Below are 72089 nucleotides of genomic sequence, written 5' to 3'. Positions count from 1 at the left end.
GCTGGAGAAATGCCCAGAAGACTTACCTCAACTCACCCGGCTAAAGAATCAACTTGCCTCCTCCATCTCTCCTCCCAGATTCCATCGAAAGCCAAGACTTTTCTTGGCTGGCATCTCCAAGATATTAGTCAGTGTCATTTAATCTTAAGGAGAATGTCCAGGGCGCCTCACTGATCGTAAGGAAATAAGGAGCAGAAGTGGATCTGCTGGCCCTTCTGTGCCTAGTCAGGCCACGGGACAGGTCTCCCTGGAATGGTAGCATGACCAAGATGCCAGTCAGGCTCTGGGCTCAGACCACTTGGGTTCGAATCCAAGTGCTGCCACTGCCTAGCAAGGTGATCCGGAAAGCTACTCAAACACCCTGGACTTTCATTACTCCATATTGTAAAGGGCTTGAAAGAGTGTCTGGCAGGCACATGGCAGGTGATTAATAAATGCTGGCTGTTTTTATCATTACCACCTTCATCATCTGTGGGTTAGATTATGACCTGAGTTAAAACAATAATTAAGCCATGCATTTAGTTCTGCAAAATATTAATTATTAACATAACAAACTCACATTCGTGGAACATGCCTGTGTGCCTATGTGCCCAGCACTGTGATAAGGGCACAGCGGGCATCAGTGTCATTTAATGTTTTCAGCAATGCTGTGAGGTGGGACCACATCGTGGAAATGGAGATTGTGAGAGTCATGAACTACTCAAGGTCAGCTAGCTAATAAGAAGAGAGGCCGTTGATCCACCCCAGTTCTCAGACTCCACGCCCATGTTTAACCCACTGTCAGATACTGTGTTCCTGTGCAACAGCTTGTGTAGAAAGCCAAGCTCAACACTTCAGGTGTGAAATGAAATCAGCAGAGATCAAATCGTGTGTGGGGCTTTTGTATGCCTGTACTTGTGTGTGCTTATTTGCTTCCTTAAATTGGATTTATCGGTTAGAAAAAAAAAATTTAGTCACTTCCCTCTCAAACACTGGTCCAGACCTATAAGACAGAGATGGCCAGAGGGCCCTGTACAAAGCACCCCGTGCCAGTGAAATTACCCCCAAAGGGAAAGTGGACTGCCTACTTTGAGTCCCTGCCCCCTTATCCTTCCTCGCTGGCTCCCAACTTGGCTTCCTATGCAAGACTTATTTGTTCCGGCTGTTAGATCTGTTCTCAAACAACAAATTCCACCTCAATCCTTCACTTTTCACCTGAGTCATTCAGAACATCATTAGCGATGTTCAGTCACAGGGAGACTGAGAGTTTGTACTAGGGGAAAAATGTTTTTTTAAAAAGTGAAATTAACACAGGGAAAAGCCATCGCTTGAAGATGAGTGTACAATCGTCCCTCGGAATCTGTGGGAGATCGGCACCAGGACCTCCAAGGATGTGCAGGTTGCTGATGTAAACTGGGGTCATGTTTGCATATAACCCACACACATCCTGCCAATGCTTTAAATCACCTCCAGATGAACTACAATACCGAAGACAATGTAAACGCTATGTAAGTAGTTGTTGTACTGTATTCTTTTTAATTTCTGTTATTTTTATTTTTTATTGTTTTCTTCTATACATTTCCTACCCATGGTTGGCTGAATAAGTGGAGGCAGAGCCTGCAGATACAGAGGCCGACTGCTGTAACAGGTACCAAAAGCTTAGAGGCTTAAAGCAACACAAATTTGTTTCTTATAGTTCTGAATGTTAGGAGTCCAAAATGGGCTGTGGTGGGCTAGCATCAAGGTGCCTGCAGGAGTGCATGCATCCTGGGGGCTCCAGGGGAGAACCCACATCCTTGTCTCCCAGCTCTAGAGGTTGCTGTACTCCTTGGCTCGCGGCCCCTTCCAGCCACATTCACATCACTGCAACCTCTGCTCCCATTGCTGCCCTGTCGACTGGACTGCGGAGAGGGGTGCATCCACCCCTCCTGGGAAACATCTGAATGGCTTTTTTCCAGCCAGCACTTAAATGGCTCTAAGAACCTGGATTGTCCCCTGGAATATTCTCGTGTGGTATCTTTGGTATGTCTGCTTTCTGTGTAAGCTTAGCATCCCTAGGGTCTGAGACTGGCTTCAAGCCCTCATAAATAAATAGACTTGCTCTCTGCCCTATAAAAGCACTGGGCTGCACCTGAGATTCTATGCCTGTCTCCTCCAGGCTTCTGTAGGCTGTTCGGTGCTGACCACACAGCCCTGCCCTGTGGCTGGCTCTGTTGGAGGCACACTGCGGACCACACAGGGACTGCCCATCATCTGGTTGCGCCCACTGGTGCCCAGGCCCATGCACCCACCGTGGCGCTGCTCCACCTCAAGAACTGATCTCTGCAGTAAACGCCCCCAGGTAGGCACCTCAAAACTGGTTGGGGTTTCTCTCCATGTCTGGCAAGCTCTTTGCCTTTCATCCTTTCCCCTTACACCTTCTCATCTTCCCTTGCAGTTTCTGTCCGTACACTCTGAAAAAGCAAAACATCCAAACATTGGACCCACCACGTAGTTTTGTTTGTTTGTTTGTTTGTTTTTTGAGACAGAGTCTTGCTGTGTCACCCAGGCTGGTGTGCAGTGACGCAGTCTTGGCTCACTGCAATCTCCGCCTCCCGAGTTCAAGTGATTCCTCTGCCTCAGCCTCCCTAGTAATTGGGACTACAGGCATGAGCCACCATGCCCAGCTAATTTTTTGTACTTTAGTAGAGACGGGGTTTCACCATGTTGGCCAGGATGGTCTTGATCTCCTGACCTTGTGATCCGCCTGCCTCGGCCTACCAAAGTGCTGGGACTACAGGAGTGAGCCACCGCGCCCAGCTGACTCACCAAGTAGTTTTAAGAAATGGCTTTTACTTCAGCATCACTCCAGTGGAAAGGGACAGCTGTCATTTTTCAGATAGGGCCATGACGCTAAGGGTCCATGAACCATCGACAAAGGGAAGCTGGCCACCATTTTCCTATCTAGAAGGTGTTTGGTTACATTGAGCTTCACCACTCGCACATCCTAGGAAACTTCTTCAGAAACAGAATATAAGGCCAAGCCTCCCAGCTAGGGAGGAAGAGGGAGAGATCTTTGTGGCTTGCCCCCTTGGGAGAAGAAAGCACACATCCAGGGCCACTGGGCCCCTGCCCTCCCAGCCTCCCTTCGTGCCTGCCTTGGCCGTTCCAAGGATGCTGACAGCCATAAAAAATCAGGCCTGTTAGCAACAGGAAAGATCACAGGCCTTGATTCCTGTTGAGCTCCTCCAACAACAGCTGCCATCTGGCTCCCCATCACGGGCGAATGCAGGCCCTGATTTATGGAGAGGCGCAGGTCAGGGAGTGGGCCACGTGCATTGCCCTTTCCCCCACAAACACCCCAGTGGGCGGGGGCCCAGGAGAGGGCCATTGCAGGTCATCAATAAATCCTGGGGATAAAACAATGCAGAGGTTATTAAAGGGAGCCGAGAGGGGACGGATGCGAGTTATTCCAATTACAGGCATGGTTATCTTCCCCTGTGCAGTTCAAAGAATGTGCACCCTAATGCATTTCAGCAGCTAATAAAAGTACTGTAGGTTTCTTTTTTTCTCTCTCTCTTTCTTTTTCTTCTTTTTTTGAAACCCATAGTGCTTATAAATTACAGGGTAGAGGTGTGTGAACGATACATAGCAGCTTTGAAGCAGCACTGACAACCTCAAACTAATTGATCATAAAAGGAAGTCAACTGCAATAGATGATGAACCATTTATCTAGCCAAAAATAGCCAATGGTTTCCCTATGGGGATGGGAATGTAAAAAAAAAAAAAATACTAAACTAAAATTAGGGATGGGCCACGGGGAACAAATGTAACATTTTGAGCCCCTCAGTTGCAGGCACTAAAAGTGGAGGCATTGCAGATGTGACTGTGGCTTCGCGGTGGAAGACCAGGACAGGAGCACCACCCCTATAAACACAGAGGAAGTCCAGACCACTGTGGTCAGCCTGCAGGCAAGAATGCTCTCAAAGCTGATCAAAAGCTTTATCTTCTACATCTTTTTCCAGATGAAAATTTCACCAGAACCCTCCATTGCTGGCCATTAATTTCCTTTAGCTTTTATTGTGCTAAAATGGAATTGGCTGGAGATGGTAATTTAAATTGCATTGATACAGGCTAATGGGGTGGGGTAGAGAGAACCCAGACAAAGACACAGGGAAATGATGGTGTTATGTGATACATGTTAAAAGATGTGGCCATGGCCGGGTGCAGTGGTTCACGCCTGTAATCCCAGCACTTTGGGAGGCCGAGGCAGGCAGATCATGAGGTCAGGAGTTCAAGACCAGCCTGGCCAACAGAGTGAAATCCCCATCTGTACTAAAAATACAAAAAAAAATTAGCTGGGCATGGTGGCGGATGCCTTTATTCCCAGCTACTTGGGAGGCTGAAGCAGGAGAATTGCTTGAACCCAGGAGGCGGAGGTTGCAGTGAGCCGAGATTGTGCCACTGCACTCCAGCCTGGGTGACACAGCAAGACTCTATCTCAAAAAAAAAAAAAAAAAAAAAAAAAAAGGTGTGTCCACATCTTCTCATGGTTTTCCATTCTAGCAGTGCGTATTGATGGGTTGCAGAGCGTTGCCAAGGTGTTCTGGTAAAACTTGATCAAATAAATGGGAAATATCCTTCTGCACTTCACTGGCCACCCTCTCCCAAGGTATTGGTGAGCTCTCAAAAATACTTGGCTCTTCTAAATAGTTTTAAATACTTCTTGAGCTATCTTGAACATCTGCTTAAAGGCAATCACTTTTTCTTTTCTTTGTGTTACGAAATACAACAAAAAGGAATGTTTCAGTCTGGTTTGAATTCCAATCGCAAATTACACATATCAAAGTTTCCTAGAGGTGGGTTTAGATGAGGCCCTTTGGAAACAAACTCAGAGAGGCACCTGCCTCCACTTTCCCGCCCTTTCCATCCCTCCCACCCCTTTCCATGGCTGCTGCCCCTCCTGTGCCACCAGAGTTAACCTTAATTACACATGGGAAGGTGGATAGCATGGCTCCTGTACGTCCCATCCTGTTGCCACCAGCTCATCACTGACAGCCGCTCAGGCCACAGTCCTTACCCTGCATTCAAGACCTCCGGCTTTGGGCCTTGTGCTGGGAGTGACCACACTCTCACTGGCATGTGGCCACACCTGCCCCTCCACGTCCAGCTGCGTCCACCTGGAGTCAGGGGAGTCTTCAGCTTCCCACACCTGACCTAGAGCCCTCCCATGAGCCTTCCTCCAGATGCAGCCAGCTCACTCGTGGTCGCTGGTGCATCCCTTTGCATGCCCTACTGTCACACAGTGCTGCAGTCCTGTGCTCCCTGCTCTGTGTCCTCCCTCGAGGCATGCTCTCAGGGCCGCAGACAGCCTTACTGCACACATCTTTGTCTGCCCTAGAAGTACTCAGTGCGCACCACTGGCCCTTGGCTTTCATCCCAGCAGGAGGGAGGCAGAGTGAACCAGTGAAGGGGACCTGGGCAGCAGAGCCAGGAAGCTACTCGCCAAGGCCACCTAGCCAACACGTGGTAACATGGGGCTCACCAGAGGCTTTTCTGACTCTGTGTCAAGGCTTTTCGTCATGAGGAGCTGTCACTTAGCATCTGTTCCCATACATTCAACCTAGAGTGCACAGCAAGCAATTGTCCGAGAGGCAGGCTTCTGACACTTTGGAACCGGAGGCTTTGCCTGCATGTGTCACCTGTGGGATCTATAAGGGTGCCCATTTCAGATGGTTATGGGAAGAAATTAAGTGAGATAATATGTGCAAAGTTAGGCAGATCACGAGGTCAGGAGATCGAGACCATCCTGGCTAACATGGTGAAACCCTGTCTCTACCAAAAATACAAAAAATGAGCCGGGCATGGTGGCGGGCATCTGTAGTCCCAGCTACTCAGGAGGCTAAGGCAGAAGAATCACTTGAACCTGGGAGGCGGAGGTTGCAGTGAGCTGAGATCGCACCACTACACTCCAGCCTGGGTGACAGAGCGAGACTCTGTTTCAAAAAAAAAATACTACCTGACACAGAGTAAGAACTCAAAAACGTCAGTCATTATTAGTTATTAATTACTTCTACTAATGCTCATATGCAAAATAAATGCATCTTCCCATCCAGCAATGAATATCCTCCTTTTTACTGCTACACACATCTCAGAAATAAGCATTCTATCCCCAGAGTTACAATTCTCATTCCTTCATATTTCCATGTTTCTAATGTTCATCCCACGTGTATTTTACCCCACATGGAATGTGTTATGGAGTCCTAATTTCCAATACCCTAACCAGCAGTCCTCATGAACCATCAAAATTATTTGGAAAATACCATTTTCATTACCGAAACTGTATCTCCCGGACTGCCTCTTTCACCTGGAAGTAGAGGTGAGAAAAAAACGTGTTTCTAAAATTTAACTCTTTTTTGCATTTGAAAGTATGACCCCCTGAGGACACTGGGATGGAAAGCCCTGTCCGTCACCTACCCAGCAGTCACAGAGGAGCTGGGTGTCTCCCTGACCTACAGCCTGTCCCCCTCAGCTTTGAGATCTAAAGTCCTGCGAGGAGAGCCCAAGACATCTCCAAGGCAGCGCTGTGTGCCCCGAGCCTGGGAAAGCCCTGGTTCCTTAAGGCACTCAATAAGCATTTGCTGAATGAATGAACAAGCAACTCAACACCTACCCCTGGCGCAGGCACACACAGATACTCTGAGGAAGGGGGCATGGCAGGCAAGGGGAGATCCCTGGCTCCTAATGACCCCCCGGAGTGCCCTGAGCAAAGCCTTGGAGGGGTGTGATTCCTGGGACGGCTTTTGCCCCCTCGAGCCTCCCATCAGAAGGCAGCAGTCACCTGGGGCCTCACACTCAGGGAATCGCCGGGTGTGTACAGCGTGGCCGAGGTGCAGACTTCAACACGCTCTCTCCGTCACCCACCACAGCCAAGGTCTGTTTCTGGAGCTCTGCAACGTGAGTATCTCTTCATTATACTACAGGAAGGATTTTTTTTTTTTTTTTTTTTTTTTTTTTTTTTACCATTGCTGAACTGAATGCTGTTTGGTTCCCATGGTGAGAAAAGGCCTTGGCCTCAGCAGTTGGGCTGGGCAGGGGTGGAACAACCTCCTGCCCAGGTGGATGGATCAGCCCTCAGGTGGGCTGATTCTGGGGGCTCCTCCAGCAGGGGCTTCCCTCGCCTGCCCTGTTCCTTCCATCCTGTTCCAGATAGCAGCGCATCTCTCAAGTGACTGTGGCTGTCCTCCCCTCCTTTTGTCTTCTCTTCTCTTCTCTGGAATCTGATAAGAGCTGCATGAGATCATTGGAAGCCAGCCCTCCCCAGGTGCGCATCACATAAGAAAGAGCATTCTGACTGGCACGGCTGCCGCCACTCCCGCTGCTCCTGGCGGACCAGTGACTTTGATTTATTGCTCTACGAGTAAATACTAGTAAATAAATGACAGAAATGCCTTTTCCCCTGGCGACTCCCCAGCCCCACGATAATTAACTTGTTCTTCTTTCCTCCCTCTCTTACTAACCATGAAGCAGGGCCATTCTCTGATGAATGAGTTGCCCACAACTATCTTGCCAACAGGTGTTTCACATAAAAGATGAGCCATCCCAGCAATAGTGTGAAGCAGGTGTTGAAAACTAGAAGCTCACGGGTCAATTTGTCCCATGCAATATGATTTTAAAGGTTGGGCTTACATTGGGAAAAGCAGATTTCACATGGAAATTTATACTTCAGCCTTCTTTTGGAAACTGGAAGGTCGTCTGGAGATGGTGAGCTTCCATTCCCTCCTGGCAACAAATGGCTGGGCAGGCCCTCCCCTTCCTCTGGCTCTCTGATACCAAAGGCTGAGTATCAGTTGCTGTTTATGATTGTATTTGCTCTGTTGTTTTCTTTTACCAGAGACATATTGCTCTGTATCCATATGTTGTGCATTGAAAACGGCTGCAAATTCCTAAGGGCCTTAGGATGAAATAACAAAATATGAGATAGAACACAAGAATTTGAAATCTCACTTTCTTTGCCTACCAACCATGTGACTGTGGCCAGGGACCACAGATAACTCTCTGAGCCCAGTCATGTGCTCTGAATCGATGATGATAGTGATGATGATGACGATGATGATGATGATGATGATGACAATGATGATGAGATGATGATAAGATGATGATGACAATGATGATGATATGATGACAATGAGATTTGATGATGAGATGATGACGATGATGATGATGATGATATGATGATGATGCATCTGTTCAACATTTACTCCATGGCTGATATGTAGTATTTCATTCATTCCTCATGAGAACCCCTGGGGGGAGGTCTGCTTTATCATTATCCCCATTTAACACATGAGGAATGGAGGCACATACAGAGAAAGGCCCTTGCCCAAGTCACACAGCTTAAGTGGAAAACCAGGATTTGAACCTTGCTAGTCTAGACCAAACATGGACAAACTTTTTCAATAAAAAGTCAGATGGTAGATATTTTAGGCTTTGTGGGCCATATAGTCTCTGTGACAACTCCTCAGCTCTGCTGTTGTAGTTCAAAAGCAGCCAGAGACAATATGTGAACAAATTTGTGTGCTGTGTTCCAACAAAACTTTATTTACAATATTCCAGATCAGCTAGATTTCGCCTGGGGGCCTTAGTTTCCCTGTATGTGGTTTAAAGGAGTGCAGTCCAGTAGAAACAATGCAAGCCACAAATGTGAGCCGCATACGTAATTTAACATTTTCTAGCCATATTTTAAAAGTAAAAATAAGTGAAATTAATACTATATTTATAAACACAATATACCCAAAATATTTCAAAATGTAATCAATATTTTACATTCTTTTTTCTTTTTTTTTTTTTTTTTTTACATATTTGAAAGCCAGTGTGTATTTTACACTTAGTGCCCATCACCGCTTGGGCCAGCCACATTTCAAGTGCTTGATGGCCACATGAGGCTGGTGGCTAGACAGAGGACCTGGAAGTTTTAGAACCCAGCTCTTTCAATCCTCTTCCATGGGGATCACCAGTACTGTAAAGCACAAGACCCACTATGGAAGTGCAATTATCGTTACTGGATTCAGCTGAGCCTCTTGGATGGGTTCCAGCCCATCCAAGAATGTACGAAACACTCCAAGACTTTAATTTTAATTTAGCAACCTGGTACTCGGAATACATTTTTCCTCAGAAACAACTCTATAAATTGCCATAAGTGCCTTGAGCCCTCCCACCAAGCTCTCATTAATGGGCACTATGCCTGTTGAACAAAGTGTGGCTTGAATCACCCCTAGTGGCCATTCAAAGGTTACTTTCTATTAGTTTTAACTAAGGATTCTGGGGAAAGACTGTGCCCCCAGAGCAGCAGGACACAGCAGGCGTCCCCTGAGCTTTGGTGGGGTGGCTGCCCATGAAGCTCTGTCGCTCTTGCTGGCGCCAGCTACAGATGCCCTTGCCGAAGTTCTGGGAAGGCGCGTTCCTAAGTCAGAGACACCCAGCCCGTGTTTCTCTTCATCAGGCTCTTGGATAAAGCTTCTAGTGTGTGTTTGTCATCATTTCCTGAAGGCACGCCTCAGGCCTTAGGAAAGTAAGCAATGGAACATTCAGCAGTGATTCCCAGGCTGTGAAATTTCACGGGCCAATCCAAATTTTAAAATAAAAGAACTGGAGCACCTATATAAGATGGCCAACTTGTAATTTTTCCAAGTAAACACATTAAGGAAAAAAAAAAAAAAAAGAAAGCTAGCATCTATGGGCCCTATCGTTCTCACACCAAATCATGTTAGAATGATATTTTAACACCAATAAAAGAAAGACAATCTCAGAATCAATGACAGTTTTTTCAATTGAGTAAATTTGGCTTGGTGGGAAAAATGCACATCACTGCCTTTATTTTTATTTTATTTTATTTTTAACTTTTATTTTAAGTTCAGGGGTACAGCTTTGTTACATAGGTAAACTTGTGTCTTGGGGGTTTGTTGAACAGATTATTTCATCACTCAGGTATTAAGCCTAGTACCTATTAGTTATTTTTCCTGATCCTCTCCCTCCTCTCACCCTCCACCCTCCGAAAAGGCCCAGTGTGTGTTGTTCTCCTCTATGTGTCCATGTGTTCTCATCATTTAGCTCCCACTTATAAGTGAGAATATGCAGTATTTGGTTTTCAGTTCCTGTGTTAGTTTGCTAAGGATAATGGCCTCCAGCTCCATCTGTGTTCCTGCAAAGGACATGATCTCATTCTTTTTTATGGCTGCATAGTATTCCAGGGTGTATAGGTACCACATTTTCTTTATCTAGTCTATCATTGATGGGCATTAGGTTGATTCCATGTCTTTTCTATTGTGACTAGTGCTGCAGTGAACATGATACATGCATGTGTCTTTATCATAGAATGATTTATATTCCTTCAGTAATGGGATTGCTGAGTTCAATGGTATTTCTGTCTCTGGGTCTTTGTGGAATCACCACACTGTCTTCCACAATGGCTGGACTAATTTACACCCCACCAACAGAGTATAAGTGTTCCTTTTTCTCCACAACCTTTCCATCTTCTGTTATTTTTTGACTTTTTAATCATAGCCATTCTGACTGGTGTTAGATGGTATCTGATTGCGGTTTTGATTTGCATTTCTCTAATGATCAGTGATGTTGAGCTTTTTAATGTTTTGCCAAGGACCATGAAAACTTCACCTCCAGAGCAGAGGCTCTGGGGCTAGCATTTGGAAACCCCTATCTCCTAGAAGGGCTCACTGTAGTTGTACAGAGTAATTGAAGGTTCTGGACAAAAAAGAGAGGGAAGAGCATTAGAACACCTAAAAATGGAGCCATCAGGAGGAAGGTGGCCTCCCTCTAAGGGTTTCGGGTGAGAGGAATCAATACAGCATCAAATGTATCTTTTATTGGCACAAATATCTTATGCTTGTTTCTTGTGGTAGACAATGTATTTGCACACCCCTTTTACTTCTTTTGATCCTTCTAGAAACACCACAAGATAAACAGGAGAGATACTATGTGCATTTTACAGATTAACGGTAACAAGTACAGAATTCCAAGGATCACTGCTGTCGTTTAAATATTCATGTCTCAAAAATTCCCATGTTGGAACTTAATACCCAATGTGATAGTATTAAGAGGTGGGACTTTTGGGAAAGTGATTAAGTCGTGAGGGCCCCACTCTGAGGAATGGATTAATGCTCTTACAAAAAAGTTGGAGAGCCCTAATTCCTCTTTGCCCTTCCCTCTCTCCCACCATGTGAGGACACAGCATTCATGCCCTTTCACCCTCCCATGGTGTGAGGATGCACTACAGGTGCCATCTTGGAAGCAGAGAGCAGCCCTTACCAGACACTGGATCTCTAGTGTCTTGACCTTGGACTTCCCATCTCCAGAATCTAAAAATCAGTTCCTAATATTTATAAATTACCCAGTCTGAGGTATTTAGTTATAGCAGCATGAACGGGATAAGATAATCACAAATATATATGTACACATTTGGATATTTTGGAGACTTTTTACAATGTGTTTGGAGAAGTTAGTGCTCTTGGGTTATATAAATTCCCATCACTCATTTTTAACCCATCTGTAGAGCAGTAACAATAATACTCAGTGACAATGAGGACCTCATGAGTTTCTGTAAAAGGTTTTCTCCTCATCAGTGGGCAGTATCCCCCAGCCACCTCCTCTCTGCTGCCAACAGGGATCTGTGTGCCTTTGCCCAGGCTCAGTGCTACTCAATGCCTCAACTTTCTGTTTCTTTCCTAAAAGGTTGCTGCTTCTCTCCTGTTTATGATGACCCTGTCTCACCCATCGCTGCCACAGCATTTTATTACTGGCCCCACAGCTGAAGGGTGGCAGAGCAGACGTAGGCCTCGGGTTTGCAAAGTTGCTTCCGTGATGTTTCCTGCATAAACCATCTTGGAAGGACAATTTCCAATGGTAGCATATTATCATGCCAGCGTTTTCCTGACTCTGAGCTGGGGAGTTCAAAAAACAAGAAAGAAAAGAAAAGAGAGAGAAAGGAAAAGTATGCCAAAAAGCCAGTATCTTGCAATGGACATTTTCAGCTCCATAAATGAGGAGTTCATGTAGATATTCTGGGAACTACTGAAGTGGTCTGGGATTATCTCATCTCCCCACCTCCACCCTCACTCCCCAAGACGTTTTTTTAAAACCATGCTTCTGTTACTAATTGTTCCTTCTTAAGTCACCATCCAATGCTTTGAACTAACTATATAAGACAACAGACATACTGTAAGCAAATGGCCGAGTACTGAGATACGGAACCCAAAATTCTTTTCAGCTTAATACTAATCTATTTCACCCTTCACAATCTCTGGAATTTTGCTTTGACTGGGAATCAATGTTTGATGAAAAAGTCTTCCCTTCTTATGTTTGCATCTAGCAAACGTTAGGCCTTAAATGCCGTCCCTTTTTTCCACAGGACTTCATGTGCAAGCGCTTTGCCTTAATGAGTAGCTGCAGCAAATGCACAGTGAGGGACTCTTACTCAAGGCGGGAACAGCAAGCAGTGGATTGAAAGGGCTGGGACCCTGGACCCAGGCTTGTTCTTGGATCACAGGTTACCTTTGGGGCTTGAGGCCTGGGAGGGAGGATGAGACACGGGCCGTTGGTGAACTTGTCCATATCTTCAGCAATCTTTCTTGTAGAAGGTGCCTTCAAGAACCTTGCTCACCCTTGCTCACCATGAGAAAACATATGTGCTGCCTCTGTGTAGCTCTTGCCTGAGTTTTAACTTCATTAACATTTTCCCCTGTTCTCCTCTCCCACTACCCTTCCCACAAAGGCAAAGACTTCAGGTATTCATATGTGGCTGTAGGGAGAATGCCACTGCTTTGTGTGCCACAGACGGCACTTCCCATCTTCAATGTGCCCACCTGGGCATCCTGTCCACAGATTCAGATTGAGGAGGTGGAGGCAGAATCTGCATTTCTGCCTGTGCCACTGGCGCCCACCCTCACTTCCAGTGACAGGCTCTAGACTGCATTTGGCTTCTCCCTTTTCACTCTGAATTGCTACAAGATCACCTTCCTTGCTGGCAGTACACCTAGTCTGTTGCCTTTAAGTGCCGTAAACCACTCCGCTTCAGGCACCTCTCACATGCAGTCCCCCTCTCCTCTAGACTGTGCTGCAATGAAGCACACAGTTGAGGGGACATGACCCCCACGACCCGTGAGCAGGTAGAAGCAGAATTGCTGCATGCAGGCTTCGTGTGTTCGTAAGTGCTGCCTGGCCGGGCACCGTGGCTCATGCCTGTAATCCCAACACTTTGGGAGGCTGAAGTGGGCAGATCACTTGAGCTCAGGAGTTTGAGGCCAGCCTGGCCAACATGGTGACACCATGTCTCTACTAAAAATACAAAAATGGTGGCGTGTGCCTGTAATCCCAGCTACTTAGGAGGTTGAGGCAGGAGGATCACTTGAACCCAGGAGGTGGAGGTTGCAGAGTGAAAATAATAATAATAATAAAAGTGCTGTCAGATTGCTTTTAAACAAGCCGTGCCTCCTGTTAAAATAGTGTTGCTAAGACTGTCCACTATTATCCCAAAGTAAAACTTCCATAATAGTAATAGTAATATTCAAGATAGGCAAACATGGTGGAGGGGAGGTTCCCACGGATGGCAGCCTAAGGGAAATGTCAAGGAGAGGACAGACATGGCTAATGAGACTGCCTTGTGGCATATCACTTAACCACATTCTCTTGTCTCCAAGAAACCTAGAATGAAATCTGTGTTGCCTGCTACAGCCTGTGGCTTTGGATTTTCTTGAGGCCCCAGAGCGTCAGGTAATATCTTGGAGCCCCACTTTTCATGTTTCAGCTCACTGGTTCCCACCTCACCAGTGAGAGGGCTATTAGCCACCCGCTTTCACAGATGAGAAAGCAAAGGCCCCGCCCCTCCCCCACTCTTATCTCTAGGCTGTACCGGCTCCCTGGGGTGGTGATAAAGTAGTGAGTTCCATTTCTGGGGGGTGCAATATGAGAACAGTAACTTCCCAGGGAGTCTCACCTTGCAGGAGGAAATACTTTCATAACACACAGGAGAGGAAACTGAGGCACAGAAGAATTAAAAGTCACTCACCTCAGTCACGCTCATGAGATGGAGAGGCAGTGTTGCTTGGCTCTGCAGCCCGGGTCTGGAGGTGGAGGGGGGGGGCACAGTCATCACCCCTCTCATGTCCCCCTGCAGAAGTCACTTGGTTGTTTTACCGAATTGCAGGACATCCATTTAACTCAGGATTCAAAATGAGTGCTCACCAGCTTTGAAAGTGTGAGACCATGTTCTGCCCCTTCTGACCTCTGCCTTCTGCTTGTGAGTCAGGCACTGCCGGTTTCATCCCACAACCTGGAACACGGGGAAGCCACGGTGCATGACGTCCATGCGCAATGGGCTCCATCCACACTCTCCCCATTTCTTTCCACGGAGGAAGTTTTCCAAATGGCACTCTGCGTGGGAAGGAGCTTGTGCACGTGCATGCTACCACCGTCTGCCCTCAGCGCTGATTCATGGGGCGCTTCTCAACTGTAGCCCACAGTGTGACAACTGAACATGTCCCCTCATGTTTCCAAATACGGGGGGGTGCAGGAGGCAGCAGGAGGCACTGCTCACTGTTGCACCCCCTGACCCACACTGCCAGTCCTGCCATCACTGCTGAGTGCTCACTGGGACCCTGGAAAGGTCTAGCTGAGACTTTTAGGGCATGAGGATGTTGGGAGAATAGAGGTGGCTCCTCTGAGAAGCCCGAGAAGTGTGAGCGTATAAACGCAGGCTGAGGTTGTGTCTCCCTGGGATTGAATTCACCCAGCCTCACCCTCCATGTAGCACAAATGCCCGGCTCCTCCAGGGAAGTGTTCATGGCCAGAGTCCCATGTTCCCTGCCATCAGCAAGGCCCTGATGCCATTACTCACAGGGATAGGGCACCGCCCCTAACACCAGTGACCATCATCTCTCTCCTCCTCCTCATTCTTTCCCCTCCTTCCATCTCCTCCTCCTCTTCCTCCTCTTCTTCTTCACTAGATACATTTGTTATATCTCCCAATGGGACAAAAATAGTCTCATCACCATCATGTGCCTCCTCTTCCTCCCTTTCTTCATCAGAGGTTGATATTGATATGATTTGGCTCTCCCTGATATGGTTTGGCTGTATCCCTACCCAAATCTCACCTTGAATTATAATAATCTGCAGGTATCAAGGGTGGGACCAGGTGAAGGCAACTGAATCATGGGGGGCAATTTCCCCCATGTTGCTGTTCTCGTGATAGTGAGTGAGTTCTCATGAGATCTGATGGTTTTATAAGGGACATTTCCCCCTTTGCTCGGCACTTCTCCCTTCCTGCCACCACGTGAAGAAGGACATGTTTGCTTCCCCTTCCATCATGATTGTAAGTTTCCTGAGGCCTCCCCAGCCCTGTAGAACTGCAAGTCAATTGAACCTCTTTCCTTTATAAATTGCTAAGTCTTGGGCAGTTCTTTATAGCAGATTGAGAATGGACTAATACAGTGATAAAATATAAATTGGAATTTTCAGTGTGCTCACACCATAAGGAAGAGAACAGTGTCATTTCTGGGTCAGAAAATGTGACCACCATAGAATTTTCTCATATCTGTAACTGTCCAGCATTCATAGCCCAGGATGCTGGTACAACTTTCTGAGATAGAGAATTATATCCTCACATAGAAGCTGCTGTGTGGCCCTCCTTATCCTTGGTCACTCATGGCTGGGTGAACAGACCCAAAGACAGAGACCAAAAAATCAAATTCTTGGATTTTCAGTTCTGAATAGACTCTTGAAACTCAAAGGCTGTGGCCTTGTAAGCCCAGATGCTAATTTGTAAAAGTTGAGAGTTTTCAGAGAAGAAAAGAACCAGGGCTCCCTGCCAGGTGTCACACCCTGGGCCTCACGGAGGCCTCCTCTTTCATCACATGGCACAGTAACATTTCCGCTGAAAACAGAAAAGGGCTTCCTTCCTAGGACCTACCGTCTCTACTCTTCCACCTTTCTTTTCTCCATTTCTTTCACCTGAAGGCTTCACCACCAAAGGTTGGAACATTTTCCTGCTATTTCATTACACTTGAGATTCCAGGCAAAGAAATTCCGAGTTCAAACAGCAAGGTAATGCCATGAATAATAAAACGTGTCAAGCTTTTCTGGCATAGGAACAAGAATGTGATATAGACACACACTACCTAATAGAAGAGAAGGCCCAATTTCAACCACATAAAGGGTTCAAGAAGTTCTGTGTTGGTTCCTCCTTCACATAAAATAAACACTGGAGATTCCAGGGACAGAAAAGCAGGGAGCTGCAGATGTGCTGAGGATTTCATTGCCATCTAGCGTAAAACCCCGCTATGAACATTATCATCACTGATTTTTACGATATTAAGAGATGGGCCCTTTTATTGCACTGGTGTCATGAAAACAACAAAATCCCACATGAAATTAGGCACAACTCAGGACTGCCCTTTTGCAGAACATGGCTTTTTAGTTGTAGGATTCTCCAAGGTGGTCTCACAAGTTTGTAATGAATCAGGTTGGGAAGCTACTGCTTTAGAAGGCAGAAGCAGTTTCAAGAGTGTGCTCTGGGTATAAAAGTCATGGGTGCAGAAGGACATCAGCCCCTTCTAGGTAATTCCATTTCTGCTCACTAGTCCTGAATCTGAGAAATTGTCATCATAAATTAGGCAGACAGGACTGCCAGAAGCCAATTCAGAACATGAATTTCTAACCTAGGGCTATCGTATAGCTTCCTGTGACCTCTTACGCGGAGCCTCCCTCTGTCTTCAGGATCAGGCCAACCTTAGAATCTCTGACTACTAGAGGCTTGACTTGCAGTGAAACCCGTCCTAATTGATGAAGATCCTGTATCGAGTTAGAGAAATGGAAGAAACGACGCGGGGGTCTGGTTTGCCAGCCAACAGCTGTGGCTTAAATCTGAGTCCTTTGGAAAGAAAGGAAGGCCTTCCTTTTATTTCTAATATGGCTAAGGTGGTGAGTGAATAACTGGATTGAATAATTGATGCTATATAAAAGCTGGACTGCAATCATTTTAGCCCTACCTGGGCTGGGCTGATCTGTCTTTTGTGCGATGGTGCTTACAACTCAATAGCCCAGACCTGGGGAATGTTCTGTCTGACAATTATGTAATTACTATCGGGGCTGTGGGCTAATACCACACAGCCTGTGGATGGTTCCATAAGGAATAGATATGGTCACTGCCCTGGGAAGAGGGAGGTTCTAGTATGAGAAACAGGGGTCTGGAAGTGGAGCCTAGAGATGGGATTATGTGCTTCCTCCTCCCCGGAGCCTCAGGGTCATTTCTGCCCAGAGTTTGCAGTGCAGCAATGCTCAGAGCACTTCCCGCAGCAGGAAGAAAGCGCTCCTGGTGAGGACTCCTAGAAGGGGCTGGACTATGCATTTTCTGTAAGTTCTCCTCTGTGCGGTATTTGCATCCTCCGCTTCTCAAACTTCAGCCTATTTTTTTTTTTTCGAGGCGGAGTGTCGCTCTGTCGCCTCGGCTGGAGTGCAGTGGCGCTCTCTCGGAGGCTCCGCCTCCTGGGTTCACGCCATTCTCCTACCTCAGCCTCCCGAGTAGCTGGGACTACAGGTGCCCGCCACTACGCCCGTCTAATTTTTTGTATTTTTAGTAGAGACGGGGTTTCACTGTGTCAGCCAGGATGGTCTCAGTCTCCTGACCTTGTGAGCCGCCCGCCTCAGCCTCCAAAAGTGCTGGGATTACAGGCGTGAGCCACCGCGCCTGGCCAAACTTCAGCCTATTCTTATAAAAAGATACAGTCCAAGGTGGGGCGCAGTGGCTCACACCTGTAATTCCAGCACTTTGGGAGGCCAAGGCAGGAGGACCGCTTGAGGCTAGGAGTTCAATACTAGCCTGGCTGACATAGGAAGACCCCATCTCTAAAAAAATAAATAAATAAACAAATTAGCCAGACATTGTGGTGCACGCCTGTGGACCCTGCTACTTCAGAGGCTGAGGTGGGAGAATCACTTGAGCCCAGGAGGCCAAGGCTGCAGTGAGCAGGGTCACGCCACTGCACACTCCAGCATAGGTAATAGCAAGATTCTGCCTCAAAAACGAATGAAACAAGGGATACAGTCTGGTCTCTGCTATGATAGAGAATTAACAAAGGGGCTGGTCAGTGACACAGAGGAGAGCAAAGTGCCTCACTGGGACCATGCTGTTGCTGGAGACAGTGATGCCCACTGGTCAGTGCCTCAAGGGCCACCAGGGGCAGCAGTGCACAGGCACCCGTTGCTAAGGAGACTTGTACTCTGCCCTGCCCAGGAAGTTCTCCATCTCTGTGTGCATGCGGCTTAGTTCCTGCTCCTTCAGCCAAGCTAACACGGAAGCCCTCGAGCATCTGGACCAAGCAAGGAAGCCGGCAGGAGCCTCTACACTTCCTGTGAATTTGACCAACGGGACTTGGGGTGGTTTTACATTTAGTGTCACGTCTCGTAACACTCATTCTTCCCTTCTTTCTTTAGCAACAGAACCCCTGAAATTTACCTGGGTGTGTAGCTGCCCAAAATAAAGACTTCCCTTTCCCACCACCCCTGCAGCTCCGTGTGGTGTGTGGGCAAATCCCGGCTGATGGGATGTGGGTAGAAGAGACGTGGGCTCAGCAAGGCAGCCCACGCAGGGAAGGAGCAGGTCTTGTGCTGCGCGCTCTCCATCCCACTTGACAGAAAATTGCTGCAGTGGACACTGTGGCACTATAGGTGCTGTGGACGCCACGGGCATGGTGGTGAGCACCTTCAGCTGCGTGGAAGAGGTGTCATTTCAGGGCGGTTCTGCACACAATCTGCCCTGCACACAGGAGCTACTGTGTGAACCTCGCTCCCAGTGTGTGAGGTGAGAAGGACAGAAATTGGGTCAGCTTTGATAAACTTCCATAGTACCTTGATATTGCCTTGACCTTCAAGCACATGATCTGTGGACCCACCTCAATATATTGACCAGGCCTGGGCATGAGTCAGGCACTTTTTAAGCCCAATAAAGCTACATAGGGGTTTGAGATCGATTGGAAATTTAAATGATAATAGAAATAATGACAGTCGTACTCCAGATTGTGTGAGAAACACATCTGTAAGGGATGGCAGAGTCAGGGAGAAAAGGAGGCAGGGCCTGGGTACCATGGAGCCAGCCGAATAGCCCCACCACGAATCCTCCTACCTTTAGAGAACAGAGAAACTCTAACCTGGTTTAAGCTGTCATATTTGGGGGCCCATTTGTTTCTCAGCCTAAGCTGTACCTCGTCAGGTGTGCCTGTATATGAATAGCGTGTGGGCTCAGCTGATGGACCAGACATTCTATGTACTGGCGCATAACATTCTGACTCTCATACAGTAAGAACAAAAGGAAATACAGCCCAATTTGGTAAAATTCTCTCACAGACTGGAAAAGAGCATCCCGAACAGTGGAGACGCAGAGGGAGCGAGGCCCTGTGGACACAGCAGAGGTAATGAGAGAGGAGTGCTTGGTGGATGGGGATTGGATGGGGGCTTTCCATGGGCACCGATGAGCCATCCCCATGGCATTCCCAGAAACGGATGGGGGTGGACTTTGCAAAGAGAAGGGTTTCTTATGTAAATAGGTTGAAAGATATGGTCTTGGGGGCTAGAAGAGGGGCTACCATGTGACTATAAAGACTTTTAACATTTGGACTCTACCTTCCAGGAATCCACAATGGATTTGCAGCAGGCTGGTGGAGGCAGAGCAGAGAAGGGCGGGAGAGGGCCAGTGAAGCCCTGGGAAGCTGGACCCACAGACTCATCTCCTAATGAAGCTAACCAGCAATGCGAGGGCACACAGGGCGAGCCCCTAGAGGCTGTCCCAGGCCAGAAGTCACCTGTGAACTGAGGTGGCCAAGGCAGGTTCTGTGGCAGAGGGTGAATGCCTGCAGATGAGAACCAGCCGCGGTGCCCAGAAAGGAACAGTGTGCGGGTGAGGCGGGCTCTCCATGTTGCTGTATCCTCCCCAGGCCTCCCACCCCCAGCACGTGGGCAGTGAGGTGGGGAATCCTGCCCACAGCACAGAAAATGCTCTAAACAGAATCAGCTTGCAAGCAAACCAGTGACATGTCCAGATGCAGGGCTGGGGGTCCCGAGACAGGCTAACACCCAACAGTAACCTGATTCATACTCAAAATAGTGACAAACAGGCTCCTGTCTGCAAGGCTCCTCAGTGAGGCTGGGGGAGGGGTGCGTGGCTTCAGCAGGGGGAACAGGAAGTGCCTTCCAGTCCAAGTGTGTTTGAGGTTTGTGGATTATTTGGCACAATGATGGCTGGGAATTTATTTGTTACATTGAAGTGGAGCTTTTTATGTTTGAATCGAAAGCACACAAAAAAGCCCATTGTAGAAAATCAGGCTCTATTATCACATAAATGTGCATTATATAAAGCAAAAAGAAAAGGGGAAAAAAAGAAAGGGTTTTAAAGAACAAATAAACCACAGAGCTTATAGATTATGGGAGAGTCTGAGGGTAACGGGAAAGGGTCCAACATGCTCTTCTATTCTCTGCCAGGCCTGACAGGAGCCCCCATCAATACAACCAGCTCCTGCTCAGAACTCTCTTCAGGCAGACAAATAGAGGATGAGATGTTTCTACTTCCCCAGGCCTCAGCACCATGACTATTCTAGTCCCAATGGATACCCTGCTTCAGGTTTTATGCAGCTGAGTTGAAGAAGAGTAACAGAATAGGAGGAAAACAAGGGGAAGAAGGTAGGTGGGACGCCCCAAATCATCTTGAGTGCACCCCATAAAAGAAAGTGGCATTAAAGCAGCCCCCTGTCCTATCTCAAGCCACCTGTCAACTTATAGGGACTCTGCACATAGTTGCTGCAGGTTGGCCTGCCTCTGTCAGAGGCGTTTAAACCAGATTGACTCTCTCTTGTATAGGGGCTGGGTAAAATGAGGCTGAGACCTACTGGGCTGCATTCTCAGGAGATTAGGCATTCTAAGTCACAGGATGAGATAGGAGGTCGGCACAAGATACAGATCACAAAGACCTTGCTGATAAAACAGCTTGCAGTAAAGAAGCCGGCCAAAACCCACCAAAAGCAAGATGGTGACGAGAGTGACTCTGGTCGTCCTCACTGCTACACTCCCACCAGTGCCATGACAGTTTACAGATGCCATGGCAACGTCTGGAAGTTACCCTGTACGGTCTAAAAAGGGGAGGCATGAATAATCCACCCCTTGTTTAGCATATCATCAAGAAATAACCATAAAAATGGGCAACCAGCAGCCCTCGGGGCTCCTCTGCCTATGGAGTGGCCATTCTTTTATTCCTTCACTTTCTCAATAAACTTGCTTTCACTTTACTCTATGGACTTGCCTGGAATTCTTTCTTGTGAGAGATCCAAGAACCCTCTCTTGGGGTCTGGATCAGGACCCCTTTCCAGTAACACCTCTATTGTGAGAAGGTGCCTTAAATGGCTGGAGTTCTGGTGCTGAGCTGTGTTTTCACTCTGGGTAGTTTGTTGCTAGCTTTTTTAACAGCTTAATTGAGATATAGTTAAGACATAGTTCACTAGTTAAGATACAGTTCCATTCTGGTGTTGCTGTAAAGGAATACCTGAGGCTGGGAAACTTACAAGAAAGAGGTTTGTTTGGCTCATGGTTCTGCAGGCTGCACAAGAAGCATGGCACCAGCATCTGCTTCTGGTGAGGCCTCAGGAAGCTTCCAATCATGACGGAAGGCCAAGGGGGAGCAGGCAGAAGTGTGAGCAAGACAGAAGGAGAAGAAGGAGGCCGGGCATGGTGACTCACGCCTGTAATCCTAGCACTTTGGGAGGCGAGGTGGGTGGATTACCTGAGGTCGGGAGTTCAAGACCAGCCTGGCCAACATGGTGAAACCCCGTCTCTACTAAAAATACAAAAAATTAGCTGGGTGCAGTGGTGCACACCTGTAATCCCAACTACTCTGGAGGTTGAGGCAGGAAAATCGCTTAAACCCAGGAGGCAGAGGTTGTGGTGAGCTGAGATCGTGCCACTGCACTCTAGCCTGGGCTACAGGAGAGTGAGACTTTGTCTCAAAAAAAAAAAAAGAGAGAGAGACAGAGAAGGAGGGGACCCAGACTCATTCAACCAACCAGATCTCATGTGAACTAAGTGAGAACTCACTCACCAACAAGGGGATGCCACTAAGCCATTTGTAAGGGGTCCACCCCATGATCCAATCACCTCCCACCAGGCCCCAGCTCCAACGTTGGAGATCACATTTCAACATGAGATTTGGAGGAGACATCCAAACTATGGATGCCCTCCAATGCCCACATATGGCACAATTCACTCATTTCAAGTGTACAATTCAGGGGGCTTAAGTATATTCACAGATATGTGTATCTGTGAACAGATGCATATATCATCACAGTCAATTTCAGAACATTTTAATCACCTCAAAAAGAACTCAATACTCTTTAACCATGACCTCCAGCACTCCCAGTCCCCACTTCTAGGCAGCCATTAATCTACAAAATTGTAAAGTCAGTGAGATTTAGCAGTGGGGGATTGTAGACCAGCTTCAGTGGCACTAATGTTAATAAGTTCTGCTAACCCACTACCGTCGGACCAGCCTCTAATCTTTATTATTTTCTTTTTCTGCTTCTTTTAGGTTTAGCTCTTCTTTCTCTAATGTTGGAAGGTGGAAGTTTAGGTTATTGATTTAAAATCTTTCTTCTTTTTTCTTTACATTAAATTATTTATTTATTTAGTAAAAACAAGGTCTCAAGATGTTGCCCAGGCAGATCTTGAAATCCCAGTGTCAGGTGATCCTCCTACCTTGGCTTCCCAAAGTAATGAAATGATAGGCATGAAGCATAAGCCACTGAAACCAGCCTTCCTTTTTCTTTCCTTTTGTTTTATTTTTGGATACAGGGTCTCGCTCTGTCACCCACACTGGAGTGCAGTGGCACGATCATAGCTCACTGTAGCCTCAACCTTGGCTCAAGCAATCCTCCCACCTCAGCCTCCCAAGTAGCTAGGACTACAAGCATGCACCACAAGGCCCAGCTAATTTTTATTTTTATTTTGTTGTAAAGACAGGGTCTCATTGTGTTGCCCAAGCTGGCCTCAAACTCCTTGCTTCAAGCAATCCTCCCACCTCGGCCTCCCAAAGTGCTGAGATTACAGGTGTGAGCCACTGTGCTCGGCCTTCTTTCTTAATATAGGCATTACAGCTATAAAGTTCCCTCTAAGCACTGCTTTTGCTGAATACCAAAAGTTATGGTATATTGTGTCTTGATTTTCATTCATCTCAGACTCTTTTCAGATTTCCCTTTTGACTTCTTTGACCTACTGGTTATTTGGGAGCTTGTTGTTTAATTTCCACTTACCTACAAGTTTCCCAAATTCTTTCTACTCTCTACTTTGATTTCTACTTCCATTTCATTGCAGTCACAGGACATACTTTTGTATTATTTCTGTCTTCTAAATTTACTTGTTTGTTTTATGGCCTAGCACGTGGCCTATCATGGAAACCATGCCATGTGCATTTGAGAAGAATGCAGATTCTGTTGTTGTTGGGTAGAGTGTTCTATAGATGTCTGTTAGGTATCATTTGTTTATAGTATTGTTTAGGTCCTTTATTTCTTTGTTGATCATTTGTCTAGTTGTTCTATCCCTTATTGAAATTGGGGTATTAAAGTCTACAGTTATTATTGTTGAATTGGCTATTTCTCCCTTCATTTCTTTCTGTTTTTCCTTCATGAATTTTAGTACATTATTAAGTGGATTTATGTTCATAATTGTTATATCTTCCTGATGAGTTGACCTTTTATCATTATAAAATATCCTTCTTTATCTCTAATAACAGCTTTTGTTTTAGAGTCTATTTTGTCAGTATAGCCACTCTAGCTTTTATGTGGTGGTTGTTTGCATGATTTATCTTTTTTCCTTGCTTTTATGTTCAGTCTGTTTGTATCTTTGAATCTAATGTGTGTCTTCTGTAGACAGCATATAGTTGGATCATGTCTTTTTTATTCTAGTGTGACAATTTCTGTATTTTGATTGGATTGTTCATTCACATTTTAATGTTATTATTGATATAATTAAATTTATGTCTGACATTTTGCTTTTTATGTTCTATGTCCCATATCTTTTTTGTTCCTCTATTCTCCCTTTACTGTTCTTTTGTATTAAGTGAATATGTTTGAATGTAGCATTTTATCTTCTTTACTGATTTGTTTCACTGTATTATTTTAGTTTTTTTAATGGTTGCTCTGAGTTTACCCTATACATCTTATCAGAATCAACTTCTGATTTATATTATTAGTAGCTTAATTCCAATGATATGTAGAAACATTATGCTTATATAGCTATATTCCCTTTTCTCCCATCTTTATTGCAGAATCATTATTGTACATATTAGATCTATTAATCTTACAAACCCAACAATACATTTTTATAATTATTATTTTACCATCTATCTTCACTTTCTTAGTTCAATAGAGCTTTGCTTTCTCCCACCTCCTTTGTGCATTACTGGCAAATATATTATGTATATCCCACATATTTATACATTATAGACCCCAAAATATATTATATACAAACTATTTTATACTAACTTTTAAAATCAGTTAAGAGAAGGGAGAAAATTTTGCGTTTAAACTATCTTTTATAATTACAGAGTTACCTGTGGTGTTTGTTTGTTGCATGTGAATTCAGATTACATTTTGGGGTCATTTTTTCTCAGCCTGAAAAACTTATTTTACTATATTCTGTAAGGCAGGTCTGCTAGCAGCAAATTCTCTCACATTTTGTTTATCTGGGAAAGTCTGTATTTTGCCTTCATTTTTAAAAGAAAGCTTTGCTGGATATAGAATTCTTGGTTTATAGTTTTTTTTTTTTTTTTAGAGTAATTTTTCTCTTACTCCTTTCAAGATTTTCTCTGTATCTTTAATTCAGCATTTGTACTATGACGTGTCTGTTTAGTATCTCTTTGCTTTTATTTATCCTATTTGAAGTTTGTTGAGCTTTCTGGATATGTAGATTATTGTTTTTCAGTGAACTTGGGAATACTATGAACAATTCTATGCCCAAAAATCTGATAACTTAGTTGACATAGACCAATATTTTGAAGGATGCAATCTAGCAAAACTCACACAAGAAGAAATAGACAATCTGAATAGGCTTATATTTATTAAAGAAATTGAACCAATAATTAATAACCTTCCAAAACAGAAAGCACCAGGCCCAGATGAGTTCATTGGTGAATTCCACCAACACTTCAGGAAGAAACTATACCAATTCCCTTATAAGCTCTTTCAGAAGATAGATGAAAAGAGAATACTTTCTACCTCATTTGATGATGCTAGCATTATTCTAGTACCAAAAGCAGAAAAAGACATTACAAGAAAAGAAAACTACAAACCAATATCTATCAGTAAATTTGGGGAGCTTCCAGACACTAGTTCTACAGAAAAAAAAGTACTTGAGACAGGGTCTCGCTCTTTCACCCAGGCTGGAGTGCAGTGGCACGATCATAGCTTCCTGTAGTGCAGAACTCCCGAGCTTAAGAAAATCTTCCACCTCAGCCTTCTGAATAGCTGGGACTACAGGTGCACATCACCATGCCCAGCTAATTTTTTTTTAACAGAGATGAGGTCTCACTAGGTTGCCCAGGCTGGTCTCAAACTCCTGAGCTCAAGTGATCCTCCCACTTAATCTTCAAGATTTTTCTGCTCCTTTCTCTCCTTTCCTTCTGATACTTCCATTACATGTATGTTGGTGCACTTAATGGTGTCTCACATTTTCTGAAGTGCTCTTCATTTTTCATTATTCCTTTTTCTGTTCTTCAGCTTGCGTAGTCTCTATTGATCTATCTTCAAGTTCACATATTCTTTCTTCTGCCAGTTCAAATCTACTTTCGAGCCCCTTTAGTGAATATTTCATTTCAATTATTGTACTTTTCAAATCCAGAATTTCCATTTGATTATTCTATGTCTCCGTTGGCATTCTCTATTTGATGCAACATGGTCATCATCCCTTCTTTTAGCTCTATGAACATGCTTATGACAGGTTTTTTGAGGTTTTTTTTTCTTTTTTTTGACAGGGTCTCACTTTGTCACCCAGGCTGGAGCACAGTGGTGTGATAGATGCCTAGCCTCAATCTCCTGGGCTCAAGCAATCCTCCCACCTCAACCCCCCAAAGTGCTGAGATTACAGGCACACTCAGTCTATGTCTTATCATTCTTAAAGTTAGTTTCTTTCTCTGTTTTTTTTTCAGGTGTATGGATCGTATTATACTTTCTTGTTTGTTTGCATGCCTTGCAATTTTTTGTGAGAAACTGGACATTTTAGATAATATATTCTACTGACTCTGGGTATTGGTCTTCCCCTCCTTCAGGACTTGTTATTTGCTTATTGATTTTTTTAGTGACTGGCTGGTTTATTTTCATGAAGTAAAGTTGACACTTGAACAAAGTAGAGGTTATGGGCATTGACTGCCTATACAGTAAAAAAATTGTGTATAACTTTTGATGCCCCAGAACTTTACTAATAGCCAACTATTGACCAGAAGGAGCCTAACTAACATAGCTAGTCAATTAACATATATTTTGTCTGTTATATGTGTTGTATACTGTACTCTTTCAATAAAATTAGTTACAGAAAAGAGCATATTATTAAGAAAATCCTAAGGAAGAGAAAACACATTTACTATTCATTAGGTGGAAGTAGATCATCATAAAGATCTTTATCCCCATCATCTGCATGTGGAGTATGCTGCAGAGGAGGGGGAAGAATAGGGGTCAGTCTTGTCTCAAGGTTGGCAGTGGTGGAAAAAAATTCATGTATAGATGGACTCACGCAGTTCAAACCTGTGTTGTCCAAAGGTCAACTGTATATTTTCCCTCCCAGAGCGTTAAGCCTCTCATATTGCTCCCTAAAGAGGTTCAGCTTTGTATATGCCCACAGTCGTGCTGGGATGACAGTGGTTTTGCTAGGGCTCTCTGACACTTCCCTAACCACATCCAGCTGTTAAGTTCCATTAATTGGTGGCCAATTGCCCTATTGTTTTCAATCCTGGGGCATAAAGTGTTCCACAAACTAACCACATTAAATTGTGGCTCCTTTGAAAGAATAGTTTCTGAGGTCAGTGTCTGATATTTGTTCTGACCCCCAGAAGGGTTCCTTCCCAGTGGTTTATTCTGGGTTCTCTCCTGCAAACTAGCTTCTCCCAACTGCCCTTCACCACAACCTCCACTGTGTTTTGAGAGCATCCTTAGGCTTAATTTTCTCCAAGCTCTGTTGAAAAGGAAGTCAGTTCCTTTGGGAAGAGATTAAGAATTATCTTTTTTTCTCTGAACTGCTTCTTCTCCCCTACCTTGCAACAAAATATCTGAACCAGAGCTCTGGAGCTGGGGGTAGAAACAATGGTAAGCTTTTCTCTGAATGACATCCCCTTTCTAGGGGCTGGGTGCTTGGTGGAGGAGTTGGGGATAGCCAGTGGTCTTCTTAACTTGAGCCTTCTGGCATGGAAACACCACCTCAAGAGCCAGGACAAAAATGACCAGGGCCACAGTCTTCTCAGCATGTCACACCCAAGGTAGAGCCTCCTTCCATGAGTAGGAGGTAGGGGTGGCAGCCCCCACCTCTCAGCTGCATTCATCTGAGACAGCCTCAGCAACAGGGAGCTGGGGGCAGGATGAAGAATACTGCCATCCTACTCCTTCCTGGAAGGAGGCCCTCTGTGCTGGGAGGAGAGGAGACCTGTGTTTCGGCAGTAGCTGTCTGGAGGGAAATTGCCACCGTGCTGAGCTGGGAGTGGGGAGGAAAAAAGTGGTCTTGGTTCAAATCCCACAGATTCACCTCTTCTACCAAATTAGTACGTTTTCTTGAATACAGGTTCCTTCCTTTGCTGTTTTTCCTTGGGACTATTTCCAGAAGCCTTAAATGGCTGTTTTTACCAGTTTACCTGGAGGAGTGGGTCAGGCGGCTCCTCATACTGTCATGCTAGAAACTGATCTTATTCTGAGTAGTTTTGTGTAGGTAGCTATTATCAATACCATTTTGTATAAGTAACAAGGACATAGCTTTCTAGCATAGCTTTCTTCATGGTGATATAGGAGACTAGAAATGAGGTGTTGAAGTCCTAACCCCAGTACCCATGAACAAGGCCTTATTTGGAAACAGAGTCTGCAGATGTCATCAAGCGAAGAAGATATACTAGCATGCCTAATCCAATCACTGCTGCCCTTGTAAGAAGAGGAAAATGTAAACACAGACAGATACATAGTGAGGAGGCCGCGTGATGACTGAGACGGGAATGATGCGATGACAAGTCTAGGAAGGCACGGATTGCTGGAAACCACCGGAAACCGGGGGAGACAAAGAAGAGTTCTCCCCAAGAGACTTCAGAGAGTGTATGGCACTGCTGACATCTTGATTTCACACCTGTGGCCTCCAGAACTGTAAAATGGTAGATTTTTATTGTTGTAAGCCACCCAGCTTGTGACACTTTATGGCAGACCTAAAAAACGAATACAGGGGCCATTTGGTAGCATCGTCTGGTGGGTGGCTGGCTTGAAAGGAGTTTCCAGAAAGCCATCTGGAAGGGTCACCCCCATTCTGTTTCCCATTTAACATCGTTCCTTTTCCTTTTTTGTGGCACAATCTGGTTCTATGGGGAGATTACATTTCCATAAACTACTTTATCAGTTACTTCTTGAATTTGGGGAATTCTTGGTTTCTAGAAACTTATTTTTTAAAATACATTTAAACTGCCATACCCAAAAATGTACAATAACCCCATCTCACTGTTTAACAACGCAATAATTAGTCCCCAAGTTGGCATGTCCTCCAAGTCCCTTATTCGAATTCTCTTTGCTTTGGTGACTGGGTTACTGCCCTATAAAACAGCCCAGCAGTGCTAAGAGCTGCAGGGTGGGGGCCAGCCAGAAGTCTGATTAACCAACACCTTTTTCCCCCATATTTGGCATATTTTTATTCTTGGCAACAGTATATAAAACACACTGTTTGCAACATTTATATTTTTCCTAACACCTAATAATTTACTCTTTTATGGTGTAAAATCTGTTGCTACAGACCTTTTTTCAATTTATTTCTCACATCTCTGTGTCTCTCTACAATATGACTAATCCCAAGACCCAGTGAAATTTAAGGTGCCTGCACTGATGCACGTAATGACAATGAGAAAGTTTCCGATCAAAGGCAGTGATGGAGTGTCTTAAACAACTAACAATAGCTGTTGCAGCTTAAAGACATCTCCGAATGCTACTTGGAAGTGATGATTATATAATGCTGAGCACTCAAAGGTTTGAGGAACCTCTGACTCATTTTGCACTGCTAAGGATGTCGGACTGCAAGAAAAAGTATAAGAAAAAAAGGGGGAGAGGGGAGGATGCATCCTCCCGCCAAAGACTGACTATTTAGAAGACGATTCGCACTTCTGCTCCATATCTGCTGTACTTCTCTTTTGTCATTTTGTTTTTTGGTTTTTTTGTTTGTTTGTTGTTTTTGGAGACAGGGCTTCACTCCATTGCCCAGGCAAGAGTACAGTGATGCAATCACAGCTGACTGCATCTTCAGCCTCCCAGGCTCAAGCGATCCTCCCGCCTCAGCCTCCTGAGTAGCTGGGACCACAGGCACGTGCCACCTCACCTGGATAATTTTTTAAAGATTTTTTTGCAGACAGGGTCTCGTCATGTTGCCCAGCCTGTTCTCCAACTCCTGGCCTCAAATGATCCTCCCGCCTCAGCTTCCCCAAGTGCTGGGATTACAGGCAAGAGCCACCACGCCCACCTCTCCTATACTTCTTAGGGGAATGGGCAACATGCACCCAAGGAAAAATGACGTCCGAAGAAAAGGCAAAACCTGACAGTGAAATGAGTGCTGTAGACTCCCAAGAGCATGAATGAGTTGGTGTGCAGGGTGTGTGAGACTCTGTGTACTTGACTGTATGTTGTCTATGTGTGTTTATCACTAGCATTTGAGCATGGCTAGAAGGCGCAGAGTCTTCTCATCCAACTTCCTTCTCAGGATCACCACCCTGGCTTTCCCTACCCCTTCCTTTTCCACCTAGTCTGCGGCAACATAGAGCACCCCTTAGTTAGTAACCTATCAGACTCTCCCTCAGATGCCATTCAGCCACCAATTTTGGTCCTGTGACTTACTAATCTAAGAAAACATGTTCTAATATGTCTCCATGGGACTTGCATGGCTTTGATTTGTAAAAATTATCGTTTGTGTTTCCTTGGGCATGACCCAGAAGCGTCACACCCAGTCAGCAGTAAGATTTCCACTTCCCATTATTCTTCCACCGTGCCACTCTTCTGTTAGAGTCTTGGAGGCCTAAACCCATAATGGGTTGAAATTCTCCTCTGATTCCTAAAAGGCTAAGAACAACCTGGAATATTTTGTAGATAACATGGAAGAAAGACCTTGACTATTTTGTAGATAACATGGAAGCTTAGTTTTTGTTTTGTTTTGTTTTTTTAATTATCTGACAATGGTGGATACGACTGATTAAAGTGAGAAGAAGAAACTGGAAGCAGACAGAAGAATGTGGAGGAACCTGTGGCTGTAACCGGAGCAGGAAGCAGGAACAGCATGAACGAAGTCAGCCTGTGGAAGCAGAAAGTGAGGGGGATTCTGCACAGAGACAACCATCGAGTCTGTGCCTGCTGGACACTGGGAGCCACAGTGAGGCAGGAGCAGGCGACAGCGTGGAGCCGCGAGCCTGGCCAGCAGGAAAGTGAATTGAAAAGTGTTCCTAAAGGTGACATAAGCTTGCATTTGAAAAGCACCTCCGAAAGCTTCCCAGCCTCAAAGCCAGAATCGCCTTCTGACGCGGTTAGGCACCACAAGAGCTTCCCCACAAGAGCTTAGCGTCCATTTCTTAGCCACAAGAGCTAAGCATGCTTTTCAAAGCCCTGGAGGGATGTAAGCAGCACAGCTGGGTGACTCTAATAAGGTCAGCCCTTTGGGAACCAGGAAAGACACCCACGTATTTGTTTCTTTGGCAGCAGCCCCTCTCCCCAGGCTCTGGGTAAGCGCCATAGCAGAAACTCAGGGCACCCTGACTTCTCAATGCGGAGAAGGTGTCCACCTCTTCTCCCAGACCATGTCTTGAGCAGGCAGACAAGGCCGCCTATTTCACAAAGTGGATTTCACAGCAGTGACATAAATAAAGAGCCTGAGGATGAGATTGTGCTACTTGCCAAACTTCAGTCCTGTCTCTTTGCTGCACATGATAATCTGCCCTTCCTGCTAGACCTGCTTAGGTCAGACTTGGAAGTGAGAAATGAATGGAGAACGCCCCCTTCCCAGCCACCTCATGCTCCTGCCTTTTTTGCCCACCTTCTGCCCTGGATTCCTTTCCCTTCTCTAGATTCAAGAATCAAGAGTTGATTCAGGTCCCAGTGAAAATAATGCGGGGAGAAGCAGGCAGTCACCTGTGAACTGGCTGAAATAATTGACCAGGAATTTGCATTTGGGCACAGGCTCTCTTTGGGATCTCCAACTTGTACGGTTCTCCACCCCACCCACACCCTGCGCCACTGGACTAGCCTAGTTCTTTTCTTAGTCGTGCCACATGTCATCAAAACTGAACAAAGGGGTAAGACATTGGGAAAAATACCCCTTTGTTGTCTCCCAGCACCCCCTTCCTCATCTGACCAAAATGTCACCTTTACCTGCCAATGTTGGTCAGTCAGACACCTGAGTGGGAATTTAAGTAAGAAATTCAGAGCCTTCTGATTAAACCAGTAAAGTCTAAACAAGTCACAGACTCAAAAGACAGCTAAGCTCTCCACAGTGCCAGCCGAGTAGGCAACATGGGAGGTGGCCACTCACATGAATGTGCCTCAGCTATGCCAGACTAGGCGATGCCTTGAACACCAGCATCCCAGGGGCATGATAGGCCCTTGGTACATACATAGTTACCTTAAAAATGAACTTTCCCTGCCGGGCAATGGTGGCTCACGCCTATAATCCCAGCACTTTGGGATTTGTGAAGGCAGGAGGATCACTTGAGGCCAGGAGTTGACAAGCCTGGGCAACATAGAGAGACCTTGTCTCTATAAAAAAAAAAATAAAAATTATAAAATTATAAATTATTTTAAAAAAAGATTACGTTTTCCACTGCCAGTTAAATGAAATGCTTAGCCTTACCTGTTTCCTTTGCCTTCTTAAAATGCAAGTGCCCTTAGGAAAATGACTACCTTATCTAAATCTTTCTCACTTTAGTGCGAAATAATTTGTTAGATAACTTTCCAATATGATTGCCAGCCAAGAACAGGCCCCAAGAGGACAAGGCAGAGGACCAGAGGACATGGAGATTGACTCCAGGCAGGGAAACAAGCATAGATGACAGTGAGGTCATCCTACAGAACCTGCTGCCTGGGACGCCACCAATGGCAGTCTCAGTGGACACTCACACCATCGTTGGTCCTTGCTGCCCTCCGCTGGGAGCCTGTCTCCACTGTCACCTCCATGAGTTCTCTATGTCACTTCTTCAGGAGCCCACCATCTGAATGGGAGGACCTGGCAGAACTGGTTCCACTCCCTGTCCCCACTTCCAGAAGACAGGTGGTTAGAAGATTCATCTGCACACAGTGGGAAACAAGGCCAGACCCCCGCAGATCTTGGCATTTCCTCCAAAGAGACAGGCTGCCCAGTGTGGCTGCAAAACACAGCAAATGTCCCCTAGAGTAGGTAAAATTGGAGAAGATATTAGAGTCATTGGGCCTCAGGCATATTAAATCTTTTTACACGGCTGGGTGAGGTGACTCATGCTTATAATCCCAGCACTTCAGAAGGCCGAGAAAGGAGGATCTCTTAAGCCCAGGAGTTTGAGATCAGCCTGGGCAACATACAAAAGATGAAAAAATTAGCTGGGCATGGTGGCACACACCTGTAGTCCCAGCTCCTTCAGAGGCTGAGATCAGTTGAGCCTGGGAAGTCGAGGCTGCAGTGAGCTGTGATCGCACACTGCACTCACTCCAGCCTGGGTGACAGAGGGAGGCCCTGTCTAAAGGAAATAAATAAATCTATCTTTTTACATGTTAGTTCATTTAATTTGCACATCTCTGGGGAGAGTTCATGACCTCCAGCTTTACAGATCTCCAAGACTAAAGAGATGGAGTAACTTGCTCAAGGTCCCACAGTTAGAAGGCCATGAACAGAGATTCCAGGGTGTAGCTGGTGGCTCCAAAGCCCATGCTCTTCCCAGCCAGCTTCCCCTGGCATCTGAGGGGTGGTCTGGGCGTCAGGTGTCTGTCTATAGAGGAGGGTCTTGGAGTAGGTGTCTTAGTGGGTGATGGTTGCCATAACTACCACAGCCTGGGTGGCTGCCACAGAACTTATCTTCTCACATGCCTGGAGCTTTGCCGAGATCAAGGTGTTGGCAGGATTGATTTTTTTCTGAGGCCTGTCTCCTTGACTGGCAGAGGGCCGTCTTCTCCCTGTGTCTTTGTGTGGTCTTTCCTCTGCACATGTCTGCGTCCTAGTTCCCTTTTCTTACAAGGACATCCATCATATTGGATCAGGACCCACCCTAATGACCTCATTAACATAATTGCCTCTTTAAAGGCCTTATCTCCACATACAGTCTTATTCTGAAGTACTAAAGGGTTAGGATTTGTTTTTTGTTTTTTTTTTTGAGACAGAGTCTCACTCTGTCACCCAGCCTGGAATGCGGTGGCACAATCACAGCTCACTGTAGCCTCCAACTCCTGGGCTCAAGCAATCCTCCTGCCTCAGCCTCCTGAGTAGCTGGGACTACAGGCATCCACCACCATGCCCGGCTAATTTCTTTTATTGTGGACATGGGGTCTCACTGTGTTGCCCAGGCTGGTCTTCAACTCCTGGCCTCAAGCAATCCTCTCACCTCTCAAAGTGCAGGGATGACAGATGTGAGCCACCACACCAGGACTTTAACATAGGAATCAGGAGCAGCTAGGGGACAATTCATCCCAAAACGGGAGGGACACCAGTCAGGAAATTATTTCTGACAGGAGATGATAGGGAGAGCAGTGATGAGGCCCAAACAGATAAGCCCTGCACCCCCACTTCCCAGGTCTGATGAATGATGCCACACCTGCCTTCACCTTCATCCAGATTACTGCTGGTTTAGTCTTTATTTTCAGCCTCATTAACCCCAAGGCAAGGGTGTCATTCTTTGATTCTCAATGTAACTTCTCTGCTCCGGGTTAAATTATCCTTCAATCAATGGTGTTTTTGCCTATTTTACATAGCAAGGTGCCGTGTAGTTCTGGCCTCTAAACTGCCAGACCTATGCTGGGACACCCATGCACTGAAGGCCTGCTATCAACTGAATTGCATCCTCCCTAAACTCGTATGTTGACACCCTAACCCCCAAAGTGATGGTGTTTGGGAGATAATCAGGTTTAGATTTGAAGCTGGTGGTGGAAGAGAAGCTAGAGAGCTTGCCCTTACCTTCTTTTCTCCTACAAGGACACAGCCAGAAGGCAGCCGTTTACCAGCCGGAAAGAGAGCCCTCACCAGAAACTGACCATGCTGGCGCCCTCATCTTTCACTTCCAGCCTCCAGAACTCTGAGAAAATTAATTTCTGTTGCGTAAGCCACCAGTCCAGGATATTTTGTTATGAAGCGACTATGACAGGGAGGGGAGCTGTTCCACCCCTGCTGCCTCAGCCTGCATGGCTGTCCCTGCCCCCACCTCCTCGTCTTTCTATCTTCTTGCCCCTTCCCTTCCCCTATCTCTCCTGTGAATTAACTCCTTAGGGCTGCCATAACAAAAGTGCCACAAATGTGGCAGCTTAAAACAAGAGAACTAACATGGTGAAACCCCGTCTCTACTAAAAATACAAAAAAAAAAAAAAAATAGCAGGGAGTGGTGGCAGGTGCCTGTAGTCCCAGCTACTCGGGAGGCTGAGGCAGGAGAATGGCGAACCTGGGAGGCAGAGCTTGCAGTCAGCCAAGATCGCACCACTGCACTCCAGCCTGGGTGACAAAGCGAGACTCCATCTAAAAAAAAAAAAACAAAAAACCACCACCAACAACAACAAGAAACAAACAAGAGAAACTTCCTCTTTCACAGTTTTGGAGACCAAAAGTCCAAAATCAATGTGTTGGCAGGGCCACGATCTCTCTGAAGGTTCTGGGGGGAATCCCTCCCTTGCCTCTTCCAACTTGTGGTGCTTCCTGGCATTTCTTAGCTGTGACAGCATCACTCCCATCTCTGCCTCCAAATTCACACAGCTTTCTTCCCTCTGTGTCTCTCTGTGTCTCAAATCTTCTCCTTTCTCTTGCTAAAATACCTACTAGTCATTGGACTTAGGGCCCACCCTAAATCCAGGATAATCTCATCTTGAGACCTTTAACTAGATCATATCTGCAAAAATCTCATTGCCAAATAAGGTCACATTTGCAAGTACCGGGGTAAGGACTTGGAGCTATCTTTTTGGGGACACTTTTCTACCCTCCACACCCACATACCCTTTCCCCACCACACCTCATCTTCCTGCCTCCACATCCTGGAGCTCACCTGCTGTCCTGTCCTTCGCCTCCAGGCTTTGACCCAGGGCTGGACGGGAGCTGGAGCAGGAGGCCCAGGCATTGCATCTGGTCTCCACAACAAGACTCTCAGTACCTACGAGTCCAACTTTCAGTCTCCAAGTGTGAGCATACAGAGCAATCTCACAAAGAACCTTCTCACTGGGAAGGAAATGGCTTACACATTAACATGAGTGCGCTTAGACAAAGAATAGCTGGCAACGTTGCAATGCTGGAGACAAGTCCCAGCAGCCAGTTGTGCCTTGTTAGAGACTCATTGATTTTGGGTGGCCTGGATTCCATTGTCACCAATGATATGATCATATGGGCCATGTTCCAAATGCCTCTGGCTGTGTTCAGAGGATGAGAAGGGGGAGAGTTAAACAAACCCCCATGCAGAATCTGAAGGCTTTATTCATCCACCCTGGCACTGCTTTGCCCACTGAATAAAACATTCTGTACCCAGGGGCGAGCCCAGGCCCCAGCTGGTACCGTTCCCAATGTCCCACAGGCCTCCAGGCTGCCCTTCAGCGCAGACTCCTCCAGAACACTGTGCTCAGGGGCCGCCAAGGTTCCAGCTCCAAGATTCAAACTCTGCCCCAATTGCCAAGGGAGTGGCTGTCTTTGCAGGGCATTGTCTGTGAGTCCTTGATCCCTGTCTTCACTAATGGCAATCCCAGGAAACTGCCTGTGAATAAAAGCCTTCGCAGCCCCGGGGAAGAAACAGGCGCAGCTGGCTCAAATTGTCCAGCTGAAGACAGAGCTCAGCCTGGAAAGGACATAGCTCAGTTACCACCGTGCCAGGCAGATCTTCCTTTCATATAAACATTTGAGGGCAGGGCTCTCAAGCCCCGCTTCCCCCTAGTCCTACCTTTTCTCCATTGTGACCACAGAGGGTTTTGTTGTTGTCATTGTCATTGCTTTTGGGGGGGTTTTTTTGTTTGTTTTTTGTTGTGTTTTGTTTTGCTTTTGAGGCAAAGGGATAACTCTTTCAGAGGGGCACCTGGAACTGTCTGGTGTGGAAGCTTTTCCTCATTCGGCACAATTTCAAACTTGGGAGCTTTCACAAAGGCGTGGGTGACTGTTTTACTCCTTGATAAAAGTCTGGCATATTCAGAGTTACCGAGACCCAGGAGCGGTGTCTAATACTTTGGAAACTAGCAGGGGTTGCTTTATTTCCCATTCTTGATTCTACATTGAAAGTGGGGGAATCTTGTTATGCAGATCCTAACACTCTGCCCCTCCCCAAATCCAAATGAAAGGCAAGGTCATTTCACTGGAAATGTGGTAAGCAGTTAGGAGACAATGGGATTGTCCCCAGTGCGGGGTGAGGGTGGATAAGAAACACACAGGTGGGCCGGTTAATGACATCAGGAGCTGTGGCTTTATGGAGATTTACGTAAGCATGATGAATTGCACACAGCCATTTGTCTCTATTCCCTCCCAACCCTCCATGAAAGCGACAGGAAAGAGATAAAAAGACATTGGCTCACAAAAGCAAAGAGAACATGAAAGGAGTCACAGCAGAGAGAGGTCAACTGAATGACTGCAAGAGGAAGTCAGATCTAGCAGTGAGTAAGTGAGCAGACCACAGGATGCAGAAAGCTAGCACTGCAAGGGCCGGGGCAGGAGCTGCTGGGCAGATACACAACGCAGAACCCAGGGAGTCTCGGGAAGTGGAAGCATAGGGCATTGCTCGTGGGGAATATCCTAGTGAGCTAAAAACGAGAGGATTAATTGAAAATCTATAAAAGAAGAAGTTAGAGATTCCCTTGCTTACCTCACTCAGGAATGGGACTACCCCTCCCTCATCCAGAAGAAGACAAGTGGATGGAGGGAGTCACTGTCACTCTCTAGAGAGGACAAAGGAAAGGGAGTCCAGGCTCAGGACCCAGGTCTAGGCGAAAACAGTGGGGTGTAATAAAAGTCAAGCCCTGTGGCATCCCCTTTCCTCACTTGGCTGTGAACTAGGCCAGGCTCAGGAAATTAGAGAATTCTTCTCTGGGGAAACTCATCAATCCCAGAGATAGGATTTGCAGATAATAATGTTTAAGAGTTCCTCAACAAAATAGCCAGTTTCTTTCTGGGAAGTCCTACCAAAAGAAAAATGCTTGCATGCAGAGTTTCCAATAACCTTATTTATTTGTTTGTTTATTTTTACATTTTGAGACAGAGTCTTGTGGTGTCACCCAGGCTGGCGTGCAGTGGGGTTATCATGACTCACTGCCACTTTGACTTCCCAGGCTCAAGCCATCCTTCCACTGCAGCCTCCCAAGTAGCTGGGTCTACAGGCATGTGCCATCATGCCCAGCTAATTTAAAAAATTTTTTTGTAGAGACAGGGTCTTGCTTTGTTACTCAGGCTTGTCTCGAACTCCTGGGCTCCAACAATCCTCCCACCTTGGCCTCCCAAAGTGCTGGGATTGTAGGCATAAGCCACCACACCTGGCCTCCAATCATCTTTTTAGTCTAGTCATTTGCCCTTTAAATATGAATGGACTCAGGATTAGCAGATATTTGAGGAAAGTCTTTATGAAAGAAAGAAAGAAACATAATAAAGGAATGAGAGGTAATATAGAGAACAAGATACCTTTCATTTTTTAGTGAAAAAGGGAGATGTTGCATCCATAAAACAAGATCAAGGTGCCATATTAAGAGGAACACATAAAAATGATAACATGAAATTTTAAAACTTCCTCATAAAAGTTGGAAGATAAAGAGGATCTCTGATGCTAGAATCATAGAGCTTTTGCTTAAGAATTGCTTACAATGTTTTTCAGATTCTGAATTCTAGCAGAACAGCTGACATCAACCAGTGTGAAAACCCTTATAGAAGAACTACGTCAGCATGAGAATAAGTTTCTTTATCTCCCCTTCCCATGACTTTACCCTGAATTCATCAGTCAATCAATGATCCTCACACCTCAGCCCACTCCAAACCCCTTAATATCCCTAGCCCCAAACTCTGCAGGGAGGTGGATGTGCAGTTTCCTCCCATCTCATTAGGCTGCCCTATAATTATTTAATTTGTTCTCTGCTGGTCCCTGGTGTCTCAGCATATTGACTTGCTGTGCATTGGGCAGATGAATCTATTACAAGAGTCCCACCAACTACTGTAGTATTTATGACAACAGATCACCTTGGAATTTCAAAATACTGGGAAAAGTGAGAAAACTCTAAATCTTCTGGAGAGAAAACCAGAGCCACATAAAGGAGCAGTGTATTAGTCCATTCTTACACTGTTAATAAAGACATACCCAAGACTGGGTAATTTATTAAAGAAAAGAGGTTTAATGGACTCACAGTTCCACATGGCTGGGAAGGCCTTATAATCATGGTGGAGGGCAAAGGAGGGGCAAAGGCACATCTTACATGGCGGCAGGCAAGAGAGCATGTGCGGGGCAACTTCTCTTTATAAAACCATCAGATCCCATGAGACTTATTCACTATCACAAAAAAGCACAGGAAATCCTGCCATCATGATTCAATCGCCTCCCACAACATGTGGGGATTATGGGAGCTATAATTCAAGATGACATTTGGGTGGGGACACAGCCAAACCATATCAAGCAGGAATCAGAATGGTACTGGGGTCTTCAAGAGCAAGACTAGAAGCCGGAAGAGTGATGCCTTCCAAATGATTTCTAACCTAGCATTTTTAGCCCCCAACTCACAATGTAAAAACATTTTACTTTCAATAAAAGTGTGAAAGTAAGATAAACACATTTTCAGACATGCCAGTCTCAAAATATTAATTAAAACACCACTACTTTTTATTGATTTTATTTTCAGGAAGCTGGTGGAGGTTGTGTGTCATCAAGCAAGAAAACATACCAGGAATGAGGAAGACATAGGACACAGGAACAGGATATCCATCAAAAACGAGAACTCCAGGGGTAATGGAGAAGATCCCTAGGTTGATGACAGCTCTATAGCTGGCCTAAGGAAACACCAGTCCGTACTGGAAGAGAAAAATTCTGGAAAAGATATGGAAAAGAAATCTATGGTAAGGGGAGAACTGAGTAGAATATCTGATAGATTTAAACAGAAATCTCTAGGAAGATAATCACCAAGGAAAACAGGAGTCACATAGATTATCTGATGTATTAGAATGTTTTGAGAAATGTATACTCAGGCTAAGAATTTGAGGATGAGTAAATGACAGATATATCACACAATAGGAAATGAAAATTAAGGCAACTAGAAACCCTCAGGGAAACAAAACAGTGATCATGAAAGAAAAAAAAAACAAAGTACACTATTGCACTTGGTTGTTTATATAATCGTGATATTGTAAAAACAGAACTTTGATTTAACCAAAAATTAAACTGTAGAGATAACCACATTGGGAGAGTGTGGAGAGGAAGTCTAAATAAAAGGAGTCAAAATTTATATTTAATGGTGAGAAGTTAATTGAGATCTAAAACTGAAAAAATGAGGAAATAGCAACGTAAACTTGTTGCTTCACAATATGGACATAAACATCAGAAGAAAGAACTAAAGGAGTTAAAATGTTTGCCAGAGGAGTGGGAATAAGGGTGAGTGGGGTGGGTGACAAGACTACTTCGGTTTTGTGTTGTTGTAAAATCCGTTCACTTTTAAAATTGTATTAAACTATGTTCATATGTTGATAAAAATTAAAATTAAAATGTTTGTTGGAGGTCTCTGACTTTGACATTTAGGAAACAATGCTATCAGCATTTTTTAAAGTACTTGCTAAATACTTGCTCACACATGGCAAGTTTTAGGCACCAGAACAATGATTTATACTGCATCCCTCCTGAGAAAATGCGGTTTGACCACAATGAGATGTCACCTCACATGTGTTAGGAGGGCTTTTATCAAGATGAAAGATAATAAGTGTAGGCCAGGATGTGGAGAAAAGGGAACCCTTGCACACTGTTGGTGGAAATGTAAATTAGTGCAACCATTATGGAAAACAGTCTGGTGGCTCCTCAAAAAATTAAAAATAGAATGACCATGTGATCCAGCAATCTCACTTGTGGATATGGGAAATGATATCAGTATGCCTAAGTATGTCCAAGAGATATCTCTACTCCTGTGTTCACTGAAGCCCTATTCACAATAACCAAGATAAGAAATCAATCTAAGTGTCCATCAATGGATGAATGAATAAAGAAAATGTGGGATTCAGCCTTAAAAAAATAAGGGAACCCTGTCATTTTCCGACTATATGGGTAAACCTGGAGGACATTATGTTAACTGAAATAAGCCAGGCACAAAAGACAAATACCTCAAGATCTCACTCATATGTGGAATCAAAAAGTCAAACTCAGAGGAGCACCAGGGACTGGATGGGGGAGGGGTGCTGGGAAGATGTTTGTTAAAGGATACAAAATTTTGGTGAGATAGGTGGAATGAGTTCAAGAGATCTATTGCACAACATGGTGACCCCATTTAATAACAATGTACTGCATTCTTGAAAATTGCTAAGAGAGTATATTGTAATTGTTCTCACTGCAAAAAAAGAGCTAAGTATGTGAGATAATGCATGTTAATTACTCTGATTTAGTCGTTCCACAATGTATACACACTTTAAAATGTGTTGTACATGATAAATATATACAATTTTTATTTGCAAATTGGGAGTAAATAAATAAGAAAGAAAAATATGTTTTGATATCCAGTATCAGTTTTGTTCAAAAAACAGCTACAGAGCACTTACTGTGTTCCTGTCACTGCAGAGGGGGCTGGGGATAGAAAGGTGAAAAAAGCTCCCTCTTTACCCCTGAAGATCCTAGAATCTGGTGGTACAGGTAAAGCCATGTGGTGAGCTCAGGCCTGAGGAGGAACCCACAGCAATGTGGGAAAAGCTCAGGGGCTGGGGAGGAGCCCACAGCACTGTGGGAGAAGGTCGGCATCTGGGGAGGAGCTCACTGGCATTGTGGGAGAAGCTCGGGTCTCAGGAGGAGCCCCGGCATTGTGGGAGAAGCTTGGGGTCTGGGGAGGAGCCCTGGCATTGTGGAAGAAGCTCAGGGTCTGGGGAGGAGCCCCGGCATTTTAGGAGGAGCTCGGGGCTGGGAGGATACCACGGCATTGTGGGAGAAGTTCAGTGCTGGGAGGAGCCCATGGCATTGTGGGAGAGGACGCAGGACAGTCTAAGGTGGTCATTTTGATATAAGTATTTCATGTGCTTTCTAAGCAACGCACATTATTAACATTACCCTAGTGGGACACACTTTTGCTGCCTGCGTTATTTCAGATCTGCACATAATTTCATTCATATGTAATGCTTATATAACAAAAAATACAACAGTTTTTTTAAATGTCTGTTAAAGCTGAAGGTGTTATTTGCCCCTCCAAAATTTCATTTTTAGCAATATAAATTCTGTCAAATACAGAGAGAATCATCAGACATGTGATTGCACTCTAGAGTTGAGAATAAAGGATTACATCATGACCCAAATATTTGTTAGAACCACAGCAGCTAACATGGTATGTAATATGTTCAACAAATCCAGTCAAAATGACAACTCCTCTGGATTCAAAAAGAAACCAAGTGGTTGTGGGTCACTTGGAGTATTATCTGCTCAGCACATTCCTCACAGGGCCTTGCCATAGGGCCTAGCCTTGGCAGGAGGGCGCCACACACAAGCCAGGCCCATGGAGTCCTCCCCTGGGATCAGAGGTGAAGGAGTAGCCTTCTCTTTTCCTTTGGAACACAAGTTGTACAGATGTCATGTCAGAGCGTTTTCCTCCATGTCCCCTGCAGCAGCAGGAAGCTTAGATAATAACATTAATAATTTACGACAGGTCAGGCCCTGTACTAAGGATTTCCCCTGTATTAAATTACTTAATCCTTACAGCAACCTTTAGAGGCAGGTTCTAATGAGATCCCCATTAAACAGATGCACAAACTGAGGCACAAAGACACAGCTTGTAAGTGGTGGAACCAGATTTCCAAATCCAAGTTCTCTATCAATACAGAGAACAGAAGCCAGAAATGAGGACATGCGACTTGAGCCACTTTCAATGGAGAAAATTCTCACTGGTTCACAGCCCTGAGTGATCCACGCATCCTGTCTAAAACATAAGCTAAGAACTCTTCTCAACTTCCTTGTTAATTGGAAGAAAATGGGTATTACTGATGTCACTGGTACCAAAAATCAGAGAGGCCGAGGTGCAGAATGTTGAACATCAAGTGTGAAATAGGGAATTGGGCACCAAAGAACACACTTGGGCCACCTCCCTCACTCTGGATGAGGGCGTATCTGTGTGGGACACAGATACTGCCAAGGATGGCAAACAGAAAGAACGAAACTGGGTTCCCAAGGGTGTCATTTGAGATGTGAAATTAACCAGCCTCAGAGCCTTCCAACGTCTGGACTTATGCTTATATTCGATGTTTTCTTGTCACTTGGAGTTGGGGGTTTATATTAGCTGTAGCCAAGAACATCCTGATACTCCTGTGTTAGGAGCTTACACTGTATAAGGAATATATAGTTTACAGAAAACTCTATGTGTGTGTACACACACATATAGATTCATTTCAAGCCCTGAAAACTCAGTTTCTTCCTCTGAGAAAAATGGGCCCAAAATACCCATTGTTAGATTGGTTATGAAAGAAAGGGGTATGTGTAGTACATGAAACATTTCAGACTCAGTCCATAGCAGGTCATGTTATAGGTAAGAATACACCGTCATCCCTGATCCGTGTAACCCATTTAAGCTAACATAGGCGCACAATGCATTCAACTTGAGGAAAGCAAGTACTAGTGTAATATTTGATTCTGTGACAAGTGCGGGGGGTGGGGGGCATGAGGATTCAGGTCAGAAGGGTCCCCTGCTGGCACTCAACTCATTGCACCACATAGCATACCTCAACATCAAGCCCTCGCTCGAAATGATGGTTTCTATCAAGCGTGAGAGAATAGTCACAAGATTTACGCCTGGAGAACTAAACAATTATAAACTTGAGGTTTACCACGAATCAAGTGTACACACACCACATTTTCTTCCAGATGGGCTATGCAGCTAGAACCCAAACTGGGAAGGCCCAGAAAGTTGCTAATCCTAGTCCAGACCCCAGCCCAGGTGGGAATGCCTTGCAAGCAAAGTCTCTGGTGTAATTAGCAAATGTCACAAAGGGGCGGGATCTGGTTCCTTTGTATTTATTTCATCAGACAGGCTGAAATGTGAATAGGAAATGAAAAACACACTTTCAATTCAACCTCAGAGGGTCCCCTATTTTCTGACCAAGGCACATTCCTTGGAGGAGGCTGGAGAAGAGGCACCGCTGCTCACAGCAGCCCAGTGTGTTCATCTCTGCTTTGATACTGTTCAAAAAAATAAGCAACTTCAACTGGTGAATGGAATATTTTTTCTCTGATGATTTGGCCTGTGGGACTACGGATTCATACACGTGGCTCTAGAAAAGGCCTAGAGTTTACCCTATGGCTTCTTTGGGGACTTTCCTTCCATACACCAGGTGGCTTGGTGGGGCTGTCAGTCACAGTCCCTCCGCTACCAGGGAGCAGATCCAGGTCCCATATGGGACAGAACACCCGAGGCCCGGGTCTACTTCAGGGGTGGGTGAGCAGCTGAAGCTGAACTCTACAGGGCTCTTCTGGAGAGCAGGGGTTGATACTGGTGACTCCAAGATGTATTTTGTCAGGACTGCATAACATTTCCCAAAGCAGAAACTTTTGTTTTAAAAAATCCAGCTTTCTGGCTTTTCTTGAGAATTGGAGATTCTGACAACAGTGGACTACATCTCTGGAATGCTGTGACTAGGCCACAGAATCTCCACTTGTCACAGCGCCCAGACACATTTCTATTTCCTGTGGAGCCCTGTGATCTGCTCTGCAGAGCGAACTGGGGAGACTGCCCTTGGCCTGGAGTCGCTGGGCAAGGAGACTGTCCAGCAGGGCCTTCCAGCCACTGCCTTTCTCCCTGCAGGAAGCAGTAGGAGAAAATGGAAGAAGTTCAGAGGGTGCAGATCTCAGAACTGAGCCAGAGCAGGGCTTAGGGACTCGACTGGGCTTTGCCGCTTTCTAGCTGTGACTCTTGCTTCTCAACTTCTCCATCTGCAAAATGGCCTGAGGACAGAACCTATGTCATGAGTTGGTGAGGGTTAGATGCATGGACTTGTGTGATCTGTGCCCCATGCTCAATACATATTAGCTTCCACTGTTACCACCTGAGTCCCTGAGCCATCCCCGAACTGCCCAGCTACAGAAGCCCAGAAAGGTCCTTTCCTATTTAAGCTAGTGTAGGGCCTTCTGCCACTCACAAGTTTAATAGCCATCAATACAACCTACAAATCTTTTTCTCCAAAAATTGCTGGCCAGGCACAATGGCTCACAGCTGTAATCCCTGTGCTTTGGGAGGCCAAGGCAGGAGGATCACTTGAGGCCAGGTGTTTGAAACCAGCCTGGGCAGCAGAGCAAGATCCTAACTCTACAAATAATAATAAAATAAAACAAGTAGCCAAGGGTGGTGGCATGTGCCTATAGTTCTAGCTGCTTGGGAGGCTAAGGTGGAAGGATCACTTGAGCCTAGGAGTTGGGGGCTACAGTGAGCTATGATTGTGCCACTGTACTCCAGCCTGGGTGACAGTTGAGACCCTGTCTCTTAAAAAAAAAAAAATGCTGTTATTAAGCTTCCTAGGAAGGGAGACGACTTGTAGCCACTCATTGAAAAGACCCCAGAGGGCTATGGCTTCACATTCGTGGATAGGATTTGAGGTTCCAAACACCTGATAAGTCTCTGTGCCTCCTTTTCTCATGAGAGCCTGAGAGATGACCCATGTGATTTCAATTTGTTCTTACACAAGCAAGGAGCAAATACTACATTTTCTTCTCTTAAAAGCAACCTGTAAAACAAAGGTGCTGGGAGGACGCAACTGAAAAGAATGTTTGCACCTGGCTGTCAGGAGTTGCGTTTCTCGGCAGGCAGCCCTGTTTTCTGTTGCAAGCGCTATTGGTTCTATGCATCAGCAGAATTCATTTCAGGGTGCAGACTCCTGGCAAATCCTCATGGCATTTGGGGCTTTCTCCCATTGGGAGTGACCGTGTGTATAGGAGTCCCTCCTCCCCACGTGTGACTGAGCGCCAAAGCCCGCCATGGGTGCATTTGCAACTTCTCAAAGGAAGTAAAGACAGCCCTTAAAAGGAACCGGTGCTTGTTCTTGGGATGTTTACAGTGAAGTAACCCCTGTGTCATTTTCCCTCGCAGGGAGGTCCTTCCTTGATTGCTAATAGTCTGTGTACTTTAGCCATGTGTGGCGCAGCCCATGGCCACGGCCCGAGCAGCCAGGCCCCCTCCGCCCCGCAGCTTTCTTTCAACTGCACAGAACATAGCGAGGCTGTGCCGGCCTGGCCCACCCAGGGAGCCGCCGCGGAGTTCTCATGCAGGGGACCTCCCGGCAGTCTCCCCTCTCCCTGACCAGCCAAGGCCCGCCGTTCCCCTCGGAAATGGCTCAGCGGCCCTGCTGACCTCCTGCTCAGGACGCCTTCTTGCACCTTCCACCCCAGGTCTGCGGCATGGCCACCGTGCACATCCTTCCCAAGCCTCTTCTAAGCAAGTGGTTCTCTCTTGAGGAGCTCAGGGGAGGCCCAGGAAAGATAGTGGGCAAAGGGGTGGTCACCAGAAAGAGTGGTCTTTAACCTCGCCGCCCCACCAAACGGCACTGGCCCCTCCAAGAAAGGTGCCCTGGGGAGCTGAAGATCTCTTGGAGGGACTGGAAGACACCCTGGAGGACTGTGTGGCAGCCTGGAGCTGAGGGACAAAGTTGGGAAGCAGGGGCGGGCAGGCATGGGCCAAGCCAGCTGGTCTAGCTCTAAGGACTATGGGGGATGAGATTTACATTTCACGCAGGAAATAGAAAGTGGGTGAATGAGGAGCAAGAATGGGAGCAGGAAGTCTCCAGAGGACCTCCAGGAAGAGAACAGGCACACGGATGAGGGTGTTGGTCCTGCCATGTTCCAGGAGCTGGTCTGATCGCAGCCCTCTTGGCGCTTACATTCTAGAGGGGCTGAAAAACCATAAATCAATAAAGAATACAGAAAAATTTCAAGTTGCCATAAGTTCTGTGTATAAAAACTAGTCAGAGTGAGGGGTAAGATGAAGGCAAATGCCCCTTCTGTGGCCAAGTCCTGGCAGTGTAAGTCGGTGCTTCCCAAAGTGGCTTGGTGATAAGGTCTATGGAAACACAGATTCTGGGGCTCTGACTCACCAAATCAGCAGGTGCCTGAGGGGACCGGGCAGTGTGGACACTTACCAAGTGTCCCAGGTGAGTCTTGACATCAGATAAGTTTGGGAAACAGAGACGCGAGGACCATGCTCAGATAGACCTGAGCTTTAACGTAGCTCCTCCTCACTCTCCTAAGCCTCGCCTTCCTCACCTGTGAAATGGGAATCCTAACAGCACTAGCCTCAAAGGGTTGTCAATGAAGATTAAGGACAAGAGGTAGATAAGCCATTTTGCAGAGTGCCTAGCCCACAATAGGGGTGGTAAAATTTGGAGAAAGGGTTCTCTACAGCATAACTGGTAATACTTGATTACATTTCATTAAGTTGATGAGTCTACACTAAAGACCACTACATATGTTTCACACCTTGGAGTCAAAGTCTTTCTTTCCCTTACTCCCCAAGCTAAATCAAGTGACACTGATCCCACATCTAAATAGTTCCTCATCACATGGCTCATACTCCAGCCTAAGCCATCATCATCCCACCCTACCCTCCCTGGCCACCTCTCAGCCATCCATTCTCTAAACCACAGCCCTACTGTTGTCCCTCGTTGGATTGGATTACTCTCTCCCTTAGTTTAACAGCTTTCCATTGCCAACGTCATCCTCATGGCTCACCAAAGCTTACCTTGATCTGGCTCCAGCTTCACCACGAAAACCCTGTCCCGGGAGTTCTCAGTTGCAACTTTAAACATGACTTATTTGGGAAGCCTTTGATCCCCCCTCGGATATGTTCCCATTGCAACCTTCTGTAAAACCCATCAGACTTGCAATGAATTTTCTGTTGTCTGTCTTCTCCATAAAATGGGAAGCCCCATGAAAGCTAGGGTAGGTCCTGTCCTCTTAGAGACATGGTGGTGTATTGGGATTAAATTAGATAATAAGGGAGGCCTAGCATGGTAGGTAAATCATTAAGGTTGTGGTAATGCTGAGATGCAGACCCAAGTCGAGCTGTTAATTACCAGACTTCCATATGCATGGTCAGTGCTAAGAGATATCTATTTTTTTTAATTTGTTTAGGGAGGAGTGATGGTAATTGATGCATGGTGATTGATCTATAATGTCAGGCTACATCTACAGCCACATCTACAGAGACAGCGATAGAGCCAACCTGTACCCTTCACGCTTGGGTGTCAGGTGTCCTGGGTGGAGCAGTGAGGGAGAGGAGGATGTGCTCAAATTCCCACAAACAACCAACAGAAGTTTCACCATTAAGAAAAGTGGGCTATGATTATCTGCAAATCACTCTTCTAAAAGATCAAAATGGAGCAGGCTGTCACCCTAGTACTTCCATTTTGCCCTCATACTACTGCCTTGTCAATGTACTTGCTCAAAATGGGCCACTGGTATCGGGAACAAACCCCATCACAAAGTAGTTTATGTGAATAAGCATAGGAATCCCTGGGGATTGTGTTAAAATGCAGATTATGATGTAGAAGCTCTGCAGTGGGCCTTGGGCTCTGCACACACAGTTTGGGGTTGAGTGTGGGGTTTCCAGGGTTAGCCAGCTTGTGATGCAGTGGGAGGGACTGAGACCCCAGAAGGCAACGAAATCCCGGAAATAGGGCTTATTTCATCTATAAAACATTTCTCCACTTCCTATCTCCAGGTCTTCACAACTGTGGGGTCAGCCACTCTCACCTCAGCCAGGACTGGTAAAAATAGGCTCACATCCTGCTCAGCTTTGATCCAGTCTCCACGCCTCCTGAGATCAAAATGATGTTTCCAAACTTTATTAGCTTTCCATAGCCTTCCAGACTCTCCTGTTGTTGATTTTTACAAAGAAAATAAGCAAACAACTGGAAGAAAGGGAGCCGGTTTACATGGATAATTCTCTTCTGTTAGCTTTAAAATTGTGGTGGAATTTCTGCTTTAGCTCAAAATACCTGCTGATCTTATTCTCCAATTTCAGTGCTGGGAGCAGACCCTCTGCCATGCAATCCCCATGCATTTGGTGAACGTGTAGAATTGTAGGCCAAGATGTTTGTGTTTATGTCCCAAACCCAGAATAAATAAATAGCTACATGGTATTGAAATCACCTGTCAAAATACCCATTGCAGATCTGGGCACAAAGAGAAGTCTCTTGGTGTGACTGGCTTACTTGCTTGAAGAATTCAAAGGCTGTTTATCTCATTTAGTTGTTTTTTTTTTAAGACCTATAATTACTGCATTTTGACCCCAAGGCAGCCAATTACTTCACAAAAGCCCGCTCCAGGAAACCAGACATTAGCCTGCCTAATTAGGCTGACATCACTCACAAACTGCTCTCATCACAATGCAGATGGACCCAGCCCCAGAAGGTCCTGCCCGTCAGAGGTGACTGCGGGTGGCATTGCGTTGTGTGTTGTGTTTTGTTTTTTACTACTTACTTTTATGTGTTCCTTGAAGCCCAATCCCTCTCCCAGAGTCGGACTCTCATCAAAAAGAAGGGGCTCTGGGACAAACGGGTCTCCTTTATTGCGGGAGAAGGAGGAAGCTGGAAAAAAGAAATAAGAAAGGAAAGCAGCCAAGGTTGTAAATTCTTTCTAACATAGGAAATCATTCTTTGCCCTTTAGGAAAAGGGTTTGTTGTTTCAGCCGCTCAGGCCCATTTCCTCACCCCTTTTGTCGTTGCACATCTTGGGGGTTAACTTCTGTTTGGATTCTGTGAGGCTGAGCAAATTAAGGGCGGTGGGGGGGAATGTCCCAAGCATGTAGAATTCCTTCCCTCTAAAGAATCAGATGCCCCCCGAAGGGGTCCTGTCAGGTGGGTTACAAAGTCATCAGACCCCTTCTACCCACAGAGAAGTGGATAGAAAGATGGCACGTGGGGCCTGAATAGGAAGATGGCGTGTGGGGTCTGAATAGGAAGATGGCGTGTGGGGTCTGAATAGGAAGATGGAGCGTGGGGTCTGGGTAGGAAGACGGCACATGGGTCTGGGTTAGAAGATGGCATGTGGAGTCTGGGCTGGAAGATGGTGCATGAGGTCTGGCTGCTTAGCATTCAGCCAAGCCCGAGATCACCAGCCTGGAGGTCAAAATCTCCCTTGATCTTTAAGTCCAGGATGTTCCAGCAATTGAAACAACAGTCTACACATAGAGAGGTTTTCCAGGCAGAAGAGGAATGGGTGATTCTCTTCCAGGAGGGCAGACTAGAAGGATTCCCTTAACAACACACCACAGGATGCCTTGAAAGACCAAATGACGGTGATTTGGTCTGGGTGGGTCTCAGAAAGCAGGATGTGGCCCCAGTCAGCTCAAGTCGGCTTTCCATAGGGGTCCAAATGGCCTAGGCAGTCAACTCTTTGAACTCAGACCCTACTGGTATTAAAAAATTATTCTCACACTTGGTAAAATATAAGGAAGATTTGATTCAGGATGATTTCCATAGATGTCAAGACTATCAAATGGGGGAAAGAGATGGGGCTCAACTCCAAAGGCAAGGAAGAGAGCTGGGGATTTACAGCTGATGAGCAGAGTGAGAGGTCAGTGGGTGGAAAAGTACTAAGAGAATTGCTGCTCTGCTGACTTAACAGGATTCTTGCTGAAGGCAGGCAAGGGCGATCAGATTCCAAAGGTAGGGGATGAGGAATTTGAGCAGTTATCAAATTCCTTAAGAATGATCAGGCATCGAGGGTGGTAGAATTCTCACCAAACTGACTTAGCAGGATCATTGCAACAACTGGGCAAGGCAGGTTGAAGGCAGGACTCAAGGATGAGGCCTCACTGAGAAGAGGGATCAGGGAGCCCAACTAAAGTATGGTCAAGGAGAGAGCCTATGTCAGTGGAAATTTGCAAAGCAAAAGGCACAGGAAGCACCTGGACCCTTTGCTTCATGGTTTTAAAACAAGGACCAGAAACAGAATGAAGCAGCCCTGACCCGGGAGGGGTGGGTGTCTTTGGTGTGCATGTGGCTGGGCAGGGGTGCTGCTGGCCTCAGGATGGCTCAGTGGCTCTGGCACCCTGGCCCACTAGAACACAGTGGAAGGCGTAACACAGCAGGGGAGGCACAGGCCTGTGGGCTCCCGAGGCCAACTCTCTCTCTCTCTCTCTCTCTTTCTCTCTGGCCCCCTACAGATGAAAAAGTCAAGGCAGACCAGGCACAGTGGCTCCTGTGTGTAATTCCAGAGCTTTGGGAGGCCAAGGCAGGCAGAGATCACTTGAGCCCAGGAGTTCGAGACCAGCCTGGGCAACATGGCGAAATCCCATCTCTACAAAAAATACAAAAATTAGCTACTCGGGAGGCTAAGGTGAGAGGATCACTTGAACCTGGGAGGCAGAGGTTGCAATGAGCCACGATTGTGCCACTACACTCCAGCCTGGGCGATACAGTGAGACTTTGTCTGAAAAAAAAAAGAGAGAGTCAAGACATTCTGTGAGGAACCTCAAAGCACTCAAAGCAGCCAACAGCATTTGTTGCTGAACCAGCCGTGAAAAGACGGAAAAGCTTACTCAGCTCTACCTTGTATGGCAGTTTGAGAATCCCAGAGGCAAGTTCCCAGAGATGTACAGAAAAAGCCAACAGCAATGCTGCCTATGCATTCTTGCTCAATGGTGTCTTAGAGGGATGAATAACTATAAAATGGTGATTCCAATACTTTGAAGGACCATCTTAAAGGCAAACCACCTAATAAAATTCATGTTGCATTGTTTGGCCTTTCAGCAGATCACAGTCTTTCTCACCGAGCTAACCATTTTCTCAGGGTGAGTTGGCTGAGCCCGGCAGGGCTTACAAACGTGCATGTGTATGGTGTCTGTGTGCGTGTATGCATGTGTGTGTGTGTGCGTAACAGAGAGAATTTTTTAAAAGAGGTAACTGTGACTCTAGAAGTAGAAAATAGACTTGTGCCAAATATTTTTATTTAATTAATTTGAGAACAAGGAATATGTTAGAACTGGTTCAAAGGAGAAACCAAAGAACAGAGACGTACATAAATCACAGATGCAAGTAGCTCCTTCCACAGTGCAGGAGGGAAATCTAGTTATCATTTTGGTCCGTTGCACAGTCTTTCACAATTTTCCCTCCTTTGCAGCAAACACAAGCACACACACACGGGCACACTCTCCCACCTCCATGCCTTTGTTCATGTTGGTTACTTTTGAACAAAATCACTCTCACCTCTCTTCTCTGCAAGTCCAAATATGACTTGCCCGACCTACTCCTAACAAGGCAGCATCTCTAAGGGTGGGATCCAGTACTCTGCATTTCCAACATGCTTCCCCAGGTGCATCTCTGATGCAAAGCCTTTGGAAACCCCAAATGCAAGTTCAGCCCCTCGGGGTTCAGGAAAGGGAGACTTTCACATGCACTGGAGTTATGAGGAAATGCTTCCTACAGGAGGCGGGTTCCAGACTGGAGCTTGAATGACGGGCAGGATTTGGAGAAGAGAGGCGAAGGCATTTTAGGAAGTGGGAAGCCACGGAGGGAAGGGCAGAGGAGTCAGGATCTGCCTGGGGAAGCCAAGTTTCCACCCCAAGCATGAAGGAGGAAGGGAACATTGGGCGAGTGCGGCAGACACAGGCCACAGAGGACCAAAGGGTGGACAGGAGGGTTGGACCCAGGCCAGAGGTAGTGCACATTTTTTTAGCAGGGGATTAAAATGAGAACAGCAATGGTTTTTAAAAGGCTTGTGGGGAAATCGTATACAGCAGAGGATCTGCTCCCTGACGACAAGCAGGCAGGAAAGCATACTTGACTCCTGAACGTGCCCCTTCAATTCAGTCTGGGCCTCGTGACTTACAAAAGGCAGGTTAAGGAGGGTGACGCTCATTCACAGAACAAGAAGCAGCCAATTTCCTTAAGCGGAACCGCAGAGAGACTGAATATACAAACAGGCAATGCTCAGACCGAATGAAAACTCTGACCCACCCACCATCTGCAGCAACCGGACCAGGAAACCAACCATGACCTATAGGAACCAGCCCAGAAAGCCAGCGACAATCTACACGTCAGACCACTATCTCTGGCAACTGGTCCAAGAGGCCAAACAATAACCTCTGTAACAACTAGCCCAAAAAGCCCAGGACTTCACTAATAACTGACAACTTCCCTAATTTTTATCCCCACTCCCAACTTAGGAGCAGACTGAGAAAACCAAATATCCTCCTGAGCCAATCTCATAGGATGCCCCACTTCTGGTTAGCCCACCTCCAGCTTCCCAGGCCAACAGCCTCCTACCAGGACACACCTGAAGCTCTCGCTTGTTTCCACTATAAAGCTTTCCCACTCCTCTGCCTGCCTTTGAGTCTCTGCCAAATACAAGCAATGGCAAGCTCTGAATAAATAGCCTTTGCTTGTTCTCTTTGGGTGGTCTTCATTTCCACACCACAAATGGTCATCTGCATCTCAGCTCAGCCAGCACAACATGTTTACATCCACAGACCTACTAATTTCAACATTCAAGGTTATTTTTACCATTAACTTAATGTGCTTCATCATAGGTAGAAAATTATAATGGACATTTCTCATTTCTATGTACAATATATCCCATATATAAACAAAATAATTCCATCAGGCAGCAGTGGTTAGTGAAAAAGAAAGTGGGAACGTAGAAGAAGACATGGGTTCTAGACCCAATTCTGCACCATCTGTGTGTTTCTTGGTCAATGTCTGACTTTCTGGGCATTTGTTTCCTGTTCTGTGAGATATAGACATTGCAATTGATAATGACTAAGGTTCCCTGCAGTTTTAGCCATCTGTGATTTTATAAAGCATAAATCTCTTATCCCAGCACTTCCTCACTACTCTCAGAAATCAGAAAGTTCCTACAAACATGAATTTTTTTTTTTTTTTCCAAGACGGAGTCTCGCAGAGTGCAGTGGTGCAATCTCGGCTCACTGGAAACTCTGCCTCCCAGGTTCACGCCATTCTCCTGCCTCGGCCTCCTGAGTAGCTGGGACTACAGGTGCCTACCACCACGCCCGGCTAATCTTTTTGTATTTTTAGTAGAGACAGGGTTTCACCGTGTTAGCCAGAATGGCCTCGATCTCCTGACCTCGTGATCTGCCCGCCTTGGCCTCCCAAAGTGCTGGGATTACAGGCCTGAGCCACCGCGTCCGGCCTATAAACATGAATTTTTAAGGTATCTCCATCCTTCATAGACCAGGTCTTCACTAAGTTCTCTCATTTATATTTTTTTTCCCAAATGTTTCAGAATTGAATAGGGAAATGGATGAAAACTTCTGTTTAATCGGCTTTAGAAGTTTACCAGGTACCCACTCTGAAATTCACAGCACTGACTTATTTGGTGGCTACAAAGAGATTGACAACTTGTTTTGTGCCTTGAGGATATTACACACTAATTGGAGGAATATGAAAGCCGCAGTTGTAAATCTAACCAAAAAAAAATGCGTATTCTGAAACACAGATCTGGACAAGAAGTAAAACCGGTGAGTAGAGGAGGGAGAGAAATCACCGAATTACTGTCTTGGGGAAGGTGGAATTTGAGCTGAAATCTGGAGGACGGTACTATTTGGACAGGTGGAGAAGAAAAAGAGAACAGAGGTCATTCGAGGGAGGACAAATGGTGTGAGTCGGGAAAGAATAAGGTGCATTCAAAACACCACAGTAGCCTCATCAGATTGAGTTCCATGAAGCCAGAGAAGTAAATACAACAGGAATTGTGACTTTAGGTTGAAATGCACAGAGCTGCAAATACCAAGCTGAAAGTTTAACTTTTCTAATCATTGCTTGGCACTATTTCAGTTTTCCATTCATCCTTCTGTTATTATTTTACTTAAATGTGTGGTAAAACTGACTCATCTTTGGAGCCGAAAGAAAAAATACGGTGAGTGAGAGGAAGTATTTGACAACGTTTGCCTTTTGTGTGTGTGTGACCCTATTTACCTCTAGTAAGGCTTTGTTTTTAATTGTGGTAAAATATCCATAATATAAATTTACCATTTTAACAATTTTTAAGTGCACAGTTTAGTGATATTAACCTCATTCACATCTTTGTGCAACCATGACCACCAGTCATCTCTAGGATTTTTTATCACCCCAAACTGAAACTCTGCCCCCATTTGACACAAGCTCCCGGTTACCCCGTCCCCAGGCCCTACTCATCACTGCTCGGCTTTCGGCTGCTGCGAATTTGACTATTCTAGGGACCTCAGGTAGCAGAATCATGGAATATCGAAGCTTTCATGTCTAGCCTGTCTCCTTAGCATGTCTTCCAGGGTCATCTATGCTGCAGCGTGTGTCAGAATTTCATTCTGTTTTAAGGTTGAATGATGTTTCATTGTGTGCACATGCTACGTTTTGCTCATCTAGTCATCCACTGACGGACATTTAGGTCGTTTCCCTTTTTGGTTATTGTGAATAATGCTGCTATGGGTGTACAAATATCCATTGGACTTCCTGCTTTCGATTTTCTGGAGTATATACCCAGACCCAAAATTGCAGGATCACCATCACAAAGATCCTTATGCTGCCTCTTTATAGCCACACTTGTCTCTCCCCATTTTCCTACCACCACCACCTTAACCCTTGGAAACCACAACTTGTTCTTCATCTCTGTGGTTTTGTCATTGTAAAATTATTGCCAGGTGCAGTGGCTTGCACCTGTAATCTCAGCTACTTGGAAGGCTGAAGTGGAAGGATCACTTGAGCTCAGGAGTTTGAGACCAGACTGGGCAACACAGACAGACCCCACCTCTATAAAAATATTTTTTTATTTAGTATAAAATAAAAATAGAGTCTCAGCTATTCAGGAAGCTGAGGCAAGAGGATCCCTTGAGCCCAGTGGTTTGAAGCTGCAGTGAGGCACAATTGAGCCACCGCACTCCAGCCTGGGCAACAGACAAGACCCTGTCTCTATATAAAATCAAATCCTGCAGGCCAGGCATGGTGGCTCATGCCTGTAATCCCAGCACTTTAGGAGGCCAAGACAGGCAGATCATCTGAGGTCAGGAGTTTGAGACCAGCCTGGCCAACATGGCGAAACCCCATTTCTACTAAAAATACAAAAATCAGCTGGGTGTGGTGGCTCATGCCTGTAATCCCAGCTACTCAGGAGGGTGAGGCACAAGAATTGCTTGAACCCAGGGGGCCGATGTTGCAGTGAGCCGAGATTGCACCACTGCACTCCAGCCTGGGCGACAGAGTGAAACTGTCTGAAAAAAATAAATAAATAAAATCATGCAGTATGAAACTTTTTGAAGTTGTCTTTTTGCACTCAGCGTGATTCCTGAGAGATCCATCCCAGTTGCTGTGTGCATTGATGGTGCTTTTTTCTTGCTGAGAAGTATTCCATGGTGAGGATATTCCACAGTTTGTTTAACCATTCATTCACTAAACAACATTTGGGTTGCTTACCATTTGTGGTTGTTACAAATAAAGCTAATTTAAACATTCCTGTACATGAGTTTCTGTGGACATAAATTTTAATTTCTCTGGGATAAATGCCCAGGAGTGCGGTCATTGGGCCATATGGCATGTTTAGTTTTACAAGAAACTGCAAAACAATTTTCCAGAATGCTTATCCTATTTTACACTCCCACCAGCAACATGAGAGAGATCCACTTTCTCTGCATCATCACCAGTAGCTGATACTGTCACCTTTTTTAAATGCTAGCTTCCCTAATAGGTGAGTAGTGACATCACATTCTGATTTTTTCAGAAGGGTTTATATTTGCTATACATCAGTTCACCTGCTTTGCATTTCTTCCTCTTAGCCCTGCTTTTAATAAAGAAAACTTTTTCCACATTGTCTTCTCTTTCCTCACTTGATTATTCTTCGTGGGAATAAGAGAATTAAAGGAATGTGGAAACGTGTTTCTCTTGCATTATATTGTCCTAAGAAGCCTCAGTTATCACTTGCTCTTGCCAGTGCCTTGCAGTCAGCAGGAATGGTAGAAAGCGGCAGCTGGCCAGAGGGCTGGCAGAGGCGGGGCTGTTCTTTGTGCTTGTTTATATTCATTTTCTAGTCACAGCTCAAGTTGTTTCACTTTCTGCTGCTCAGGGAGACGAGGGCAATGTAAATGTGCTTGCTGTTGTTTAAGCCTCCCGGACAGTAAAAACAAAAGCAGCTGCACTGCCTTTCCCTAAATAACATCAGAAACCCCTTTGAGAGCTCGTTGAACAAGATTTACACATTTTAAAGAGTTTTGAAGTTAGAAGGGGTCCTAGGCGAGGCCCTCGGTACACATCAATGATGTGCCTACTGTGTGCCTTGCTCCAGCACAGTCACCCAGTGCCGGGTTACAGATCTGCAGCGGGATAAGTTGCAGTCCCTCCTTCCCATGCTCTGCTGAGTGTTACAGAGAGGTGGGGGCTAAGTGCTCATGCAGAGATGTGACAAGCCACTGTTGGGGGTCTGGAGGGTCCCACAGCTTACTCACTGCCCAGGAACTGAGGAACTCAGACATCAACTCACCCAGAGCCTCTCCGGCCTGCCTGAGGCTGAGAATCACGTGGGGCACCAGAGGAAAATAGAAATTCCCAGATCCCACCCAAAGGACCTGGATCAGAATCTCTAGAGCAAGGACACAGGAAGCTGTGCTTTAGAGCAAGCTGTTCATAGGTGTTATGAACTGAATTGTGTGCCTGTCTCCCCCATTCATATGTTCAAACTTTCCCCTAGTGTGATGGTATTGGGAGGTGAGGCCTTTGGGTGGTAATTAGGTTTAGAAGGGGGCATGAGGGTGGGGCTCTCATGACGGGATTTGTGCCCTTATAAGTAAAGACACCAGACACAGGCAACACAGAGATGACCACGTGAGCACAGAGCCAGAAGGCAGCTGTCTGCAAGCCAAGGAGATGGGCCTCGGGAGAATTCAAACCTGCTGACACCTTGATCTCAGACTTCCAGCCTCCAGAACCCACACAGGGAGAAGACAGTCATGTGCAAGCCAGGGGGCAGGCCCTCACCAGGTACCAAATCAGCCAGCACTTTGATCTTGGACTTCCAGCCCCCAGAACTGTGGGAAGTAAATTCCTGTTGTTTAAGCTACCCTGTTATGGCAGCCTGAGCTAACATATTGACTAATACAATATGACTCTCAGGATTATCCCAGTTGAGAACTGTGTGTGCAATCCAGCCCTCTCATTACAGGTGAGGGAACAAATACAGCAAGGTTAAAAACCTCATCCTATGTCCCCACACTATTTAATGGTCTAGATTCTCTAACTACTAGACCAGTTCCCATTACACCAACTCAAAGTAGACAAGTAGTCTTCATCTGAATGCCAGCTCTGGCTGATGGTGGCTGCCAAGAGGACTGTGTCAGGAAGGATGCTGAGGACAAGTTCAGGCTCAGCTGACTTTAGCACCATGGCTAGCCATCAGAACACGAGGAGTAAGAAGCATTATGATATTGGCGGGAAAGCTGGCACAGAGGATCCAGCTACCCAGGTTGAGTAACGTGACAGGTGTCATGAGTGTCGCTCATTGAGGACAGTACGATTTGAAACGTAGTTCATGGGCCAGGAGCACCAGCATTGCCTAGGAGCTTATAAAAACTTAAATTTTCAGGTCCCACCCAGACTACTGAATCAGAATCTCTGGGATTCAGATTCACAAACCTGTCCTTATATACCCATGCACACTACAGTTTAAGAAATCCTTGGGCACGGCGGCTCACGCCTGTAATCCCAGCACTTTGGGAGGCCCAGGCAGGCAGATTGCTTGAGCCCAGGAGCTGAAGATCAGCCTGGGCAAGATGAGGAAACCTGTGTATACAAAAAGTACAAAAAATTAGCCCTGCATGGCGGCCCCTTCCTGTAGTCCCAGCTACTGGGGAGGCTGAGGTGGGAGGATCACTTGAGCCCAGGTGGTCGAGGCCGCAGTGAACCATTATCACCCCACTGCACTGCAGCCTGGTTGACAGAGCAAGACCCTACCTCAGAAAAAAAAAAAACAGCCCTGCCCTAGAAAATAAGGACAATAATATCAGTGTCTCCCCATGGTGACAAGTGTGTCCTCTGCCTGGCACCTCTGGAATTTTGCTTCTCCTCTGGCTGCATGTGGAACAAATGGGACCCTTCAGAGACATCCTGAGAATACCAGGATGTTTCTTCCAGCCCTCATCTCTCATAACCATTTTTAAAATGCCAGGGCTGTGTATTTTTAGTTCAGGACATCTGTATTTGCCAGCTCCAAGCCCGCCCCTAACCACGTGGCCAGCATTGTGCAACTACTACACATCTTTATGACAAACCCTTCCATTTTCTGTTAAGTAATGTGTTTGGAAGGCTGAGTGAATCAGAGACAGTAAGCATTTGATTGCTTACATTATTCTGGTTCAAACATGGCTCGAGGCCCGGGACTAATTTATTTATGTTGGTATGGTACATTTCTGTTTCCCTTGGGAATTTGCCAGCACCCCCATCCCCTCTTCCAGCTGCTCTCCCTTGGCCCACCCACCCCTCTTGCCACTCTTGTTCCCGGTCTGCCTCTCCTGTGGGTGGAAAGTTTGTGAAGGATGCCCCATCGGCTGACTCCAAGCCAGAGACTCCCCTCTCCTGCGTGGCTGGCTATTTCCCTGCCCACCCACAGCCTCAGGCCCAACAAGGCGGATGGGACATCTACCTCCTGGCAAGGTCGGCGTTTCCCACCAGGGGCTCACTTAAACCGGTGGATGTGGGTCTGGGGTCCTGCCAACGGGGCACCTGAGGAAAAGACAGACAGGGATCAAGACCACCTACCCTTTCTCCGGAGTCACCAGACCTACACACTAAATCTGCAGCGGGTTTTGCTCGCCATCACCCTGGGAGGTGGGAAGAGCAGCCCCCGACGTGAAAGAATCAGTATCCTATTACAGGTCCCCAAGCCAGGCCCCCATTTGCAAAGGCAGCCTGTTGTGCATATGGGATGGAAACTGCATCCTGGCAAAACACAAAAAGTAAATATTTAAAGGGAAAAAGAGCTCACACAAGAAAACAAAATGCCTTGCGTTTCTGCTTCCACGGTCCGCCGCCAAGTCACCCCCGCCCTCGCCGGCTGGTGTGGAGTGTGCCATATGGTTTGGGACAGGGGATTAAACCCCTCCGTGGTTGTGAAAAACATCAGTCCATTTGGTCTGGCTTTTCTCTCCCTGCATTTGTTGTTCATTTGCGAGTTTCTCACACCCCTGGGCCGACTGCCGTCAGTGTTTACAGGTTTTAGATTGCTGGTGGGATGGAAATCACCAGCCACCCAGCGCCTGCAGCGGATGTCTCCAGGAGGAGGCTCACGGGCACCTGAGGGGCACTGCAGAACAGAGCTCGTGACATGCATGACACAGAGGAGCCCACTTTTTAATGCTTCAGTGATAAATATTTCCCCCAAAACTCAGGGCAAACATAAAGAAGGATTTAATGTCCACCGTCTCCACCTTGGCCTCCTCCTGCAGTGCTGTTGAAGTGGCGTCCTGAAAGCCGGGGGCCTTGCCCGGGACAGGGAGGCCTGGACTGCGGGCAGGGGAGGCACCAGCAGCTGGAGCACACTGGACCAGAGCTGGCAAGGACAGAGCCTGGCCCGATCTCTCTCGGAGGTAGAACTGGACCCCTGCATGCTCAGGCGGAGAAGCAGGGTAATAAGTTGTCATAAGAAATGAATGGAAGTATTTCATGCAAGGCCTGAGCTTCCTCCCCCCGATTCTGAGATGGCAGCACAGCACCCATGTGTGATTTGGGGAGACAAGCGGAGATGCAAGGGAACGCTTTTCCCACAAAAGAAGCCCCGATAAGCAGCTCCTGTGTGTCCAGATCAGGCTTCCAAGTTTTTCATCCATTGCAGTTTCCCACCATCCCTCTTTTTTTTTTTTTTTTTTTTTTTTTTTGCTTAGTGACATTGCTAGAGACGGAGCCACATAGAGAAAATTCCCTTCTCATTTCTCACTCCGTTGAATCTGAGTCAGACAGGCGCTCTGTTTGATTTGGGCCCTGTGGCGCATTTGGTGGGTTGTGGGAGATTGCTTAGCAGCAGTCACAGGTGCCTTTCCGCTGCGGATCGATGGGTGGGCTAAGGAGTCAACAGATGTGTGTTCATCTTTGAAGAGAGAGGAAGGCACAATACAAAATCATCACATATATTTTCTGCAGCTTCTAGCCTGGATTCACAGAGAGGTGGTCACCCTTCTGATTTGGAAGTTTCCTGATATGGAGGTGGATGAACTATACTTCTTTATTGTAATAAATCATGCCTTGACCTTGAAGCAAAGGGCTTTAGGGACCTTAAGAAGTCATTTTTCCCCACCCCATCCCTGACTCCACCCTCACTTCTGGTCCTTTGAGTACTAACTTTCAGTTTAGACATTTATAGGACCTTTCTATGTGTCACAATATTTCTAGAGTGATTGACACATACCACGACTGTTCATGAGCCCAGAAGTGACTGTTCACAGCTGCACCCTTGAATGCATCCGAGGAGAGGCATGACCTCTACCCTGTACCATCGTCATGAGCCAACCCCACAAACATGGCTACATAGAAACGGGACAATGCGCCCCAAAATAAAGCCCTGGAGTGGGCATGAGAGATAATGAAGGAGAACTCAGAAGAAATGCCCCCAGGGCAGAGAGGGAAGCCCCACATTCATCACAGCTGGGAAGCAACGACCTCCCTGATGTCACAAGGGTCAAACAATCTTCACTGCAATACATATTAAATAGAAATGAAGCACTAAGTTTTTAGAAGTACTAACATTATTTTTAAAGCTATGAGCTCTTCTCAGAGTAGTTTTGACCAAACCTCATAGGTTTTGATATGAAATATTTTTCTTTTCCTTAATTTCTAGATAATTTATCATTTCAAACTTACCTTTTTAAATTTTAATAGGTATAGGTTGATCATCTCTAATCTGAAAATTCAAAATCCAAAATGCTCCAAAATCCAAAATTTTAGCATGGTTGTACGAACTTGTAATCCCAGCTACTTGGGAGGCTGAAGTGGGAGAATGGCTTGAGCCCAGGAGGTCAAGGCTGCAGTGAGCTATGATTGTGCCACTGTACTCCAGCCTGGGCAACACAGCAAGACCTCAACTCAAAAAAACAAATCCACAATTTCTGGACACTGACATGATGTCGCAAGTGGAAAATTCCACACGTAAGTGCTTAACACAAACTTTGTTTCATGCACAAACTTATTTAAAATATTGCATAGATTTACCTTCAGGCTATAAGGTATATATACAGCGTAAATGCATTTTGTGCTTAGACTTGGATCCAACTCCCAAGATATCTCATTATGTATATGCAATTATTCCAAAATCTGAAACACTTCTGATCTGAAGCATTTTGGGTAAGAGTTACTTAGCCTTTTCTACCAGGTCATTTTTCCAGAGCACATGACAGTTCAGACTCGACCAGCATCTGCTGAGACATCACTGTCCTCTCACCTTTACTAGCACTAACCGTCATCAGTATTTTTAGTATTTTTATTTTTTGTCAACCTGATCGGCAAACAATTGAGTCTCATTATTGTTGTAATAAACATTCTCCGCAGTACCAGTGATGTTGGGCATATATTTAAATATTTGACAATCGTTTTCATTTCAACTTCAGCAAATTACCTAATTTTCAACTTTTTCCTGCTTAATGACTTCTCAGAGGTTCTCAATATTAGAGATATTAATCCTCTGTCGTGTGTTTCAAATATTTTCTCTAGTCTCATCATGTCTGTCAATATTTTTGTGTTGTCTTTTGCCATGCAAAATGATCAGATTTTTTATGTAGTCAGATTTGTCAGACTTTTCCCTTAAGACTTTCTGGTTTTCTGTCTTGCTTTTTTTTTTTTTTTTTTTTGAGACAGAGTCTCATACTGTTGCCCAGGCTGGAGTGCAATGGCGCGATCTTGGCTCACTGCAATCTACGCCTCCTGGGTTCAAGCAATTCTCCTGCTTCAGCCTCCTGAGTGGCTGAGATTACAGGCGCCCACTACCACGCCCAGCTAATTTTTCATATTTTTAGTAAAGATGGGGTTTCACTATGTTGGCCAGGCCGGTCTCGAACCCCTAACCTTGTGATCAGCCCGCCTCGGCCTCCCAAAGTGCTGGGATTACCGGCATGAGCCACCACGCCCAGCCCGGTCTTGCTTTAAAAGGCTTCCCCTCCTAGAGGTTAAATAATATCTTAAATCCCTGATTAAAATTGCTGTAATCAAGTGTCACTTTAGAAAGTTTTATATTATGACATTGTCTTTCTTTATAACAAGGTCAGCAAACTGTGGCCCATGAGCCAACTCTAGCCCATCACCAGTTTTCACAAATAAAGTTTTATTGCAACACAGCACACTCATTCATTTACATATTGTCAATGGCTGCTTCTGCCTGGCAGAGCTGAGTAGTTGTCATAGAGACCCTATGGCTTGCATAGCTTAAAATAGTTTTCATCTGGCTCTTTACAGAACAATTCAGCCAACCTGTGCCATGTGCAAGGTTATGAATGTCTCCAAGGTCTTTTGACTGTCTCTTTATTTCTTCACATCTTATTTTAGCTCTTTCAAGAATGTTTTTATAATTTTCCTCATTTTAAAAGGGGGATAATGATAGTACCTATCTTATTGTTGAAAGATGAGTTAAGATAATTACCATAAAATGCCTAGCACAGTGCCCTGGTTCTCAAAAATAACAGCCATTGTTTTATGCTGGGACAAAGAGGTGCAATAGACAATAAGACATAATTCTTGTTATGCCGAATGTCTTAATCACTGTAGATTTTCTTTTAAATCATCAGCTGGCTTATTAGAATTACTTTTCTGGATTATAAATTGTACACATTCTAGAGATTTTTGAACACTTGTTCTAGAGATTTTGGAAAAGAAATAAAGTAGGAAAATTACAACTAAAACTAAAATCTCCCCCGATTCCTCTACCCAGAGAAACCAGTGCCACTATGTTGATGTATATGTGGTGTGGTTTGTTTCAGGAGGCATGTATGGATACACGGGTTGTGTATTAACAGCTCCATAGTATTTGGGTACCAGAGACATCACGTTTCTTCATCTAAATCATATCTAAACCTGGCTGAGCCTGATAAGGCCAGTGTCAGCTATTCTGCGGCTCCATCCTATGCCTTCTATTGGATCCATTCAGAACCCTGGGCTATCGTGCTTCTGGGGAAAGGGGCTGACATGGTCCCTGCTGCAGCATGGTCACTGCTATTACAGTGGTACCACCACGTAAAGGCTCTGCAGCCACTGGACAGCAGTCCTTCACCATCTGTGGACACCCCACCCAAGATGGCAGGAGGACCCCTCACAGCAGAGGTCACCCTCTGCTGACTGTCGACTGAGCCCCAAAGACCTCTGCTGCTATTCCAAAGCCACAGCATAATTACTCACCCTAGCACCCACTACCTGGGGTCATGCCTCCTCTCCACCCTGTGTGAGCACGAGACTTCTGTCCTCTCACCAGTCTTGGGGTGTCTGTCCACCCATCATCTCCCAGTGGGGCACTTGGTCCCTGCAACTCTGGAAGCACAAAGTTCCTCCTAGTTTCTCATTATAGGACTGAGCTCTCCTAAGCAGAGACCCACACAGTCCCTGGAACATTTTTTTAAAGACTGTTAAATTTTAATCCCCCCTCAGCAGGGGAGCCCCATCTCAGAGAAAAAAAGGAGATACTTCTTTTTCCCTCGGTATGTCTATGCAAATAAAACAAAATTTAAAAGACACCACTAGTTTACAATTTGAGAGGATACGCTAACATTGTTTTACAGCCTACTGTTATGTGATCTTTTTTTTTTTTTGAAACAGAGTCTCGCTCTGTCCCCCAGGCTGGAGTGCAGTGGCGCAACCTCGGCTCACTGCAAGCTCCGCCTCCCGGGTTCACGCCATTCTCCTGCCTCAGCCTCTCCGAGTAACTGGGACTACAGGCGCCCGCCACCACGCCCAGCTAATTTTTTGTATTTTTTAGTAGAGACGGGGTTTCACCGTGGTCTCGATCTCCTGACCTCGTGATCCACCCGCCTCGGCCTCCCAAAGTGCTGGGATTACAAGCGTGAGCCACCGCGCCCGGCCCTGTTATGTGATCTTAATATTGGATGTGACCAATAATTGTGAGATCCCATAGATTCTCATCGTATCTAATCAGTGTCACAACAGTGGTATGAACAAGGCAAGACCTGTCATTTAACTTGATAATTAATACCTGATTATTCACTTTCAGGTCCAGGTAAGCATTCTGAATAGAACATTGAATAAATCTCCTTTTGCGTTTTGTTTATTTTGTTTTGTTTTTGCTTTTTTTGAGACAGGGTCTCACACTGTCACCCAGGCTGGAGTGCAGTGGCATGATCACAGCTCACTGCAGCCTCAACTTGTGGGTTCAAGCCATCCTCGCACCTCAGCCTCCCAAGCAGCTGGGACTACAGATGTGGTTAATTTTTTATTTTCGTGGAGATGGGGTCTCACTGTGTTGCCCAGGCTGATCTTGAACTCCTGGACTCAAATGATCCTCCTGCCTCAACCTCCCAAGTGCTGGGATTTTAGGCATGAGCCACCACACCCAGCCTCCTTGTGTGTTTTAATATTAAATTCTTCAGCCAGTTGATAAATAAATAATTACCAATAAGAGTAGTTACATGCAGAAATAAATTGTATAGTTTGTGAAAACCATTCATTTCACATAAAAATTATTAACAACTTTCCAGTCACTAAGTATGGAAATACATTGCTAATACAAATATTAAGAGAGGGTGTTAGCTAAGTAACTTTAGAAAGAACTCTGTTTCCTTTTAATGCCAATAATCATTTATAAAAATTTCGGTAATACAGAGGAAAATAATCACTAGATTATACTATAATGCTAATATTTGATGAATTATTTGAATGGGAGCATTGATAATACTAACCTAAACAAACTTTAAGATCCACATTTAATTTTCGGTTACTTAATTTCATATAGGCCATTAGTCTTTCAAGAAAATATTCTGCTTAGATCAAGCTTTTCCAACCCACAGCCCGCAGGCTGCATGTGGCCCAGGACAGCTTTGAAAGTGGTCCAACACAAATTCGTAAACTTTCTTAAAACATTATGAGATTTGTTTGCGATTTTTTTAAGCTCATCAGCTATCATTAGTGTTAGAGTATTTTATATGGGGCCCAAGACAATTCTTCTTCCAATGTGGCCCAGGGAAGCCAAAAGACCGGACACCCCTGATTTAGATATTCTTATCTATAAATGGCAAGCAGCATGTCATCTTTGTCACCTCAAAATTTCATAAGGAGGAAAATAAGTCCAAAATAATCGCAACAGATACCTGGAAAATTATGATTGATCCAGCTATAATACAGAGTTTAAAAGGAGGAAGAGCTACTCAGGAAAAACGTGGCACCCACAGTATACATTTTCACTAGCCAAATTCAAAACAATAGAATTCACATGAATTCTTTAAAAACACATTTCAGTTCTGTGGAAACCAAATGTTTGAACAAAAAGCTTCTCAAAATGTTACCCACTGACAACTGTATTCAGTGGATGAAGACAAAGAACTTTTGTAATTTACTCAAATGATTAGGTACAAAGTTCTTTCCAGAAACCATGTTATCGAAATGCTTTCTCCCTGCATGACATTCTGCTGCGTGCACAAAGTTTAATGGTGTTATTAAATGTGCTGCTTTTGTATTCTTTCCATCAGTTTGACAGCCTGGTGGATTAATGGTGAGGCTGAGTGCGCTCATCTTTATTTTGCTGCCAAGAAGCTGTGGTTCTTCCCAGTAAAGGGAATCTTATTGGAGAAATATTTATGAAATGAAAAGTCCATCAAATAAAGTGTTGGGCAATTGTCTCCAGCAATGGAACAAACATGGTGATGGCTACAAGTGACTTGGGAATCACAAGCGTCCCATGGTTTGTTCACACTCTTCAGCTGTGTGTTGAGAAAGCAATTATGGCACAGAATTGCTGCCTGTAATCTCCAGCAAGTGAACTGCTTTCATCATTCTTTTTTATCCAAAGATAAACTACATGACATAGAAGAGATTTTGGAACCACCTTATCATGTAATTTTACAAAATGTTCCAATAAACTGGAACAGTAGCTATTCCGCGTTCAAAGGCTGCTTGAAGAACAAAAAAAGCCTTAAAATTGTACCATGTGGGAAGCAATGCCAATTTGTCATAAGATTGCTTGCAGAGAACACAGCTCATTTGCTGGAATGTGCTGAAGAAGTGACCTACTCCGTGGACTTTGGGAGGCAAGCACTTATTTTCTTCTGCAGCCTGCTTTAGACCCTCCTGTTTTCCCAGCAGAAAAGGTGCTGGGATTAACTTGCTTGCAAGGAGTGCTGAGGAGCATGAACATTTAGAGACACAGTGTTAGCTTAAAAGCCTATTCCAGTGCTCCACTGTTAATTTTTAGGTCCAACACTTAAGGACAATTTTTTCCTCAAATGCATGCAAATTATCGGAAATGAAGATGACCGAGGAAAGGCAGCAATCTGAAGCCTGCTGCTGAAGTGTCCAGAAGGCTCCTCGAGCAGAGCATGCAGCTTCTGTTTCCGGGGCTGCCGCACTTCCTGCAACCACATCTTCAAGTCCAGGTGGTAGGGAAAGGAAAATACTTGATGTTAGCAGTTGCAATAGTCCCCCGTTATCTGCGGGAACAATCCAAGACCCCCTATGGATGCCTGAAACCGCAGATAGTATGGACCCTACATATACAACACAGGTTGTCAGACAGCACAGGTGGTTCACGTTCCCACTTGAAGACGTTTGAAGCGTGGAACCATTTGTTTCTCCCCAGTGGGACCCTTCCTGATGCCAGGACAGACTTGGCCTCTTGGGTTAGTGTCCCTGTGATACTGATCCTTCTGCGGGTATGTTTGTCTAGCCCTCACCAGACCCTTGCAAGTAATACCTGGACTCTTTTAACCAAACCAGGACCAAAAATACAGTGTTTGAGGGGTGAGAACTCAGGTATACAGACGAACAACTGTACTACATTTTTCCTTGTACATAAATACCTGTGAAAAAGCTTAATTTATGAATTAGACTAAGACACTAAGAGATTAACAACAATACCTAATAATAAAATAGAATAATGATAACAATATCTGTAATAAAAGTTATGTAAATGTGGTCTCTCTCTCTCTCCCAAAGTGTCTTATTGTACTATACTCACCGATTTTCAGACCACAGTTAACTGTGGGTAACTGAAATGGCTGAAAGCAAAACCGCAGCTAGGGAGACTACTGTGCCTGTGTTTAGAGCAGCGTTTCTCTACTGTGGTTGGCACTATTGACATTTTGGACTAGAAGGTTCTTTGTTGTGAGGGGCTGAGTGTCCTGTGCATCATAAAAAGCTAGCAGCACCCCTGACCTCTACCCAGTAGATGTCGGTCCCAACACTCCCCCAATTTCCAGACATTGCCTAATGTCCCCTGGGGGGCAGAATCACCCCTAGAACCTCCGGCTTAAAGGAAGGAAAGCTGACTCACATGCTACATTCACTTCTTACATGGTAACCCACCATGGCACCCGTCCCATTGATCTGCTTCAGGCACCAGCATCTTCTGCGGAACCTGGTGCCGACTAAGCTAGCTACCAAAGCATATTGTACGGCCTCACTGGTTTCCTGGAAACGGACTTCTGTTTCCACCGCAGACCTGAAAACAGTGACCACAGGAGCACCCTGCCCAGTGACGGTGCTGAGAGGTCACTGTTATCACACTATAATATTAAGCTTTAAAATGTCACTGCTGGGTACAAACATCTGGTCTGATAGAGGAAATAAGACCTGCTGTTTGATAGATCAGTCCACTATAATCTAGATACATTTCCATATAGCTAGAAGAGACTAATTCAAATGTTTCTGGCACCAAGGAAAAATACATATTTAAGGGATGGATATTCCAAGTACACTGATTTGATCTGTATGAATTACACAAATATATAAAATTACCACTTGTATCCCCAAAATATGCATGTCTTATGCATCAGTTTAAAAACCAAAAATCAGATACAATTTTAACTACTAAAGTTCTTAAAATAAAATTGAAACATTATTTAAATTCTTAAATAAGGCCAGGTGTGGTGGCTGAAGGCTGTAATCCCTACACTTTGGGGGGCCCAGGGTGGATCACCTTAGGTCAGGAGCTCGAGACCAGGCTGACCAACATGGTGAAATCCCATTTCTACTGAAATACAAAAATTAGCTGGACATGGTGGTGCACGCCTGTAATCCCAGCTACTCATGAGGCTGAGGCAGGAGACTCGCTTGAACCTGGGAGGCAGGGGCTGCAGTGAGCCAAGATCATGCCAATGCACTCCAGCCTAGGCAACAGGGCAACATTCTGTCAAAAAAAAAAACAAATAAAAAAAATTCTTAAATGAAATTTCAGATGTATCCATGAAATGCAGAAGTTCTAAGCTGGCAATATTTGTCTTTGGTCAAATATCAGTTTATACACTTGTACATTCGACATTGGGTCACACTGCGTATTTTGAGCACACGTCTGAGAAGAATATTCCCAAAGCTTGGTCAGAGCACAGCAGGCACTCCAGTAGGGGGCTCAGTGGTATTTGCTGAACAAATGATTCCATCAGCCAATCCTATATTGTTGAGCATTGAAGTTGTTTGCAATCTTTGGTCTTATACAGTATCTTGCAATGAGCTTTCTTAATTAGAAAGCAACCCTATTTAATTATCCCCTTCAAAAATGTTTTAAGGGGTAGAATTATGGCATCAAAAGGTCTGAACGTTTTTGTGGTTTTTTATACCTATTATTGTGTCTTCCAGAAAATCCTAGTTATATAATCAGCAATGAATTAATGTTTTTCCCCCATACTCTTGTCAGACTCTGGGTATTTTTTCAAAGGTCTCTGCCAATGTCATAGGGAAACGCTGTATCTCCTTTTTATCATTTTACATTTCTTTGGTTTGTGAATAAATAACAAAAATTGCACAGGGTCGTAATGACCATTCATCACTAATTCTTTAGTTGAGCCCCCGGTGAAGTAATTGGGCTGCAGGTGGAAGGCATGAGGTATGAACCACACCGAACTTTAAAGTTTAGAGTCACACTTGGCACGGTGAGACCCTCACACTATAAGGGATGGGAACTGAGATTCTCAGGAGCTTTAAAATTTAGAGTCACACTGCCGGGCACGGTGGCTCATGCCTGTAATCCCAGCACTTTGGGAGGCCTAGGCAGGCAAATCACGAGATCAGGAGATTGAGACCATCCTGGCCAACATGGTGAAACTCCGTCTCTACTAAAATACAAAAAATTAGCCAGGCGTGGTGGCTTGCACCTATAGTCCCAGCTACTCGGGAGGCTGAGGCAGGGGAATCGCTTGAACCTGGGAGGCGGAGGTTGCAGTGAGCCAAGATGGTGCCATTGCACTCCAGCCTGGTGACAGAGCAAGACTCTGTCTCAAAAAACAAAACAAAACAAAAAAAACTTTAGAATCATACTTGGCATGGTGAAACTCTCACACTATGAGGGGTGGGAATTGAGATTCTCAGGGGCTTTAAAGTTTAGAATAACACTTGGCATGGTGAGACTCACACTATGAGTGGGAGGGAACTGAGAGTCTCAGGAGCTTTGAAGTTTAGAAGCACACCTGGAATGGTGAGACCCTCACACTATGAGGGGGTAGGAACCAAGATTCTTTGGGGAACAGCAGCTGCTCAGTCCCCAGATACAAGTTTGTTGAGTGCAAGATGAATAAACACAGAGACTTTCAAGTTGCGTTGATTGAACGGGACAGGTAAACACGTGGGAACTGCCCACGTTTTTGACTTTGACTCTTCCCTAGCTCTTCCCTTGCCCACTATGGAGAGTCAAATTTGCAAGCTGTGACCACACCCCTGATGTGACTGATCTGTGACACTCACCGAGCAGCTGCTGGGGGTCATGGATACCATGCTTCCCCATTTGTTCTTTGACACAGTCTTGCCGGGTAGGCAACACCTCTGTGCCTCACAGGCCCGAGGTCCAAGGCTAGAGAGTGGCAGCACTGGAATCCACACCCCGCTCTGCCTGATGCTAAACTTCCACTCTCCTATTTCCCATGCCACATGGTGTGCTCATATCAAGGCTCAGTGCCTGGCTATTCCTGTGGCCTTTCACCCACCTTGGCCATAATGAAAAGCCCATGCTTCTCTCCAACCTGGGTTCCGAAACAGCTGCTGAAACTAATTAATTTTTTTTTTTTTTTTTGAGACGGAGTCTCACTCTGTCTCCCAGGCTGGAGTACAGTGGCGCCATCTTGGCTCACTGCAACCTCCACCCCCTGGGTTCAAGTGATTCTCCTGCCTCAGCCTCCCAAGTAGCTGGGATTACAGGCACCTCGGCTCACTGCAAGCTCTGCCTCCTGGGTTCACGTCATTCTCCTGCCTCAGCTTCCTGAGTAGCTGGGACTATAGGCACCCGCCACCATGCCCGGCTAATTTTTTGTATTTTTTTTTTAGTAGAGACGGGTTTCACCGTGTTAGCCAGGAGGGTCTCGATCTCCTGACCTCGTGATCCACCACCTTGGCCTCCCAAAGCACGGGGATTATAGGCATGAGCCACCACGCCCGGCCCTCACAGCGCATTTCCAAGACAAACGCTCAAGCCGCTCGTTCTCCGGCTCTCCTTTGGCTTTAGCTTTGCCGTGTCTCCCTTACCAAGGTTCCCAGCCACCACCAAGGGAGGTGCCACGGCCACGTGACGTGGCAGAGCCTGGCCCAAGCTATATGTTCCTGTTCCCACTTGAAAATGTTTGAAAGCGTGAAACCATTTCTTCCTGCCCGGTGGGACTCTTCCTGACTCCAGAACAGACTCGGCCTCTTGGGTTAGCGTCCCTGTGTTGTCGATCCTTCCGCGGGGATCTTTGGCATGCACCGGAGCCTTGCAATTCGAGTCGCTGTCATTGAAAAGCTCTGGTCTACAGACTGAAGGACAGCCTGCCTCACCAGCGCTACACGAGAATTCCCATCTTCCAGGGATAAGAAAGTGAGCAGGCCTTGTCCAATCTCCAGTGAGTAATACAACAAGACAGAGCTTAACTTTATATACTAATTACTTAGGTTAGATCGAGAGGAAAAGGACACTCCACGCCTGATGACCTACATTCTATTGCCAGAAAAGGCACTTTTAATCAGATGACCTCGGAAAATATCCTTAACATTCCAGGACAGTTATTCTTGTGAGGATGACCTAGAATAGATGTGTCCGGGCCCATGAAAATTACGAAAACTTGGCCGGGCGCAGTGGGCCACACCTGCAATCACAGCACTTTGGGAGGCCGAGGCAGGTAGATCACGAGGTCAAGAAACCGAGACCATCCTGGCCAACATGGTGAAACCCTGTCTCTACTAAAAAATACAAAAATTAGCTGGGTGTGGTGGCACACACCTGTAGTCCCAGCTACTCGGGAGGCTGAGGCAGGAACATCGCTCGAACCCAGGAGTCTGAGGTAGCAATGAGCCGAGATCACGCCACTGCACTCCAGCCTGGCGACAGAGGGAGACTCTGTCTCAAAAAAAAAAAAAAAGAAAAGAAAAGAAAAAGAAAA

This window comes from Nomascus leucogenys, chromosome 1a (assembly GCF_006542625.1).
Source record: "Nomascus leucogenys isolate Asia chromosome 1a, Asia_NLE_v1, whole genome shotgun sequence".
Taxonomy (NCBI): Eukaryota; Metazoa; Chordata; class Mammalia; order Primates; family Hylobatidae; genus Nomascus; species Nomascus leucogenys.
Note: the sequence above shows the minus strand (reverse complement) of the source record.